At 44.8% G+C, this 69,054-nt stretch overlaps 5 protein-coding genes across 21 annotated transcripts in view; 2 read left to right on the top strand and 3 right to left on the bottom strand.

The window, feature by feature from the left end:
* The window catches only part of LOC111143706 (oviductal glycoprotein 1), a 12,271-nt gene extending 7,283 nt beyond the window's left edge, over positions 1-4,988 (bottom strand). The window contains 6 exon segments of the mRNA XM_022497529.1: positions 1,712-1,836; positions 2,337-2,502; positions 2,724-2,780; positions 3,714-3,918; positions 4,332-4,361; positions 4,964-4,988. Of these exon segments, the coding sequence (XP_022353237.1) occupies positions 1,712-1,836; positions 2,337-2,502; positions 2,724-2,780; positions 3,714-3,918; positions 4,332-4,361; positions 4,964-4,988 (608 nt within the window).
* A 4,878-nt stretch (positions 4,989-9,866) lies between these two features.
* On the bottom strand, positions 9,867-18,169 carry LOC111143707 (WD repeat domain 77). 3 transcript variants are annotated; one of them, XM_022497531.1, is made up of 10 exons: positions 17,995-18,169; positions 17,557-17,742; positions 16,394-16,535; positions 16,053-16,102; positions 13,672-13,742; positions 13,485-13,539; positions 12,935-13,006; positions 12,272-12,380; positions 11,669-11,737; positions 9,867-11,000 (listed from the first exon to the last, which is right to left on the bottom strand). In XM_022497531.1, exons 1-10 carry the CDS (start codon positions 18,107-18,109, stop codon positions 10,847-10,849), a joined length of 1,023 nt encoding a protein of 340 aa, XP_022353239.1. In that variant the 5' UTR covers positions 18,110-18,169; the 3' UTR covers positions 9,867-10,846. The 3 variants fall into 3 exon arrangements, with proteins under 3 accessions (XP_022353239.1, XP_022353238.1, XP_022353241.1); XM_022497530.1 differs by having other exon boundaries at positions 9,867-11,006; positions 17,995-18,167; XM_022497533.1 differs by lacking the exons at positions 16,053-16,102; positions 16,394-16,535 and having other exon boundaries at positions 9,867-11,006.
* Positions 18,170-18,372: 203 nt separating this feature from the next.
* On the top strand, positions 18,373-32,693 carry LOC111143342 (ATP synthase, H+ transporting, mitochondrial Fo complex subunit B1). The gene is made up of 7 exons (XM_022497020.1): positions 18,373-18,511; positions 18,790-18,826; positions 22,957-23,102; positions 25,237-25,400; positions 25,798-25,923; positions 31,145-31,324; positions 32,369-32,693. Exons 1-7 carry the CDS (start codon positions 18,472-18,474, stop codon positions 32,444-32,446), a joined length of 771 nt encoding a protein of 256 aa, XP_022352728.1. The 5' UTR covers positions 18,373-18,471; the 3' UTR covers positions 32,447-32,693.
* A 325-nt stretch (positions 32,694-33,018) lies between these two features.
* On the top strand, positions 33,019-51,369 carry LOC111143406 (chromosome unknown C1orf162 homolog). 9 transcript variants are annotated; one of them, XM_022497115.1, is made up of 10 exons: positions 33,019-33,049; positions 34,879-35,004; positions 38,196-38,416; positions 39,059-39,210; positions 48,388-48,463; positions 49,467-49,533; positions 49,684-49,764; positions 50,008-50,102; positions 50,377-50,444; positions 50,847-51,122. In XM_022497115.1, the coding sequence occupies exons 4-10, from the start codon at positions 39,169-39,171 to the stop codon at positions 51,006-51,008; spliced, it is 591 nt and encodes a 196-aa protein (XP_022352823.1). In that variant the 5' UTR covers positions 33,019-33,049; positions 34,879-35,004; positions 38,196-38,416; positions 39,059-39,168; the 3' UTR covers positions 51,009-51,122. The 9 variants fall into 9 exon arrangements, with proteins under 9 accessions (XP_022352823.1, XP_022352828.1, XP_022352822.1 ...); XM_022497120.1 differs by lacking the exons at positions 33,019-33,049; positions 49,684-49,764 and having other exon boundaries at positions 33,459-35,004; positions 50,847-50,951; positions 51,060-51,369; XM_022497114.1 differs by lacking the exon at positions 33,019-33,049 and having other exon boundaries at positions 33,467-35,004.
* Positions 51,370-55,932: 4,563 nt separating this feature from the next.
* The window catches only part of LOC111143489 (adenosine A3 receptor), a 15,932-nt gene continuing 2,810 nt past the window's right edge, over positions 55,933-69,054 (bottom strand). Inside the window, exons 2-7 of one of the 7 annotated variants that reach the window (XM_022497278.1) lie at positions 62,293-62,402; positions 60,419-60,766; positions 58,848-58,914; positions 58,225-58,325; positions 57,674-57,735; positions 56,174-56,244 (exon numbers count right to left, since the gene is read on the bottom strand). In XM_022497278.1, the coding sequence (XP_022352986.1) occupies positions 56,233-56,244; positions 57,674-57,735; positions 58,225-58,325; positions 58,848-58,914; positions 60,419-60,766; positions 62,293-62,402 (700 nt within the window). In that variant the 3' untranslated portion in view covers positions 56,174-56,232. Of the gene's footprint in view, positions 56,245-57,673; positions 57,736-58,224; positions 58,326-58,847; positions 58,915-60,418; positions 60,767-62,292; positions 62,403-67,588 lie in introns of those variants that run through there. The other 6 variants (XM_022497279.1, XM_022497282.1, XM_022497281.1 and 3 more) reach the window with 6 other exon arrangements.

Here is a 69,054-nt window from a genome sequence, read left to right on the forward strand (position 1 = left end):
GGAGGCCGAAAGGAGGAGATAAGCAGATTGGGCTAACGAGATTTTCAAGTCAGATCAACCATGGGACTAGCCAGCTAACTAGCTGTGCCCTGGCCACCCAAGCTGCCCTCCCATCTCAGCCCAGGCTGCCCGCCCGTCTGTGTCTTCTACTTGAGATGAGCCGCCGCAGCAAACTGCTGATCAGGGACAGCCATGCCTCAGAACTTGGGCCATCCTGAGAGCTTCCAGGGAAGTAGGCAGGAGTCGGACATGAAAACACATTTGTGGGGCGCCTGGGTGGCTCAGTTGGTTAAGCATCTGCTTTCAGTTCAGGTCATGATCCCACGGTCCTGGGATCGAGTCCTGTGTCGGGCTCCCCACTCGGGAGGGAGACTGTTTCCACTCCCTCTGCCCCTCCTCCCATGCTCACGCTCACACTCGCTCACTCTCTCAAATAAATAAATAAAATCTTTTTAAAAATTTTCAGAAGGAAACACACTCGTGCCTGACGCAAGTACTAACAGGTTGCGTAAATATCATGAGGAAGGCAGTACTGCCCACAGCAGCTAAAGAGCATCTGTCCTTCCACCATTCGAGGCGCCAGGGAAACCATGTCTTCCAGAACACTTTCAGAATGAACAAGCGTCAGTAAGCACTTACCAGGTCACAGGCGTAAAGGTGTACAAGGATTCCGTCATTTAATTTTAACCTGGTCAATGGCCTCAGTGTCACAGTGGTCTCCATTTTAGAGCTGAAGATGGTGAGACTCTGCCAGGCTCACTAACTTGCCTGCGGTCACCCAGCTGCCTGAGGGTCAGACTCCCTCAATCCTGTCTGCTATCCACACCAATGCTGACAAACTCTATGCCCCACGGGGTCTCTCTCCCTGGCCCCCACACTGAAACCCGGCTTTCTGGTGTCATCACACACAACACCCCATCCTCTCTTTCCTTCTGCACCGGCCTCAGCTCCTCCTCTGTAAAAATTCCATTCTTGAGGTTTGAGAAATTAGCCCAGAGTTGGCATGTCCAGAAAGAGTGAGTTCTGAGTGCTGCCTGGTGGCTCATGGGTTAAGTGACTGCCTTCGGCTTGGGTCAGGATCCCAGGGTCCAGGGATTAAGCCCAGGGTCAGGCTCCCTGCTCAGCGGGGAGTTTGCTTCTCCCTCTGCCTGCAGCTCCCCCTGCCGCTCTCTAGCTCTCCCGACAAATAAGTAAAATCTTTTAAAAAGAAAAAAAAAAAAAAAAGTTATGAGCTATTCTTTTCTCTGCTTTGTAACTTGCACAAAGACGGGTACTAGGAAAGCTGAGCCTGGCTGGGCTTTCCTATTTTTGTATTTGTGGCGGTGGGTGATTTTTCATTTGCCTCTGATGCCAGCCATGGGCGGCAGAGCGTATGTCTACAGCTGTCCCCTGGGACGGCAGAGGCCGGGCCCATGGGATGCTTGCCTGTGAGACCCAGCAAAAGGCTTTGCGGAACCCACTACCCAAGAGGACGTGATGGTTGGGACTGATTCTACACTCCATCTCTGATCTCCTAAAGAAAGCCCGGGCTATGTGGAGCTGAGCTAACCTTTGTCCCCACCCGTGTCCCTCAGCTGGATGCCCCCCCACCACCACCACCAGCTCTTGTGCATGGAGAACTCAGGGGAAGTGCGGGGGCGGTGCATTGGTTGTGAGCGTGAGCTGCCTCCTTGCCTCCCACGTCCTGCCCCGCCAGGCAGCACGCACTCACCCTCCTAGAGGGCGCACGTCATAAGCCGTCCGGATGATCTGTGGGTCCCCAGAGACGGCGGCAGAGAGCAGCAGCCTGGGACGCGCCGTGAGCATCGCCTCCTGCCGGAAGGCAAACAGGAGCTCCTACCAAGAAAGACGCGGACGCAGCGTCCGCACCGTCAGGAAAAGAAAGTATCAGCCAGGAAAACTATTTACAGAGCCCTTCGAGCCAGGCTCTGAGGACACAGAGGGGAGCCAGACACGGGCCCTTCCCCTAGGCTCGCGAGAGAGGTGGCCTCGAGCCACCATGATAACTGACTTAATAGAGGGAGGGGTAGAGGCGTGGCCGGCAGGGTCGGGAGCACAGGCTGCAGACTGTCTGCCTGAGGGAGACCCGGCAGCTGCCGAAAGGAGGCGTCACTTGGGCTGGCCTGCTGCAATAGGACCTGATTGTGACCAAGAGCAAGAGCCACAAGACTCCTGCTCTTTCGCCTGACACTTATAAGATGATGGTAGTAAAAGAACGTTCTACCACCATTCTCCTGCCCCTGCCCCTGGCCTTGTGCTCCTCCTGCGCCATGAGCCCAGATATGATAAAAATCGAATCATTGCTGGATCCTGGAGCCCGCCGGACTTGGCCTTACTTCAAGTAAGAGGAGGAAAGTCCACCGGTCACTCTTGGGGCTGCCTCTCAGTCCAGGGTACAAGAAGAAGAGGTCCAGACCGTCAAACTTATGTCTCCTCAGGAGGGATATAACCGAACCAATAAACCTTCCCCGGTTGGATAATGTGGACAGCATAGTGGTGAACCTGCAGGAGACCCGGGGTGAGGCGGGGAAGGAGGGCTTTCTGCAGAACCGCAACCTCTACAAAGCCCTTTGGTTCTTGCCCGGCAGAGGGCACACAGCTATGGCTGGAGGAAAGGAAGGCGGGTCCATCCTTCTTAGAAGCCCCTCCCAGCACGGGGCGGGGCGGGGCTAAATACCCGCGATGGAGGAATTCAAACAGTAGGGAGGGGGCTGCAGTCTCACCTGGTAGTGCCGAAATTCCACCCACCAATGGACAGCAGTGTTCTCAGCTCCGCGTTCCTGTGATGGGGGATAAATGGAGGTAACCTGGGGCCCCACTCCAGTGGGTCCCTGGGGAACAGTGCAAAGTAGAGGGGGAGGGTGGAGAAGTGAAAGAGGAAGGGAGGTGGAGGGAGGGAGAGGAGAGCAGAGCAAAGCACAGGGAAGAAAAGGAAGGAAAAGAGGGGAGAACAATCAAACCATGGGTCATCACAACCCAGGTTCCCCCCAGGCTTGTCCAAAGTCCACAAAACTCCCCCTCATCCCCATGATGTTCCCACATAAAGAAGAAGAAAGAAGTAGTCTGAAATGGTTTTTTTTTTTTTTCACTGTTTTCTTAGGCGACAAGTATTTATTGAGCAATTACTATGCGCGGTTGATGGCTTTAGGTGCTTGACTGAGATACAACAGAGAGTGAGACAGACAAGCTCCCTGCTCTCAGGGAGCCTGTGATCAAGTGACAAGGATTTTTACCTTGGCCATCTATAATCATTCACACAGAGACAGACCTCCCCTTGGACAGGGAGAGAACCCAGGAGTTGTGGGGAGGAATAGTTAAGCAAGCACTTAATGAGCACCAGCTGTGTCCAAGGCACTCCCCCAGCCACTGGTATACAAACATATTGGAGACCCTGCTCCTTGCCTTGGGGGGGTGGGACTTATTGGCTGGGGGGTGCAGGTGACAAATGGTAATAAAGACCCTAGCATTTGTGATGGGCAGGCTCTCCTTGAAGCACTCGAACAGCATGAGTACATGAACTCCACCCCACTGGCTTGAAGGGTGAGTTGGGAGTTACCAGGCAGAGGCAACAAAGGCCTCACAAGGGCAAGGAGGAAAGAATGAGCTTGGGTGTTATTCAACAGGGAGTTCTCAGGCGGGGATGCTCCCAAGGCCCACTTGAGAGGAGGCTAGGACCTCCTGAAAAAATGATCCCCACATGCCAATGAACACACCTCTGCTTGAGTTTGTTGAACTCTGCATACGTAGTTTTCTCATCCTGGGGATCCTTAGCAACAATCTGATTGTTGTTCATTGAGGCAAAGGCAAATATCAGGTGGGTGCAGAGAAAGGGGTCCAGGTCCTGGGGCAAGACGGAGGCAGGGCTGGCGCGACCCTGTGCCCAGCTGGTGAAATAACACACCAGTTTGTAGGCAGCGCCTGGCAAGGGAGGACATGTGTTAGCTGGCAGAGACCAAGGGAGGGTATGGAGCTTGGCTTCCGCTGACCGCTGTGACCACAGCCTGGGAGGCCTGGCCACCAGAATACCCCGACCCCCATGCAAACACAGCCCAAAGCAACCCTGAGGTCTGCCCCCCCCCCACCCCTACTGCTGAGGCCCCAGGGGGAAAAGAGTGCTTTATGCAGTCCTGATCAGAATGGATCCTCGAGTCTGGATCCTGGCACACAGAGCGACACAAATGGCTGGGACTAAAAATCCTCCACTGAACTGCAGCATATCAATGATCTGGGACACAGGAACTGGGACAGGGAGGGCTGCAAGGGACACTCCACACAGAGAACTTAGCCAGAGAAGCTCCCCAGCTCTGGAGAGGAGGACGCAATGTCCTTACCATCGTGCTGTTTCAGCACAAGAACCAGGCCTGCAGGAAACAAAGGATGGAATCACACTCAAATTCCCATGCTCTCCCCGAGTGACATGCCCCAGCCCCACTCCGGTCCTCCAGGGCACCCACGAACTGGGGCCCATAGCCAGACACTGACACACACATGGAGACATGCTGTGTTCACTGGCTTCCTCTTCTCTAAGTTGAGCCACTGTTGCCAGATCTATCAAAGCTCCTATTCACCCCAATAAACACCACATCGATTCACACATGCTGATTAGCATGGGGACAACGATGACTTAGAAGTCCCAGCAAAAGCTCTAGGCCAGTGATTCTCCCCCTGGCTGTAAGTATAAAACGTAGTAATGTTCTGGCTCCTCCCCTAGAGATTCTGATATCACTGGTCCAACGTAGAACGGGGCGTAAAGATAATTAATGGGTAGCTGGATTGGAGAACCACTGCTCAGCTCACTCCTGCCTGGGCTCTTCCAGCCCTTCGCTGTTTCCCATCCCACCTCCATCTAATCCAGCCCCAAGCCCCTGGCTGCTTCTCGGGCACTCGAGAGGTGACAAACGTAGGAAGCCTGGTATCTCCTGGACTGAGTAATATTGTGGGGGCTGGGACCTGCCACACTCACCAATCCACAGCAACAGTCTGCCCATCTCAGAGGTCTGAGAGCTGTGAGCTTAGGGCTCGAGCCCCTTTATAGGAGCTCTGGGACAGTGCTGGCATAGCCCAGCTACACACACACACAAAGCCAGGGGCAGTGATTAATGGGCTGCTGCCCGAGTCACAGTGACCCCAGCACCTCCCATCCTCCCTCTCCAGTCGAGCTGTAGCTCTCAGAGCTTGCAAAGTGATAGCTCGGTCTGACACTGGCATGCAGTGGGTGTCTGCCAAGGGCCATGGCGAGTTCAGGGCAGTGCTCAGCCCTGTTCCTGGGATTTGTCCCCCAGGGATTGAGTATGAGGAGGAGTAAACACTGTATGGAGGCAGTGTTATCAGGTTATTGGTTAGGGTAGCAATGTAATGCAAAGTTGAAAAGTCCCAGCTTTGGACCTAGGCAGGCCAAGGTTTGAATCTCAGTGTCATCAGTTAGAAGTTTTATAATCGTGGGTGTTATTTCGATCTTTGGGCTTCAGCTTCCACACTTGCAAGATGGAAGTAATAGCCCATACTCACCTCATAAGGTTTTATAGGAATTAAAAAGATAATGTATGAAAAACTGTTAGCTCAGGACTTTGCATGTAATAAGGGCTCAGTGAATGGTTGCTGTCACTAAGGATGCTGAAAGAGTTGTGCCCACCCCCCCCACAGAGTGAGGTTCTCAACTCACATGCTGACACCCGCCAGGCAGGTGACACAAATGGGTGAAGTGGACACAATATAATAGCCCTCTCCACTTTATTAGAACAACAAGAGTTCAAGCCCAATGATACACACGAAATAACATGAAACCCCTTGGTCAGGAGACAACAGAGATTGGTATCAACAGGGACAGCACTCCCAAGTAGCCACTAATGGAGGCCATGTCGTGAAATAGATCCCATGTTGGAAGATCCCTCAATTTCTTTCCTCCTTCCTTCCGTTGTCAGAGAGAGAGAGTGAGTGAGAGAGCGAGCGCACAAGCAGGGGGAATGGCAGGCAGAGGGAGAAGGAGGCTCCCTGCTGACTGAGGAGCCCAATGTGGTAATTGATCCCAGGACTCTGGGATCATGACCTGAGCCCAAGGCAGACGTTTTACTGAGTTACCCAGGCATCCCAACCTCTCAATTCCTTAAGAAAAGACAAAAATCTGAATCTTTGTGTGAGTGAACAATGTTTGATCCAGTATACAAGCCAGTACTGAGAACTTAAGGAACATAAGGAATATAATTCTGGATACCTGAGGATCAATGTTTAAAAATACAACAACAATATGAGAGATAAACAATATAGATCTGTAGCCAGATGCTTTTATGATATATCAGTCTTCTCTTCCTGCTACAGAGGATCTCAGATCATGAGTAGGTCCCATATGTCAGGGTCTGAAGCTCAATCGTGGAGGACCAGATTGGATACCCATCTTCTCAGAAACCGATAGTTCACCTGGTTCACATGTCACTGAGGTACTAACTAGATGTCAATATAATAAATGACACAGGGGCCTGCTTCCCTTCCTCTCTCTGCCTGCCTCTCTACTTGTAATCTCTGTCAAAGAAATAAATAAAATCTTTTTTAAAAATGACACAGGGAAACACAAGTACTAGTCGTTGAATTTGAATCCCATCCAGTATGAAGAAATCAGAATCTTAAATCTTGAATCGGAAGATTGCTTGGATATCATGGAACAAAAACCTTAAATGGTATAGAATGTTTAGGCAAAGGGTATTTCCGTAAAACTCCAGGCAAGCCTGATGGAATAACCCACCATAAAGAGACTGTGTCTCCATTTGTTGATCCATTCTTGCCTTCCTTTAAATATTCAGCAAATATTCATTGAACATGAGCCAGGCCCTGCTAGGCACTTTGGGTATAATGGTGAGCCTGACACCGTTTCTGCTCTCACGGAGCTTCTAGTCTAGTGAACAGACTGATCACACCCCCAAAAGCTAGTGTTAGGTCTCCCTCTTAAAGAATTGTTTGCCTCTCCCATCTCTCTTGGATAGGGGCAATGGGGAAAACATGAGTTTTGTTGCTAAACACACTTGAGATCCAGTTCTTACCCTGCACCGCACTGGGGCCACTTGCATGCTAATGCCACACTCCATTCCTTGGACTGAGAGTGACCTGAATCAGGAGATAATTAAGCTTCCTGAGAGCAACACTGAATCAGGCCAGGCAACAACTTGAACCACTGGTTACATTACCACTGGTGTGGTTTCTAACACTGATGACCATGTTCTTCCTTCCCAATTCCTAGCCTGAGTCACCTAATTCTTGTTAAGAGGTCTGTGTATTCATTTCTCTCTGTAAACTATAGACACTACAGTTGTTCCCCAGGCCTGGATGCTGACTCAGTCTTGCCAGGCACCTGGGGCCCTTGCTGGTTATCTTTCAAGAGCCCCCCTTGAAGTGAATGCCTGCCTCTCTCTACTTCTAAGCCTCCCCTCAGGCCCCTTCTGTCCCCCAGATTCCATATCATTTAGATTTCCCACTAGATTTGTGCCCTTCCATCTTGACTCCTGCCAGAAGCACTAGTTCTGAAAGCTGTCTCCTGGACGGAGCTAAATTTGCCTGCCAGTCTGGGTCATCTTCATCTGTACTTGGGTCAGTCCTCCGGGATCCTGTTCTGCTGCAGTGGGTAAGGCTGGATCTCAGACCTAACCATCCCATGCCTTATGACGACTGAGGATGAAAAGAACACTGCAGTGAAACAATGGACACCCAGGAGTGACCTCTGCTTCATTCAGCGATGACATGCCAAGGATGGCAACCGTAACTCCATGTGTATAGCAGATGATGAATAGTAAATACTGAATGAGGGCTATGTTCAAAGTCACTGCACCATGTCACTCTGTCTGTTCTCAAAAAATACCACCATTGTTATATATTTTACACACCCACCCGGATACTTGAAAATACTCCTCCCTAGTGCTTAGCCTGTTCTCATGAGGGAGAAGACATTTACTGTCTTCTAGTTGGCTTATGGAAAAAACACCTATAGCAGTGCATCGCCTCCTGTATTTTACAACACTCAACTAGATGAAAGCAAGATCGTGGAGCCAAAACACCTTGCTTTTAACAGAGCATTTGGCCAAATCTTTTGTGATACTCATGTGGATAAACTGGACAAGCATGACTTGAATAAAATCAGTTGGTTGAATCTAAGGGCCCAAAGAGTGTTGACTAGATTGGTGCAAACTTGAAAGATCTTTACCATTTTACATCTTTAAAATGAATGGTACAGGGTTGCCTGGCTGGCTCAGTTGGTAGAGTATGCAACTCTTGACCTCAGGGTTGTGAATCTGAGCACCACGTGTGGTAGGTCTACTTAAAAAAAAAAAAAAAAAAAAAAAAAAAAAAAAGTGAGCTAGAGCAGTGTTTTCCAATATGTGATATGAGATTTTTGGTTCTGTGTAGGGATTTTTAACATATTAACGCATATTAAAAAGTATGTATTTTCCCCACATCCCTGATTTCATAGACGCTGTTTAAAAACTGAGGCAATTCAGAGTATTTTAACAAATTAATAACGATAGTACTATTGGGATGATTTTGCTGCTCTAATGTGATGGAGAATCAGCAAGTAATGTTCATATGGCTATTAAAGAACTGGCCTCCTGCTGTCCTGTGGAGCAGGAGACACCGTGGGAATCAGAGCAGTGTCTGGTGCCACCTGAAAGCACACTGAGCTTCCCTCAGCATTTGGCTCCGGGTGCCACCCAAAAGGTGAGCCTGTAACTGCAGTGACTGCAGGTCAGCAGTGGACAACAGTGGGTCAGGATGATGGGTTTCAGAATAAGAACAATGAAGATGGGGAAATGGATTGACTCCAGCATTAGACCTCTGAACCAGTGAAATTAAATGCAATATAAATGCCTGTAGGTTTAAGTCAAGTAAAATGAGCCCATTCCCAACCGTCACCGGTCGAGTCCATGCTCACACTACTGAAACTCTCCCCTTGTCCAGGACTTACTGAACCACATGGGCTATCGCATTTCTCATTGGGGAGTCACTTTCTATTTTAAACCACCTTTTTTGCTCACTGTAACACAGATGTTCAACCCAAACTGGGACAGTCATTCCTACCTGGGCTGGTGATTTTGATCAGATTTGCAAATGTCTTGGTGGCAATCATTAATAGATGTGATTACTCTCATCCACACACACATGAATCCAAACCAACCTTCTTTTACAGTAAGGTAATGTGGTTTTTCAAACTAGGGTTTCCTTCTTTGCTGTCATTTTAACCACCTTGAAACAGACATTTCCTTGGGTTCTCATCTCCACTGCTTTCCTTTCCACCATTCCTGAGTTCAGGAGGAAAAGGACTAGGCAAATTTAGTCCCTACCACCTCACCCCTCCTTTCTCTAAGCCATCACAACTTTTTGTGAAGTTTATCTCTGGGAAGAAGATAAGTGTTTCCACACACCCACCCACCCTATTACCTTCCAAGTTATGGTCAGGAGCAGTGAAGGCTTTCTTCCCATCTTACCCCAAACCCAGTAATCACATGACTACAAATTCCAGTATTTTTACTTAGGGTTATCGTGATGACAGACCTCACATTTGGCAAGGGTGAAGCATGGAAGTTTTACTTACAAATATTTTGTCCATATTCCCCTTCAAACTGGCCCAGTTTCAGGTGATTTTAGCTGAGCTAAACTCGCAAAGCACCAAAGCACATAATGGATTGTTATTTAGTTTCATAATCAGTAATTGGCCATGATTTCTGGCAGTTAACTAGTCCACCAACCCAAGCAACCCAATATTTAAGTCTCAAGTAGCTACTCTAAGGGGCTAGGGAAGGGCACACACAAATACTGGGCTCTGACGGATACCCGGATGACTCCCACAAGTGAGGTATGTCTAACTACACATAATACACGCTTCAAAAGATAAGCCAACAAAGCCTCAGCTTTTTATTTCACCAACTAGTATTTCTGATTCTCTGATGCTATACTTTAAAATCTTCAGAGTCCCTAGAAACAGCATTCAGACTTCCTATATCCAGAGAAAAGGGTCTAGAAGCCAGGAGAGGTCAGGCCCCAAGCTGTTTTCCAGTGAGAAACATGGTAGACCTTTCTCTGCACAAGTCTATGTCAGTTTTTAACTTAACTGAAATGCCTTTATGCTCTCCACCATTCCCCAACCTTTTTCCACGGGATCTATGACAGGAAAACACTCATCTTTCACATGTATAATTCCACGGGATGGAGGGTGGTGGGGGGGCAGGAACGTTATACAGGCACCAGCTGAAATTTTATTCAGCCAGAAAATGGACTTTTGACTCAGTTGAATGGCAAAGAGATGTGCAAAACCACAATAAATGTCCTGGCTTTTCCTTGAGGTGAGCTGGATGGGATTTTTGTGAAAGGAAGCACTGCCGTTAAGAAAGGCAGATTAAGTTCTATAAAAAATAAAGTTGCTCCTATCTCCATGAGTAGTATATAAGCTGCTTCCAAGAATCCAGGGATGCTCACATCCCACACCACATCCAGTCATGGTCAATTCTTCATGCACGCTACATAGGAAGCATAAAACCCTTTTGTGAACTTTTTTTTTTGGTGGGGGGAGGGCTTGGGAAAGATGTTAAGATGGGTTTTTTTTTTAATTCCCTCCCACCACCAAAAACTATGTATCTACACACACACTCAGACACACATACATATCTAATTTTAAGAAAGTTTTTCTTCCCTCTGACTACAAGATCCCAGCATCCAGCTTCCCTCAGGGTGAGAGACAAAGCTTATTAATTGCCTAGATCTGCTATACCAACATACTGTATAAGGCTCCTGTGTGGTATCACAGACAGAAAGGGCAGGGGCAGATGGAGTGGATACTCAGGGGGGATTTGCTTTTTGTCTTAAATCCACTCTACTCGGCAACACTCTTAGGTCCAAGGGCTGGGAGAGGCTCTGTAGGCAGGATGTGGTGGAGGACCTGATGGTCCCAGCCCACTGTGGTAAGGAGGGAGTGATTGAGCGGGGACCAAGTAGCATCTCTCACAAAGTCTCTGTGCGCTCGGCTTCTAAACCTAGAAGAGAAAAAAGGAAAGTTTGAGCATGATGAGAGACAAGAGGAAAAAGCAGACTTGGAGAAGAGAGAATCCAACACAACCAGAGCACCTTTCTGGATGTGTGACACAAACTTCACCATATGTGCGGCCTTGTCACCACGAAAGCAATGTAGTTATCCACAGAGAACTTCATCAATCATTCAATGTGGTGCCCTCATTCCATAAAGAAATGGTGGCTAAAGCAAGGGGAGAAATACGGGCCAGGATCAGAGAGCAAATCATGGCTCTCTTGGTGAGAAGGAAGTATTTATTCCGGTACTGGGTTTGCTGCCTTTTACCCCACAGCACATCACATACCACGTATGTGTTCTTTATGTGAAAAGGGTAGTCCCTTTCTGCACCTGATCTTAGCCAAAAGGCCGAGAAGCGATGAGTAGTCCCTTTCTGGAGATGGCCAGATCACCAGACTTGGAAATCCCACCTACCACCACACCCCTCCTTACCAGGGACAGAGCTGGCTGTGAGTCAGCCCCAGGAACAGGGAGACAGTCAGTGTCCCCCCACTCCCACCACCCGGTCCCCTTGAGTGAGACCGTGCACTTTGATGAAGACAGAAAGGACCCAGCCACCCACAGCCCTTCTCCCCGATTCCTGACCACAGGATCCCACTTCACACTTACACCTCAGAAAGGCCTGAGTCCAGCACGGCGAGTGAGCAGTCTTCACTGACAGAGGCCAGGAAGGGGGTGCTAGGAGAGCAAGGGGAGGGTTATGACTGGTAAAGCCAGGGTCCCAAGATGAATCCTGCCTGGTCTAGCCCCCACCTCCCACCCAAAAGTGACCTGGAGGAGGTGGTCCGATCCCCACCCTGGGTTAAGGTCTGGCTACCACTCGAGTCCACGTTACAAGTTCCAGGGAAAGAGGAGGGAAATGGAATAAGCCAGGGTGGATAATCATCCTGGCGGCCAACTACCCCATCTGGTCCTCCCTGCAGCTTTAGCAAGAACCCAGAAACTTTCCCAACCACACAGTCTGAGAAGCACACACTATTAATCATTCTGGGTGTTGAGCAGGAAGAGGATCTTATTTTAGCCCTGTGCAGGCAGAAACCAAACTACCCAAAAAAGGACTATGGTCTTCAGAGATCATCAGCTTCTGAAACCTCAGCCAGAGCACCATCTGCTTTAAGGAATGACCTAATCAGCTGATGCTCTGCAAACATAAGCATGACCCAGCACTGTCCCATTCATACCCATCAGGCCTCTGGAGACAAAGGACAGTACCTGTGTGGGGAGAATACCAGCCCAGTGACACACTGGGAGTGCACAGCTGAGCTGAGGGCACACCTTGCACTCTTGGAGTCCACAAGGGAGACGGTCCCACTCTCATCACCTAGAAAAAAGAGGAAGCCCATCACAGTGGATAAGAACATGGGCCCTGGAGTCAGCCAGACCTGGATCTGAATGCTAGCTCCTCAACCTTACACGAGCTAACCACTCTGAGCATCAGTTTCTTCTTTTGTCACATAGGGTAATTAGTCACTGGTGATTGTGAAAATTAATGAACAAGGTAGTTATCATTTTAACCACTAACTATGTCATCACATGTACAGCCTGGCAGCTATGAGAGCATGGGAGTTATTCCTACTCTCCAACAGAATGCCCTATTTGGCAATCCACTTGTTTTGTGGTCCACTGACTTCTGGCCATGCCCAGAATACAGGAGCTGGAGGACACAATCAGGAATCAAATCTAAAAAGTCATCATGTTTTCCCAAGCCAAACTAAACCCACTCTTGGATCATCCCACCCTTCCCACTGGTATAATTCACATAATGCCCAAGCACGTTGCTGAGACCGAGCAGCTAGAGCCTCATGCATTACGGGGTCAGCGTGCTCTCATCCTCCCCCTTCCCAGAGTCAAATGCTATGGGACAGGCTGCCTTACCAAAGACAAAGACTTCACTCTGCTGAGGATGCCAAGCCAGGGAGGTAGGAAGGTAGCCAGAGGCAGTACAGCCTGCAATGAGAGAAGAGGGATCTGAAACGAGACTCAGAGCCCAGCTCTGTGAAGGAGCTTCTCCTACAAAGTCACTCCAAATCCCAGAAACACCTTTATTCACCTTCCCAAACCCTGCTAAGGCAGTTGTGTCCCTGCCCTTGACCCTCACACCCTCATTTATCCTTTGGACCCCTGCCCCTTCTGGGCACGAGTCACACGCAGGTTTCAGGCATAAAGCATGATGGCAACAATTCTGGCCCCTTTATCCACCCATCCCAGAAACGTAAAGTCAATCATTCACCCACAAACCAACCCTTCCTCTTGGTACCCACTGCACAAAATGCAATCAACAGAGCCTCAGTGGGGAAAGAAGTGATTATGTCCTGTATGTCACACTGACTGAGCATCTGGTGACTTTGCCTCTGTCTCTGGCCAAGGAAGCCTCTTCCAGGTGGGTTCCTAGGACCACCCTCCCACCGCTGGCTCTCAGACTCACCCATCTGTGATGCTGGCTTAGGACAGCGGGTATCCCAGAGTAAAATTCTGTTGTCCTAGAAGGAAGAACAGAAAAAGAGCTTCATAACCCAAAAAGCAGCTGCTGGCCAAGTCTCCACACTAGACTTGTGGCCAGAGGGTTCAAGTGTGGTCAGGAAGTAGGGAGGGAAGGAAAGGCTGTATCTCACCTCACTGCATGAAAGGAACGTGGAATCCTTGTGCGGGGAGGCCGCGATACAGGTGACCTGCCCGGAGTGAGCTGTGAAGGAGAGAGGAAGGGAGGTATGACAGAGCAGAAGCTGGAGGCATTACTACCGCACAGCCCAGATACTACCCAGGGAGGTGTGAGAAAAGGGCCTTATCGCATGATGCAATTTAAACAAATTTTTGTGAGAGATTCTGGATTAGACAAAACCTAGAAGAAGATGTTGATGGAGTTCTAAAAACCTACAAAGGCTTGGGGAAGAAGATGAATTAGTAAAGAAAAGGAAAGAAAAATTAGGGGCTAAGCAAGAAGAGTGAAGGAATTTACATGCCAGAATAGCAATTCTAATACAATAGTAACCACACACCTCCAGATAACCCACAGACACTTTCGGAGAACATTTGCTGAAATTGACTGAGAAGCTGCCAGGGTCTGCCAGTGCCCCTTCCTGCCTCCACTTTCACATCCCCCTTCTCCCAGCTGTGTAGAAGGGACGCACACCTCTCACCCACCCCACATCGCGCCCTGGTACAATGCCCAGGTGTCAAAAACCTAAGGTATTAAACCAAAGAGGCTTTTCCCTAAGAGCCAAAGAGCAAAAAAAGAGCATCCGGGTAAAATTCAGTGCAGGGGCTGGCCTTGCTTCATCCTACCACAAACGCTAGAGTGATTCTGGGACTTATCTCTGTTTCTGTCTAACAATGAGAATTTTGAAAACCATGGCAGATGGTTGTCATAAGGACACATCTGACAGGCTGAACTGAACTTCAAAATGAAGTGAGACTTTTTCTAATAGAAAGTTAGGTCTAACTCGGCCCGCTGGCCCAACAATGCAGGCAATGCAGGTTGGCTTTTAGCCAGTTAGGTTACTTGCCAGACATTCTGCAGAGATTGAAGGGGCTTAATCTGCTAATCCAGGGCACAATAATGATATGGCCAGAAAGTACCTCCCTTGCAACTATTTAAACTTAAATTAGATGCCAATTAAAAAATAGGGGAGAGGGTAGTGTTTTGAAAATTTTTCAGGAGGCCTACATGGTAAAAAAAACTTTGAAAATCACTGGTATTTGTTATTACAGGCTGTGGAAACCACATACTATTTAGCCAGACTGCCTGAGATAGTCTGAATATGGCTCTGCCCGACAGGAGATGTAATCAAACCACCTCTCACAGTTCTTTCCTAGCCCTAGCATCCATGGAAAGCCACACAATGAAAAGGAATTGATTGCTCACTTGAAAGCAAAGCTCAGAGATAAGCACCATGGTGGGGGGAATGCAAAAGATAGAATAAGTGGTTCCTCTGCCCTCAAGGGATCTGCACTTCAGTGGGGGGAAGAAGACAGAACTACAAAGAATTAATGAAAAAAGATGAATGGAGGAAGTGCTAAAAGAGTTAGGGCAGAGCAGGAAAAAATCCCTCATAGGCCTAAGAAACAAAAGGCAGGTGTATTAGATGCTAGGTTGGCAATTTAACATTGTTTGACCATTTACAAGTCTCGGACCCTGAAGGAGTTTGTAATTTTTGCCTTGGCACCTATGTGAACCATACACTTTGCGGTTAGAATTGGCAGGGAATGGCGCTTAAGCATTGAGGGAACCAGGTGTTCATCCAACATCTACATCTCTTGGCCACACACACATTAATGCTCCAGGTATTATCTTCATGAAGAATGGCTCCCCGAATAAAGTCAGCGGCTACCACTATTAATGAAATTGAGTAAAAGACAAAAAAAAGTAACATTAATAGAAAGTGATAGCTCTTGCCAGAAAAATAGAAATTTTATGGAGGTGAATATTCAAAAGTTCAAGATTCACAAGTCTCAGGGTTTATTCTTGGAGAATGTCAAGGACCTCCTGTGATCCGGTTCAATTAGAGCAGTATGTTTGAAGGGGGAGTGACAGAAGGCTTGAATGCCATGACAAGAAAATGGGATATTAACCCACAAGCCACATGAACCACAAAAGATGAGGGACTGCAGATGGAGAGAAGAGGTAAGTGCCACCATCTGTGTGAAGTAAAACCTGAAAGCAAAAGAGAGCATCAGAAATGGAAAGGGAAATCACTGACCAAGTGGAAAAAGACTCCAAAGAACTCGGGGACCCAATGATCATGAGGAAGCAGCAAGGGCAGAAAAGGACTGAGAGCTGGAGTCTCATGTGGCCAAGAAGATGGTGAAGCCATTACCAGAAATAGGGAAATTGAAAAGGCAACGGATAGATATTGGGGCCTGACTATAGTTTTGGAAGAAAACTATCAGGCAAAAGGGAAAGAACTGTTTTCCCTGATATCTAAAGTTCAAAGAGCCCAAGGGGAGAATAAAAACAAAACAGCTAAGGCCAGGACTAAAAAGAACGAGCACTTACCCCGGTATGAACTCAGTACCATCTGCTGGGCAAGGTCCCAAACCTTGATGCTAAGAAGCAAAAGGAAAGAGATTCTTAATTTTGACCTGGAGTATCTACATAAAAACACGTGTTCAAATAAGAACTTCCTTTAACTGACATGACCTATGTCATTGACTACTGGGCTTCTGCTAAGCCCTATTCACAATGGATTTTTGTATCTCTAGAAATGTTGTAGATATGTCATAATTAATAACCGTGTTCTTACAGCACACCCAAAACATTACTCAATGAGGCTAACAGGAGAGTAAAGACACCCAAAAGAGGTCTACGATGCAGAAGCAATGAGCACAAGCACCCACCAGAAGTCTTTGCTACCGCTGACAGCTTGTGTGCCAGAGCTCAGGACACTGACTGCAGACACAATGTCATCATGCTCATACTTGCAGAACTTGCTGACAATGAGTGTCTCGTTCTCATCCAGCTCCCACAATTCAACAGCACCTGTTGGGAGTGTGGAGAAGGTTGAGGAAAATGAGTGTGGGTTACACTAATACAGTAAGTCACTTCTAGGATTCAAGTGAGTCCACGGTCACTAAACTTAAAAAGTAACCTATTACTATAAAAGCAAAGTCCATTCTTACTAGAGGATTTAGCTTATTTCCAAGCCATCTGGCTTTACACTGGCATTACTGTTTTCTTAATAACAGTCCAGACAGTTAAGCAGGGAAAGCTTCTAGGAAGACAGGGAAAGATGGAATGGCTGGCAAAATCCATTATCTGGCTTCTTTGAGAAAACACTGGAAAATAAGTCCCAAGAGACAAGGATAAAGTCTCAACAATCTGTGTAGCATATGGTCTGGTGTGGTTAAATCTTTCCAATTGCTTGGACATTAGTATTTGTTGAACAATTTGAATAAATGCCCTGTATATGGTTTGAATTAGAAATTTTTTGAATAACTGAATGTCTTGCACAGTGACAGGTTAAGTACAGCGAACCCTCCAAAAGTTGTCTTAAGTAGGTAGTGCTCAAGCTCAACTGTCCGAGAGATTCAGCCTTTAACGTCCCACTTATCCTTCCATGCAATGCCTGCCGATATCCAAATACTGATTTTTTTTTAAAACTCCAAAGACTCCATTGCTGAACGTGACTTTCAGAACAAACAAAGCAGAACGAAGACATTTAAAAAGAAGAAAATGGGAGGAAATGGAAAGAGACAGCACAGACTGACCTAAGCATCATCTTTAAGATCAAGATCATCCTTGGTCTGGGTTGAGGGGGTGATACTGGGAAGGTTATAGGGAAGAAAAATGGTTCCAATTCACTTCCTAATTTTGTTAGAAATTCCCATGAGGCAATTTGGAATCTCGGAAACGTTATTTTGCCGCTATACAAGAGCTCTCCTTCGGGCCAACACCCTCAAGCTCCCCCAAGCACTGAGTATGGGAAATTAAAGATTGAACCCGGTTCGATCTGTACCCCATCGTCCATTCCACCTGTGGGGTTGTGGAGAAAGTGACTCACCTGAATCGGAAGCCACTAGGATACCTCTGTCCCCAACCCAAGTGAGGTCAGCCACTCCGGCCTCCGTCTGGACTCCAGCGGAGCAGAAGCCTTCGTTGGGGGCGGCACAAGGGTCCTTGAACAGCCAGAGGGAGCCAGCCCAGCAGCGGCCACTCAGGCTGGAGGCCCCGAGCAGGAGAGCCCCATCTAAAGGAAGTACAAGCTGTCAGCGCGGGAGGAGTGAAAGGGCTCGTCTCCATGGTGACCGCACAGACCAGCACGCGGGCCGAGTCTGGATCTGAGCTCAGGAACCCGGGGCAAGGGTGGGGACTGAATTAAGAGACGCGAGGCAGGGGTCGGGAAGGCATGCGGGGCGGGGGCGGGCTGGAAAGGCCAGTCCCGGGAAAGGGCAACCCGAGCCAGGGTGAGAGAGCCCCCAGGCCCAGGATCTCGGCTCACCGGACCGATACCGCGCAGCCTCCAACTGCCGTTCCATACAAGCGGGCGCATTAGGGGGAAGGTTCCACTCTCGGACCGCCGGGGGCACTAAGGGGGGCGGGGTTTCCTTCCGCATCTCCACGGCTCCAGCTCCAACCTAGACCCAAACTGGAAGCCCGCCCAAGATACGGCACCCACAGCCCCACGTGGTGCCCCTCTGGGCCTCCGCCCCTCTCCACAGGCTCCAGCCACTCTACATCTCGCGAGAATTGCTTCTACAGTTTCCATTCCGCGGTCGGCAGCGGCCCTCTGGCAAAAAGTTCTCCGCCTTCCGCGCGTCTTATCGCGAGAAAAACAATACGAGGCAAAGTCAGTGGACAGAGGGCACAATGTTCTCTTCTCGCGAGACTTGTGAGCGACCATCTTGCTCCCGCCCCTGACAGAGTGTCTTGTCCGGGTCACTGGGACGCAGAGCTTACTGTGCGAACTGTTTTGACCATGCTGTCCCGGGTGGTTTTTTCTGCGGCCGCTGCAGCGGGTGAGAAATCTAGACCTTGGTCGGGGCCATCAGAGTGACTGCAAAGGAGTGTGTCAGGGTGACTGGAGGAAGTGGGAGGAAAGGGGGTGTAGAAAGGCGCGGCAAGACTTGGGCCTGAGTGGGGAATTAATTACGCCGCTCGCAAGGGGCGCGCGTGGGGGTCTCGGGGTACTGGAGAGAGAGGTGCATGGCCTTAGTGGGCGAGCTTCGCGGGGACGAGGAAGGGACAGACCGGATTTCACCTTGACCTTGCTGACCTGCGTGTTGTTTATGTGCAGCCCCCTGTCTGAAGAACGCAGCCCTTCTCGGTCCAGGGTAAGTAAGAGGGGTGTAATACCCCCCTTCGTCCTTGTTTTATCACTTCATTTCACTTCTGTGTAACCCCGTCTTAGCTTTAGGCCCGAAATTACCCTTCTTTAGGTAATTTTGAAAGGCTTAAAGCTTCATTGAAACTGCCGGGAACGTTGTCTGGTCATCTTCTGGCAAAGACTAAGAGGGTATGTGATGTGTTCTAACTAAACTGGAAGCTGGTTTGGGTGTCTTCTAAGCCCCGCCCCTTTCCCTTGTGACCTTCGTCTGGACTTAGCTGCCAAGGCGGCGGAGCCGCGGGAATCGGAATTTCTAGATTGCATACCCAGAAGCAAGTTTTATTAAATAAAATATTGAAGCATGTTGTTTTTAGTCTCTCTCCCATATTCCGACTTTTACTGCCAGATCGTAAGAGTCAGAGAAATTCATTGATTCAGTCAATCTTGTCTTGCCACTTACATAACAAAAGATAGAAAAATGAGTAAGGCTAACTTGCGTTCCCTGGAGCTCAGTCTCCGAGAGGAGCAGCTATAGATAGTAGTGGTTTAGAGCAAAGACTGTAAAGCTAGAGTTACACCTGGTTCCTCCACGTACCAGCTGTTTCCTCCTCTGCAAAATGAAGATAATAAATAGTGCATTATGGTTAGGAGAACTAAGTGACTTAATTCCTGCAAAACTCTAAAAGCAGCACTGGATATATAGTATGTGCTCAGTGTTGACATCTGTTATTAATGTTTCATAAATCATGTTAGTTTTCTTTGGACTTTGTCTTTTTGCTTCCAGACTTAGACCTAAATCTTGACAAAATTTGACAACTATTTTTGCCTTGAAAAAAATGGCTTTTAATTCATTTGTAATTAATTTTTGTGTGTGCAGTAAAGTGAGACTACAGTCGCTTCCAACTTAGCAGAGAAAAAAGATTCCATACATACAGGTAAACAATTTTAATAGAAGTCATAAACAAAATAATTACATATATAAGATAAGAGGAACATACTCAATTTCTCTTGTTTCACATTCCATATCTAATACATCAGCAAGGCTCTTCCTCCAAATTATATATGGACTTGTAACCACTCTTCCACTACCAGTACTACTGAAGTATGAACCACTGTCAACTTTCTCCTGGTCTGTTTCAGCAGCCTCTTAACTAGTCTCCTAGCGTCTCTGTTCTTGTCCCATTATAGCCCATTTTCCTAGTAGCTGTAGGGATTACATGAGCTCCCAACACCAACAAAACCCTCCAGAGCTCCTTGTCTCACTGAAATAAAATCCAAAGTTAACATAACCCAGAAGGCCCAACATGAATTGATCTCCTCCTACCTCTTAATTTATCTCCTTATATTCTCTTTTTGGCTTCACTCTCTAGCCATGCGGGCTTCCTTGCTGTTGCTGTGAAAAGCTTATTGTTGCTCAGAATCTTTGTACTTGCTCTCCTCTTTTTCCCCCAGGTCATTGACTTAGATGTCATCAGACCTCACATCAAAAAAGACTTGTACCATTCATTGCTTCTTAGCGCCTACCTTACCCTATTTTTCTTCATAGACTTTCAGCTGCCTGAAGTTGTGTATAGACGTACACACTAACACTTTCCACTACCCCACTAGAATGTGAAGGCTGGGACTTGTCTGCTCGTTGCTATGCTCTCAGCACCTGCCATAAGGGTGAATGAATGTAAGACTGGGGAGACCTTTACTTAAAAGGATATGCTTGAGATGCTTTGAAGGCTGGTTGGGCTTAGCAGCCATTTAGTGAAAGTCATTTCAGGCAGAAGGAGCAGCATGAGGCATGTGTTTGGGTTTTTTTGTTTGTTTGTTCTTGAGAGCTCTATAAGTAGTTCCATATGGCTAGAGGATAAGAGAATGAAGAAAGAGGAGGATTTAGAATCTGACAGCTGTCATGTATACTATGTTAAGGAGTTTGTTTCCTGTAGGCAGGAGAGCCTGTTGAAGAGCTTTAAAGTCAACTTTGCATTTTAAAAACATTGGCACTAGTGTAGAGGGGCTAGGTTTAAAGGGGTATTTGTTGAGAAGTGGGAATACCAGGTTTTGGATTAAGTATTTAGGCAAGAGATGATCAGGGCTTGAACTACGACAGCCAGTTTGGGAGAGGATTTGAGTTGGCCTAAAGCAAGTTCTCTAGTTCTTTGATTTAAATCAGTGGTTCTTGGAGCACCTGGGTAGCTCAGTTGGTTGAGCATCCGGTTCTTGATCTCAGCTTCTGTCTCAACTCAGGGTCTTGAGTTCCAGCCCCACGTTGGGCTCCACATTGGGCATGGAACCTACTTAAAAATAAAAAAGGTGTGCCTGGGTGGTTCAGTGGGTTAAGTGTCTGCCTTTGTCTCTGGTCATGATCCTGGGGTCCTAGGATCCAGCCCTACATCAGGCTCCCTCCTCAGCAGGGAGCCTGCTCCTCCCTGTCCCTCTGCCTGCCACTCCCCCTGCTTGTGTTCTCTCTTTCTCTGTCAAATAAATTAAAATCTTTATAAAAATAATTGAGCATCTGCCTTTGGCTCAGGTCATGATCCTGGGGCACTGGGATTGAGCCCCACATTGGGCTCCCTGCTGGACAGGAGGCCTGCTTTTCCCTCTCCTGCTCCCCCATTTTGTGTTCCCTCTCTCCCTATCTCTCTGTCAAATAAATAAAAATCTTTAAAAAATGAAAAGAAAAAAAAATTGAATAAATAAATCAGTGGTTCTCATTCCAGAACAGTATTGCCCTCCAGGGGACATTTGGCAATGTCTGAAGACATTTTTGGTTGTCACCACTGGGTTGGGGGGGGGATGCTGACTGGCATTTAGTGGCATAAAGGCCATGGAGATACTGCTGATCACTACAGTGTACACAACAGCTTTCCATTATAACAAAAATTGTCTATAGTGATGAGGTTGAGAAACCCTGATTTAAATGAAAGAATCTTTTTTTTTTTTTTTTTAAGATTTTATTTATTTATTTGACAGACCAAGATCACAAGTAGGCAGAGAAGCAGGCAGAGAGAGAGGAGGAAGCAGGCTCCCAACTGAGCAGAGAGCCCGATGCGGGCCTCGATCCCAGGACCTTGAGATCATGACCTGAGCCGAAGGCAGAGGCTTCAACCCACTGAGCCACCCAGGCGCCCCTAAATGAAAGAATCTTGAGCATGATTCCTAAATTACAAAACTTGGTGGGCTAGCTAATATATTAGGAGGCAGAAATAATCTTCAGAAGCTAAAAGAATCAAACCAAAATGAATGAAGTGATATAAATTCTTAGACTTTGAAGGGATCGAGGTAGAGTGGGGATGTGTGGGACAAAAACATACTGAAAATTTGAAGGAGGCTGAGCTTGACAGCATATGTAAAAAAGACTAGAGGGTTTTATTTCATCAGAATTTTAATGAACTGTCACTGTGCTGTAACTACGAAAAATGCAGTCTTGGGCTATTGGACTATGCAAATAGTTTACAAATCCACAGTAATAGTACAATAATTCAAGCTCAGTAATTAGCAAGTTCTCAATACTTATTTGTAGAATGAATGAATTGGTGAAGCTGTAGTTAGAGTAATTATGTTCTGTATACCTTATTGTAGTGAACAAAACCAGACAGCTCCTTGTGGACAGTCAGGATTGTGAGAGAAACCCACATCACGGGCGTTGTGTATGTTACATAGAATAATAAAATTAGAACTAATGGATAGAGGTGTCAAGTATATACACAGCATCTCAGAACATAAGTAGAGCTACCCAACACTGGAAAGGCCTGTTTCACACTGGCTAGTTAGCACCCCATCACAGATTATACTCAAAAAGGTCGGAGTTCTGGCCATCAGGGTGCTCACAACACAGTGGATACATAATAGCTAATTGCTTACATAGAACTTTATTGTATGCTTAGCACCATTCGAAGCACTTTACCTAAAATCCTCCCAGCACCTATAAAATCATATTCTTTATTCCCATTTTACCTAGAGAAAGCTGCAATTACAGAAGCTTCATCTACTCGCTCAAGTGACTGGTGTAGGACTTGAACCCAGATAATCTGTCTGCAAAGTCTACATTCTTATATATTGTAATTCTAATAATAAACATATAAAGTGCTAGACAGATGACCTAGACCTGCAGAATAGCCTTTAATTTTATCTAATTGCTACCCGTAGGGTATTGCAGGCAACAAGGATCTTCCACACAGGGCAGCCAAGTCTTGCCCCTGTACCACCTCTTCCTGAGCATGGAGGAAAAGTTCGTTTAGGCCTGATTCCCGAAGAATTCTTTCAGTTCCTTTATCCCAAAACTGGCGTAACAGGTAAGCATTTGCCCCGTGTTTGATAGTACGTTTAGGTGGTATAGCTTATGTTTACGTAGGATTTTAGTGGTCTCTTACCTCTTCCACTTACACACAAAAATGAAGTCAGCAGTAAATTGTGGAAGTAATTCAGTGGAACAGTTGTGACTTGGTTGCCCTAACTTGTCTATGAAGTAAAGTGGTTGGGATCTTAACTTGATTTTATAACATTGTCTCCATTTGTTGGTACACACATCCACTGAATGCCTGCTCTGTGCCAGGTACTCTTCTGTGCATACAGTGGCGAGCTGTGGTGGCTGCCATCACAGAACACATGTTCTGTCATAGGATGGACAATAAAGAAATGAGTAACTGTATGATACATTGTCAGGTAGTGGAAAGAGCTATGGGTTAAAGCTAGGTAAGACAGTAGAGGTTATTATATTGTATATATAAGTAGAAAACAGAAATTGAACCATATTTATCAGTTTTTTGCCCTTTTTTTTTTTTAAGGCAGATGGTTTTGTGTTTTTTTTTTTAAGATTTTATTTATTTGACAGAGATCACAAGTAGGCAGAGAGGCAGGAAGAGAGAGAGGGAGAAGCAGGCTCCCCACCAAGGAGAGAGCCCTATGCGGGGCTCGATCCAGGACCCTGAGATCATGACCTGAGCCGGAGGCAGAGGCTTAACCCACTGAGCCACCCAGGCGCCCCAGTTTTTTTCCCTTTTAAGAAGGCATACACTATTCTGAAATCTTACATTTTTTATAATGCAATCTGCCTTCACTTACAGTATTTAATCCTCACAGCAGTCCTGTAAGAGATTTTTATTACCAAGAATAACTAGAAAATAAAGAATTTGCTGAGATTTAGCCTCTCTTTGGTGACTGGGTTGGACTTAAATCCAGGTTCTCCAATTTAGTATTCTTTTATGGCATCCATTGCCTTTCTTGCTCCAACTACTGCTATGACTAGGAAACACTGGAAACCAAGGTGGTTGTTGTCTGTTTTTTTTAACCCTCCAGGGAGTGGCCGAAAAGAACATTTCTGTAACTGAAATTGCAAGAAACATTAGGGTCCTCAGATCCCCAAAGAAGATAAAAAAAAAAAAAAAAAGTTACCTATGATAGGCTTTTTTTGCAAGTTCACAGTTAAAATTTTTAATTTATGTTCAAATTTTAAAGTTTATGTAATGGAGGCAAATTTAAAAAAGAGCTGTTGAAACTTTTTATGGAAAACTGGATAAAATACGTTTGAAACTGTTAATGCTTTTTATTCCTGTAATACATCGTAACATCCTTTGGTACTTGTGTTGCTCAGAAACACTGTACAATGCTGCCCTTTAGGGAACAGTTTTGTCTTTGCCAATATCTTCTGAGGCACAACATCATGGTGTCCTTTCAGAGCTCACAGCCTGGTTAAAGAAGATAGTTATATTTGAAGCATTATAATTAGGCATTGTAGGAATTGAGAATCCTGATATCGAATTCATCCTTTTACATATATACTACTTTCTGTTAGGGTTTTTTTGTTTGTTTTCTTGCTTGCTCATTTCCAGCGTCAGGTAGGCAGGAATGGATAAATTTTATCCTGACCAGTGTTCCCATTATAGTATATTTTGCTGCACAAATGACTTAATCTGTCATGCCAGGCACTCTGCATACCTTATTTCTCAGCTTCTTCCATCCTGTGAAGAAAGTACTATTCGCATTTTACAGATGAGGAAACTAAACCTCAGAGATACTTGCTTAGTTTCTTCTGTGTTGCAGAGCCAGATTTCCTGGAGTCCAGATCCTTGTTTTTTTTCCACCCTACCATGCTGCTCCTCAGTGCAGGGTTATTTATAAATCCAGCTACTCTGAATCATTACATAACACCTTCAACTAATCAAATGTAGGACTTTTTTTTTTTTTTTAAAGATTTTATTTATTTGACAGAGATCACAAGTAGGCAGAGAGAGAGAGGAAGGGAAACAGGCTCCCCGCTGAGCAGAGAACCCAATGTCGGGCTTGATCCCAGGACCCTGGGATCATGACCTGAGCCGAAGGCAGAGGCTTTAACCCACTGAGCCACTCAGGCACCCCAAAATGTAGAACTTTCTGTCTTTCCTTTCAGATATAGTATATCCATCATAAAATAACTTTTCCTTTTTTCAGGACCGTATGTGCTTGGAACTGGACTTATCCTGTATTTTCTGTCCAAAGAAATATATGTGATTACTGCAGAGACCTTCTCTGCCATATCAACAATAGGGTTGCTTATCTTTGTAGCTAAAAAATACGGTGCCTCTATTGGAGAATTTGCTGATAAACTCAATGAGGTAAGCACTGCAAACCTGATTTCTCATTTTAGATGGTATTAAAAGCATCAGTACCATCAAGTGATGTTTCTGATGTTAATGTTAGGGGACAAGCATATAGAAATGAATCTAATTGCAATGATTAAAATTATAGAGTGTTAATGTTGGTTACTAATTTGAGATTTTTTTAAATCTATAAAACTTTGTCCAGTTTTTCCATAGTTGTGTTCATTCAACAAGATATGGCATAGCTATTAGCAATTATTTTTTAAGGATTTGTGCATTTCTGCCTGTATGTGTATACGCTTCTTCATGAGTGTTTTCACAAATGAGGAATATAACTTTGAGAAAGCATAGAATGAAGCTGTTTTTATTGCCCTTAATGCTTTTGCTGATCTTTTTTGTAAAATAATTGCAGCAAAAAATTGCCCAACTAGAAGAGGCGAAACAGGCTTCCATCAAACAGATCCAGGATGCGATTGATATGGAGAAGTCACAGCAGGCATTGGTTGACAAGCGCCATTATCTTTTTGATGTCCAGAGGGTAGGTTTCAGAACCTTCTAAGGAAAATAAAGTTACTCATTTTTGTGCATTTAAGACAAAAATTAGAATTTTAAGAGGAATGGTTGAATATCTTGAGCATAGTTTATTTAGAAATGAGATTCAGGTGGGGCTTGGCAATTACAGCTATTTAGGTGTTTAATATCTACCAAGTAGATAAATAGTTACTCTAAAATTAGAATAAAAGCTATAAAAGAACATATTTTGGATCCACACAGAAGGAAAGTAGCCATTAAATTATAGCTGACTAAAAAATGATACTGTCTAGGGCCATAGGTGAAATACTCAGGTTTGCTTGCTATGAGGAAGTCTGAGACCTTACATTCCAGTTCACAAAGCAAATTCAGATAACTGTGAAGCTTTTTACCATGGTCAGGACATCATTAGATTCTAAAATACTTCATTTCTGAAAGATTTTTAGGAAAATGCTCAAGTATTTTTGTTTAACAATCACATTGTTATTTACTTTGAGCCCCTGCTTTATCCTGATATTTACAGTGAGATGCCCTTATATTGAAATTTTATGTTACAGAAGTGCATATGAAATGAAAAGTGAGATGCTACGGTAAAGTATCTGAAATAGTAAAGATCTAGGCCAGTATTTCTTAGTGTGGTCTTAGTATCACATGTATCAGTCCTCTTTGGTGCAGGTTTATGGACCCAGGCCAAGACTTGTGTGCTCAGAAACACTGTTAGAAGCTACCTAAGAATCGATATTTTTAAAACTGATCCCTAAAGATTCTTAAGCACATAAATGTTTGAAAACCTCAGGCACTTTAAAACCTCTCCATATATATTTAGGTTTCAACCAGAGAATGCTTCCTATCTCATACATGATATATACACACAAAATCTGACTTTTCAAGATGTATCTCTTTAATAAGAATCATATGGTAGTCTTTACCTTTTTACTTATTTATGAAATATTTAATGACTCAATTGAGCTTTTCCTGTATAGAGACTGTGGTCAGAGGCAGGTGTTTGGGAATAAAAGAAAAGTCTGTTTTCATGAAGTCTGCCTTCTAGCCAGGGGCTGAGAGGATAGAAAATAATTGAGCAGATAGGAATGTCAGTGATAATGAGTGCTGTGTAGAACAACAAACTAGGAAAGGAAAAGAGATTTTAGAAGAAGGGAGTTACTTTTAATGGGCAGTCTAGAAAGGCCACTAATTTGTTACTTGAACAGATTTCTGAAGAAGTATTGGTGGAAGCTCTGTGGACTGGTGGGGAAAAAGTATTGTAGCAGAGTGAGGAAAAATTGTAAGGGCCCTAAACCTGGAAATTTATTTGGTATAGTCAAGGAGTAGTAAGGAGACCAGTGTAGTTGAAGCAGAATGGGTGAGGAGGAGAAAGGAAATTAGAGAGTGGTCAGGGGCTAGATTGGGTCAAGTCTTACAGCCTTCTCTGTGGACTGTGATCTTCCCTCTGAGTAAAAAAGTCATTGAAGCTTTAAGCAGAGGAGTAACACGATCTCACTTGCCTTGATGCAAATAGCCTTTGGTCTTGTAGCATTGGCTTGAAATGCCTACAAGTTAGTGAAGTAGAGTTGTTAGGTGTAGACCATTGGATATAGGAGTTTGGAATTTATGAGAAGTCCAGAATTCCAGGCTGGAGATTTGGGAGTCATAAGCTGACAGGTTGTACTTAAAGTTATAAGACGTGGTGGGGAAGAACCAGTGAAAACAAGGACAGTTCCAGTGAGTAGTCATCCTAGTTATGGTCAGGAAATAGAGGGCTTACAAATTTGCCATGGATTTAGCAACATGGAAGTTCTTGATAACCTTGGTCAGGTCTGTTTCAGGAAGTAATGGGAGTTGGTTGAAGAAAACGTGGAAGGGAGGAAATTGGAGTCAGTATAGACAACTGTCAAAATTGTCAAGGAGTTTTACTGTAATGGTAGGAAAAGGAATTAGTTGCTAGGAGGGGAGGATATAGGAATCAAGAGCTTTTTTTTAAAGGATGGAAAGTATAGTTACATGTTAGTGTCTGATAAAAGGAGAGAAAAATTGATGCAGAAAAAAGGGAGGTTTGCTGCAGTAATGCCCTTCAGTAGGCCAGAGGGCTTGGAGTATAACGTGCAGGTGGCAGGGCTGGCATCGACAGCTCCGCCGCAGTTACAGAAGGAAGGCAAAGTACACAAGTATGGGTTCAGACTGGTTTACATGGTGTGAGAAGTTTGTAGAAGCTCTTTTACTGCTCCCTTTTTCTTGGTGAACTAGGATGAAGGTCATGTGCTGAGAGAGAAAGTAGTCGAGGAGATACCAGAGATGTAGGAGAAAAAAGACCAGGAGGATGAATGGACTAAAGAAATGTACTTAGAGGTATTAAGGGCCTCCTTGAGATTAAAACAGGCAAACCTGTAAAGATTCTCATTACAGACTGGAAGATAACAACATCCCTGTCACTGTTGTTAAATCGATATTTTCCTGGAGATAGTAGCTGGATTCAAGAGTATCGACATAATTATTAAAATAATAACCAAATTCAGTCAGGTGTCTAGGTACACCGTTAATATCTGATAAGCGAAATCTGTACCCTTCATATACAAATAGCAGTCAGTTAGGCAGTACACTGGAAGAAGATAAACTGTATAGGAAAAGATGCCTTGAGTAAACTTCAGTAGAAATGTGCACAGTTTTTCCTTCAAAAAACATAACAATGCTTGTGAGGTATAAAGGTCTAAGAGTCCTGTTCTTAGATTGGAAGGCTCAGTGTTATAAAGACATCAGTTCTCCCTACTTTAATCTTTACATTTAACGCATTTCTAGAAGGAAAATAACTAATGGCCTGGAGGGAGGGGATGTTGGGACTTGGACACATTGATTATTAGTTAAAAAAAGAAAGAAAGACTATCCAGGAATATTTTGAAAAAGAGAAGTAATAAACAGTCTTGCCAAATATGAAAATCCATTATAAAATTATAAGGAGTTGTAAATAGTGTGGTGCAGTGCATGAATGGAAAGTCAGTGTGGCACAGTAGAGGAGAAGATCTAGAGATCCATTTAAATGCTGAGAACGCTAACGCAGTGTAGATGTGGCAGTTCCGTTGTAGAGGGGAGAGAATTGGCACCTGTGTAGACACAGCTTTGGTTTCCTACCTTTCACTTTCTACTAAAATAAATTCCAAATGAATTAAAGATCTTTTTAAGAAATGAAGTCGTAAGGTAGAAAAAGAGAACACACACACAAAAAAAATACCTTTGGAGTTGACAAAGCCTTTCTAATAAAGATTAAAAAATCCACAAACTTAATGGTGACAGATGTTAACTAGGCTTACTGTGGTGGTCGTCTCACAGTGTATTTGAAATACTGAATCTATGTTAAACACCTGAAATTATACCTCAGTTTATAAAAACTTTAAATTACACCTCAATTTTTATGAAGTCCATGGATCAAGATGTGTGTGTACACACACACACACACACACACACACACACACACACACAACCAATAGAGTATTGCTGAGCCCTCAGAAGGAATGAAACCTTGCCATTTGCAACAATATGGATGGAGCTAGAGAGTATTATGCTAAGTTAAATAAATCAGAAAAAGAAAAATACCGTATGATTTCACTCATGGAATTTAAGAAACAAAACAAATGAGCATGGGGGGAAAAAAAAGAGGCAAACCAAGAAACAGATTCTTAACTATAGATAACAAACTAATGGTCACAGAGGGGTGGTGGGTGGGGGCTGGATGAAATGGTTGATGGGAATGAAGGAATGCACCTGCTACAATGAGCATTGGGTGTTGTATGGAAGTGTTGAATCACTGTATTCTATACTGAAACTAATATTACACTGTATGTTAAAAAACTGGAATTTAAATAAAACTTGGGAGAGAAAAAAAATAAAAATTTTAAAAACCCGGAAACTATAAGAGGAAAAGTTGTTAAATGGATCTCATGAAAGTTTTACATGTAAAAATAATCATACACTAAGTTAAACGACAAACTGGGAAGAATATGTTTTTTCCATCTGACACAAAAGGGTAGTTACCTTAGGAGAGACCAACATCCCAGTAGAAAACTAGGCATAGGGCACAGACCATTCATAAATAAATAAATGTAAGTGGTTTCTGAATATGTACATGTTCTTAGATAATGACATTAAAATTCCTGTTTTTTCCGCTTATGAGAATAGAGAGTAAAAGGTTTAATTATCATTGGTTAGGGTTTGAAGTAATAGGCATTTGTGTTACTGGTAGGAGAATGAAGTGTAGTTCAGCTTTGTGGAATGTGACAGTATTAATCATAGTTTAAGAGCATAGGCTTTATAGCCTGGCTCCTTGTATTCAGATTTTGGCTTCACAGTTTATTACCTCCGTGACTTTCGGTGAGTTCCTTAGCTTCTGCTTCAGTTTCTTTGCTGTAAAGTGGATATAATAATAGCAACTATCCAATAGTATGATTATAAGACTTAGCTGAATTGACACAGTTTTTAGAATATAGTAGGTACTATATTGAGTACTGTTATTATTACAGCAAGTATTTTTTTTGTTAACTTTGTTTTTTACTTATTTTAAAGATTTTATTTATTAGAGAAAGAAAGAGAGCAGGAGCGGGAGGGGAGAGGGAGAAGCAGACACCCCACTGAGCAGGGAGCCCAGCAGGGGGCTAGATCCCAGCATGACCTGTGCGGAAGGCAGACGCTTAACCAACTTAGCCATTCAGCCACTCCATTTACAGCAAGTATTTACACATAAGTGAAAAGACATACAGAACAGTTGCAGCATTATTTCTGGTAGAAAAAATTGGAAGCAGTGTAATGTATTAATAGAGTTTAGCTAAATGAACTCTGAATTATGGGACACCAGTGTAGTAGAATTCAGGGTAACTTAAAATTGTGGTGGGTCTAGATGTCACAATTAGTAAAAGTGATATGTGTGTGTGGGTATGTGTGCATGCCTGCCTATACCTGTATTTTGTTTACTGAATATTTTTGGGAGAGAATACAAGAAATACAGGAAGACGGTGGCCTGTGGGTGGATGAGAGGAAACTCACTGTATGTACTTCTAAGTATATTTTTGCCATATGCTATTAGAATTTATTTACCACATTCATCTCTTATCTGTTCATGTTAAATAAAATAATTCATCATAAAATACAAGAAAGTGGTGAGGTAATCTAATCACAGAATCCACAGAGTGGAAGTGATCCTTCAGTGATGCCAAGTATTTCATTGGTTCTGAATTTTGCTTCAGAATAACATTGCTATGGCACTGGAGCTTACTTACCGGGAGCGGCTGCACAGGGTATACAGGGAGGTGAAGAATCGCCTGGACTATCACATCTCTGTGCAGAACATGATGCGTCGAAAGGAACAAGAGCACATGATAAACTGGGTGGAGAAGCATGTGGTGCAGAGCATCTCTGCACAGCAGGTACGTGGCGTCCAGAAGCTTCTGGAGTTGTATTGGTTTCTCTTAATCGGCCCCTGCTGTTGCTCTCTTGGGATAGGAGTAGCTGTCAAGGAGTCTTTAGCCTAGAGATGCTGGGGTTGCCCTGGTTCATTGTGGGTAGTGGTAACGTGGAAGACACTGCACAGCTACATTGGTGGCTTTCCTCTTCCTCAGAGTGTGGTCTCCACAGGGTCTCTCACAGTCGGAGACAGTGGCAGATAATTGGGAACACTGATGGTGGCACACTTGTACTCGAGTTCCATCACGTGGGAAACGCTAACCAACATAGTTCATTTCTCTGTACAGCAGACTGGATAAAACTATTTCTGAGTCCCTTCCATTCCCTAATTCCACGATCTCTACTCTGTTTCCTCTTCCCAGCTGCTTACATTGTTGCTCTTGAACAGAAAAGAAATGTTTTTTTATTACTTGCCTTAATTTGTTTTCCTTTTTAAAGGTTATATTACTTTTTTTTATTAGGACTTGATTGCTTCTTTCCCAAATATATGGAATATATAGGCATTTCTGATCATTTTCTATATATCCATCAGGGACTAGAAGAACAGAGTCTACCAACATTTAGTGATTTTTTTTTTTTTTTTCAGTAAATTGTCTTACATAAAAATAACATAATTAAGAAATGGGGAAAACACTAAAGAAAAAAGATAAAATTTTTATTCTTAACATTTCTGTGTTATTGTTAGGTTGCTGTTTTTCATGCAGCTTTTAGCTATACAAGCTAACAAGTGGCACGTGGTTATAGGAGTGCCTGGCTTCAAATTCTACATAGATTTCACTCATAAAAACTGTGAGCTGGGAGATTTTAACTAATTCCCTGGATTTGCTTAGAATAAATTGCATCCCCCCCTTGATACGTAAAAAATTTGTAGTAGTCTGTCATGTCATCTTGAGAGTCTGTAGGAACCTCAAGATCTTGTAACAGGAACTGTCATTTAGAATTAGAATATTTATACGTACTTCTGTTATTTGGAGAGGTCTAACTAGAGTTCTCTTTCCTTATCATAGGAAAAGGAGACAATCGCCAAGTGCATTGCAGATCTAAAGCTGCTTGCAAAGAAGGCTCAAGCACAGCCAGTTCTGTAAATGCATCTATCCCAGTGGAGACAGCTAGAAGCAATTGACTGGAGAAACTAGTCCATGTGACAGAATCTTTCTGTATTGCTGTCTACTGAAGTTACACTTAACCTTCTCTAAAAATGAAAAGTTTGTTTCTATAGTGAGAGAATTAAAACAATCTGTTGGTGAACGAGATGTTTTTCATCCTTCCATGATCACTTTTGAATGAGCAGTTTGCTTTTAATAAAACTTGTTGGTGGCTAACGATTACCAAGCTATAGTTTAAATCTGTAATTAATTCTACCATCTTGCACTGTGTAAGTGATAGTTGAAACTAGGTTTTTCAGGTTGCATAATATTCTGAAATATTTTAACATCATATGGCTAAAAATTGAACGCATCGTTGAACTGATGTTTTATTTATTTATTTAATATTTTATTTATTTATTTGACAGCACAAGTAGGCAGAGAGGCAGGCAGAGAGAGGGGAGAGAAGAGAAAGCAGGCTCCCTGCTGAGAGAGAGCCCGATGTGGGGCTCGATCCCAGGACCCTGGGATCATGACCTGAGCTGAAGACAGAGGCTTTAACCCACTGAGCCACCCAGGCACCCCTGAACTGATGTTTTAGTGGTAAGCTATTTCTGGCTACTGACAAGTTACAGGAAATTTAAAGCTTTTTATTATTAAAATAACTAAAGGAAATGTGTATCAAATCACATTGGCTTTATTATTTTAGTATGTCTATAGAATATATTATGGACCCAATGTGTCATAAAATTAACCTAAAGAGTCCAGCAGATATGTCAAAAAATTCTGCCCTTCCATAGGCTTGTTTTGTTTTTGTTTTTTTTAATTTTTTAAAAAATATATTTATTTATTTATTTGACACAGAGAGATCACAAGGAGGCAGAGAGGCAGGCAAAGGGGGAGAGAGGAGGAAGCAGGCTCCTGCCGAGCAGAGAGCCGGATGCAGGATTCGATCCCAGGACCCTGAGATGATGACCTGAGCTGAAGGCAGAGGCTGAACCCACTGAGCCACCCACATGCCCCCATAGGCTTGTTTGCATTTAATTCTCCCATACTTATTTAGGGATGTACTTATAAACAAAGGGCAACTTACATAATAGGAAATATTTGAAAATGTGTACCATTTGAGTAACTGCTATTTTCTCTGACTTCTAGGATTTTAATTTATGTAACAGCCGATGTAGGGTCAGTATTTATTGGTAGCTAATGTATTCGTCTGCTACAGAAATCAGATTGACATCTTTATTGTTATTAAAGAGATTTTGCTACGGTTGGCAGAGGTGCTCCAAATTATTTGTTTAACAAAGGATTTATAAGTACCTAGTTTGTGCTAAGCACCATTCTTCACTGATCATACAGAGATAAAATTCCCTCTCAGAAAGTTAAAAATCTAGAAAAGGCAGTAAGAGTATGTGAACAATAGAGACTTTAGCACGGGTGCTTTGAGAATATAATGGCAAGTACCACTTCAGGTAGTTTCACTAGCCTCATTTTCCTTTTATAGAACTATCAGTCAGCGTTTAGTCGGAGAAGCAGAACTACTAGGATAGAGGTTTGTACGGAATTTGACTTGGCACTGTTGTGGGAGCTACTTAAGCATGGCTCTCTGAGCTGTTAACCTTTGTTTCTGATGTAGGAGCTCAAAGTCCAAGAGTAGGCAGGGAAGAGGGAAAGATGGCTGTAAAGTGGGAGACACAGGAACAGGTAGAAATCGCAACCACAGACCAAAACCCTTGTCATTTTTACTACCTCGGACTTTGATGGTATGACTTCCAGAAAAGCCTGGGTCCTTTTTCACACATACCGTGGCCAAAGGTTAGAAAAGCTAAAGAGTGCTCCAGGGAAAGGCTGGGAAGTTGTAGGCCAGTTAACACCTGGGAGCCACAGATCACCAACCACACATATGAGCTCCTAAATAGTTGCTGCTTCACATCTGCTCTATAAACTTGCTGAGGGATCGATTGCTCACTCTAACAGAAATATTCAGGGAAGAGAATTCTGGAAAGTAATTTCGTGTAACCCACTCGACACATTACAAACCACCACAATAACTAGCCTATTAATAAAAGTCAACCTGGATGAATAATACTGAAAGCAAAAATCTAATCCCAAGAAGTCAGTGAACATCCAGTGAAATGGAGAGAGCAGAAAGGTGACAGGTGAGAAAGGGAAGGCTGAGCTGGCGTTTGAAAGAGAAAGTTAGCCACAAGAGTCAGGGGTTGGGTCCAGAAAGAAGGAGTAGCATTCATGATTGTGGGGAAGCTAATGTAAGAGAGTAACATTTTTAAATCTTAAGTTACTCAAGTGAAATACAAATAGGAGTTATATTAGGGTCCTTAAATGTTCTGTTTAGCAGTTAGATTTTGTTCTGAGGACTGGGGAGCCAGTAAAAGGTTTTAAGCAAAGGAATGACAACTAGATTTTTGTTTCAGAAAAGGTACTGTCAACAGAAGAAGACAGTTTGGAGAGAGGCAAAGCTTGCTCAGCGGCAGGATCATTCTAGCCAAAAGACATTGAAGACCTCAACTGAAGGCCTCGTCAGTGTGGTTGGAAAGGAGGTAATTGAGAAACACTAAAGGCAACGTTAATGGGACTTGAGTGTGCAGATAATGGAAGAAAGGAACAATCAATGTGAGTTATAGCTTTCTTGAAGGAGAAGTTATAGCCTGAAAGAGAAGAGAATGGGAGGCACTGTTTTTCACCGTGACTCAGGAAAGAGTATAAGTAAGTATAGAGCCATGAAAGAATATCAGTGTTTTCGAAATGGAGAGGATTACGCAAAAGAAGGAATAGCCAGTTATTGGAGAAAAACCAGGAGAGAGCAGTGTCAAGAAATCAAGACTGTGGAGAGTTCTGTGTCAGAAGAGCCACTTTTTCAGGGAGATTAAGAGGACTCAAAGTGCACATTAGAGTTAATAGCAGAAAGTCTCTGGTGGCCCTTAGAGTAGTTTTGGTTGAATAGCAGCGCAAAAGATAGATACGGTTGTGGTAAAGGATTGAGAAGCAGTGAGGAAATAGACCTACATAGTATAATTTCCAGAACATTACTCACCCTCACTTGTATTGTCTACACACCTGTTGGATTCCTTAAAGACATCTCAAATGTAAGTTAAAAATAGATCTCTTAGTGTCCACCCCTACCCTGCTCTTCCTAAGTCTTCTCCATCCCATAATGGCACTACCTTTCACCCAAGTTGGCCAGCCCAAAAAACTAGGAGTCTACCTTAGCCCTTTTCACTGTTCGTTTTTTTTTTTTTTTTTTTTAGAAAGAGAGAGAGAGAGAGAGAGAGGGGTAGGTCACAGTAGGCAGAGAGGCAGGCAGAGAGAGAGGGGGAAGCAGGCTCCCCGCCGAGCGGAGAGCCCAATGCGGGGCTCGATCCCAGGACCTTGAGACCATGACCTGAGCTGAAGGCAGAGGCTTAAACCACTGAGCCACCCAGGTGCCCCCCACTGTTCGTTTTTTTTAAAGATTTTACTTATGACAGAGAGCAGTCGCAAGCAGAGGACAGGGGGGAGGTGGAGGAAAGCAGACGAAGCCAACTCCCTATTGAGCAGGGAGCCTGACAGTGACGATGTGGGGCTCGATTCCAGGATCCTGGGATCATGACCTGAGCCAAAGGCAGATGCTTAGTCAATTGAGTCACCCAGGAGCCCCACGCTTTCACTTTTCTACCCAGTCCATCAGCAGGTCTTGTTTACTTCTACTCAAAAATTATCACAAATATGTCCACTCCTACCACTGCCTAATCCAAGCTGCCATGTTTCACTTGGACTACTACAATTCTCTGTCGTACACTTGCATCCTTTTAACAATTCTCTGCAGCCAAAGTGAGCTTTATAAAATGTAAGTTGAATCCTATCACTCCCCTGCCTAAAACTTTGTAATGCTCCATCACATTTAGAATAGAATCTGATCCTTATCTTATTTACAAGGTACTATATGATCTGGTCCCTAGCAATCTCTCTGACCTCATGACCACCACTCTCCCTGTTGATTCCGCTTTGGCCACCCTTTCTTTGCTGTTTTTCACACGTCTGAACTGTTCCAGTGTGCACGCTTTGCACAAACTCCGAGCTTCCCAGACAGGTTGCCACAGATGGCTAATATGCCAGGAGATACTACTTAATATGTGGGGCAGGGGTGCTGACCCTCAGGCCAACGATTTCAGGCTGAGAACAGCTTCATCTGGGGCTCCTCATTAGGCCACTTGGTCTGAGCAGAGTCTAAGAACAGGCTCCACAGTCCCCAGAACCAGAGAACCGGATGACTGACGTCCTGCATTCAGCAACACTGACACATTGCCAAGAGAGGGTTTTGCCACCTGGACATAAGCAATGGTGCCCAGTTGTAGAGCACGTGCTGCTTCTGTTGGGCCAGGGGCCATGGATGTGCTGGAGGAATTTGTTTACCCATGCCCAAGCAGTATGGTGTCAACTCAAAGAGGAGGTGATAAGGCAAGCAGGGGTCCTAGAGGCAAAACTCCAGACCCTGGCTCCAAATCTCTACCTCCAAATTATCAGAAATGTATTTCTATGCAGTAGATGTGGTTGGGGACCTACCAATGGGCTGCATGGTGATTGGCTGGCTGGGCAATCTGCAGATGAGAGTATCATGATTATTTCTTAAGTACGTGATATGAAAAAGTCCAGTTGAATTTGAAGTATTTTTGTATTAGCAAAAGAAATCAATTACATTGTCAATGAAAAAAGGAAATGTTAGATTCTTTTGTTGTTTTATACTGAGCAAGAAAACAAATTATTATCAATGATAAATAATAATCTGAAGACCATTCCAGTCAAGTCAATCACCCTAATTCGGTGGTTATTCTTAACATCCCTCATGGTAAGATAACCCAGAAATGTTTCCTGATGTGATTAAATATAAAGTAGACAATGTCACCTACGATGTAATCTAGCCAAAAATAATGAACTTGAATCTGTCAAGGCTTAAGATGTAAATTCCAGTTTCCAGGAACTACAGGAGATAGAGGAACAAGATAAACGACACTAAAGGAAGTAATTAAATTAAGGGTTATGTTTCTCCATGTATTAGATCTTAAGTGTTTTCCATTAAAGTTTTTTGATGTTCTCTGTTAAGGTCTGGTACCTCTTTTATAACATTTATTCTAAAAACTCTCTATTCTTTATTAGTATTATAAAATGTACCTTGCTTATATTTTCTATTTGTTGTTGAAGAAATAAAATTAAGATGTGGATTCCTGGAACTTTGTTGGTTGAGGTTAAAATGCAATCAAAATGCAAAATCTTGTAACATTTGCTTCTGGTAATGGTAGATTAGGTAACTCAGACTGTCCAACTGAAGAAATTTTTTAACATCTGAGTGAGATATAAGACATATCTTAAGAATATTAAAGCACTGGGGCGCCTGGGTGGCTCAGTGGGTTAAAGCCTCTGCATTCGGCTCGGGTTGTGATCCCAGGATCCTGGGATCGAACCCCACATTGGGCTGTCTGCTCAGCAGGGAGCCTGCTTCCTCCTCTCTCTCTCTGCCTGCTTTTCTGCCTACTTGTAATCTCCATCTGTCAAATAAATAAATAAAATTTTTTTAAAAAGTTAAAAAAAAAAAAAAGAATATTAAAGCACCAAGAGTTAATGAGACATCATCAGGCCAAGGACTGAGAGACAGTGGAAATTCAGAGAGGTGAGTTTAGCACTCGGGCCCACTTAATGCCCTGGAAGCATTTGCCAATCTGAGAGAGATGGCCAAAAGACTAAACTATTCTTTCAGTGACTTCACAGAATAGTGGCTATTCCCAGAGAAATGAAGGATGGAGTCCAGGACCCACTGAGGAGGGAAGCCGAGTAAATATCACCACTTCCCACCACCAACACACACAGTCAGCTGTACTTGGAAATAAAGGTGAAGACCAAAAAACCAGCCCTTCCATGGCCAGTGCCCTGCTGTGAGTGGATGACTCCATGAACACTCAGCCCTGAACTTGGATTAAGGTGATCCCAGATTGCTGGTGGCCCCAGGTTCTTGGCAAAAGCAATACAAGAAACCTGGTTTAGAGGAATAAAACATGACCCTAGTCTTATATTTCTACAAATGATTTTTCAAACCCAGTTTTACAGTAAAAGATAATCAGATGATTAGAAGATAAGATACTGGAAGCAAAAACTAAATATTAAGCCATAAACTATGCTTACTGTATTAAAGCAGATAAAAGTCAAGTTTGAAAATGTTGACAGAGAACTGAGCATACATTTAAAGAAACAAAATTTGAAGAATATAAATTCTAGAACTGAAAAAAATATATAGAAAAATTAGCTCAGTTGGCTCTTGTCAATAGCAGATTAGACCATGGTGAAAGGAACAATTATGAACTGGAAATAACTTAGAATATCTAGAAGGAAGGAGAGAGAGACAAAAAAAAAATGAGAAATACCAAATGGAGAGTAGGAGAGAAGATACAACAAGGTCTAATACGTAGTTGGAATCCCCAAAGAAAATGAAGCAGAGGCAGTACTTAAAAGAGCTCACAGCCAGAAAATCATGACACGAAATGGTCGATATACGGGGAGGAAATAACCAACCAGGATTCTATGGCATTAAAATATCTTTTTTTTTTTTTTTTAATATCTTTTAAGAATGGAAGAGAAATAAAGATTTTGAAAGAACTAAATGAGTTAACAACCAGCAGCACTTCACTGAAAGACTAAAAGGTATCCTTAAGACAAGGAAAATGATCCCATAGAAAATGCCAGAAACGGGAAAAGGAAGAAAAACAGCTGTTAAATACGTGAGTAGACCTAAGATAAGTGTAAAGATAAGCTCTTGGGAGATTAAAATATTTTTTATGTAGAAGTAGACAAATACATAATCACATCCATGACTAAAAAATTAGTAAGCAGTTAGGATATAGAATTTGGACAGAACAACAAACTGTACTTAATAGAGACATATAGAATGCTACTGCCAATAACCACAGGCTACACAGTCTTCTCAAGTACATATGAAATAGCATTCAAAGGGCCCCTGGGTGGCTCAGAGTCACTGAAGCCTCTGACTCTTGGTTTCGGCTCAGGTCGTGATCTCAGGGTTGTGAGACCGAGCCCTGTGTAGGGCTCCACTGAGTGCAGAGTCTGCTTGAGATGATCTTTCCCTCTCCCTCTTTCCCTCCTTGTCAAGCTCTCTTTCTCACTCAAATAGATAAACAAATCTGGGGGAAAAAAAGATAGTATATAAAAATTGACCATGTAATATTGCATAATGCATGCTTCAACAGATTTTGAAGGATTGAAATCATGCATAATATTTTTTGTTGATCACAGAGCAGTTGTGCTTAAAAGTTAACCAAATGATAAGGAAATCAATGTGTATTTTGAAATTAGGAAATACATTTCTAAGCAATCCATGCATCAAAGAAGAAATTAGAAACTATTGTGAAATGAATGACAAAAAACGGAAGATACAGAGGCGCAAGGAGTACAAAATCTGGCCCCAAACTTCCTGAAGTCAGGTTTGTGGTTAGAGAATCCTCAAAAGTTGTTTTGTTTTTCTCTTTGTCCTCTGCCCAGAGCCAAGACTGGAATAAGCCAGTGTGACAGGCAGAGTTCTGCAGTGCCCCCCAGTGTCTGCCCTGGTGTCACCCCAGTAAAATCCCTTCCCCTGAGCAATGATGGACTCTGTGACTTGCATCTAATGATACAATATACCAAAGGAGATGTGTTGCCACTCCCTCCATTGGGTTATTTTATGTGGCACAGGTGATGAGAAGTCACTCCCACTGCTACATTACACTGTAGACCACCATCCTGGCAGCCTGGCGAGACTCTCCTGCTGGCCTCAAAGAAGCAGACTGGCATGTTGTGAACTACCTATGAATAGGACCACAGGTGGGGAACGGCAGGCAGCTTCTAGGACCCGAGGGTTGACCCCGGCACACTGGCAGTAAGAAGCTAGGGCCCTTCAGTCGTACAGCCACAAGGAGAAGAATTCATGCAAAAAATGGAGTTTGGAAGTAGATCTTTTCCTAGTCAAGCCTCTGATGAAACCAAGGCTCCAGCCAGTGCCCTCAGTGCACTCTGATAAGACCCTAAGCAGAGAACCCGGGTAAGCAGTACCAAAGCCTCTAACCCACAGACACTGAGAGATAATAAATGTGTACTCTTTTAGGTTTCAGAATGTGTGATCATTTGTTATGCTGCTGTTGAAAGCTAGTACAAGGATCCTTAACATGTCCATCTGTGGCTTTTTTCCTAATCCACCCACTGTGGTTCTCCTTTCAGAGGGTCTGATGCAATCCACCCCCCCCCCAATCCCGCCTTGGTGCAGGCTTTAGATTCGGTTTCCTGATCTCATGCACATGGCCTTTCGACCCTAGCTCTGAGTCAACAAAAATTAGCAGCTGTTCCCAGAGCAAACCCCAGCTCCAGCTCTCACTCAATATGCTTCCTTTGTACCTTTGAGGATTCCCAGCATCCCGTTCAGCCACGCATTTCTCAATTCTGGTGTTTAAAATGTTTCATCAGCATTGGTTGGTGTTCTTTGACAAGAGGATCTCTTTTAAAGATCCAGTCTGTTCTATGTCCTGGGATTCGTGTTCACCGTTCAACCCACTGAAGCCTTATTCTTTTGCCACTGCCACACCCTAAGCTGTGTTCAAAGAAAGGGGTCATGATCTCTTCATTTCCAGATCCAGTCCACTCCTTCCAGTCCTCATGTTACTGGGTCTCCCTCTTGGCAGTATCTGGTGCTACCGGCCACGCTTTCCTTCCTTCCTTTCCTTCCTGGCTTCTAATAGCTTGTGTTTGCTGTCACTGCTTCCTCTCAGTTTCCTTAGCTGACAACTGTCTGCCTCCCTCCTAAATATTGGTGTTTCTCAGGGTTCTGGCCTATGAATTTTTATTCCCACTCTACAGGCTACGTGGACAGTCTTAGCCATTCCCATGGCTTTTACTATCACTTGTATGCTGCTGACTTCCTTGCTTATAACTCAAATCGTTAGGCAGGATGGGTTAGGTTAAGGGAGATCAGAAACTATCCCCACATCTTTGTGTAATGTGGAAAAGCTTATTTCTTGCTCATAAAGAATCCACCATAGGTCCAGGTGACCCTCCGGAGAAACTATCCTCTATATGATGACACAGTGATCCAGCTTCAGGGCCTGCAACCTTACCTTCTCACCACAAATCTCCGTGACCACCCTGCAGAAGGGGTCAGAAGAGGTCTTACTTCAGTGATTAAATGCTTCAAATCGAAGGGAATACATCACTTTCATTCGTAGTCTTTTGGCCACAACAAGTAACATGCAACACCACCCCCCACCACAACCACAGGTGAGACTCTGGGCCAGAAGGAGAGGAGAATTGGTTGTGGGCAAGAACTAGGACTGTTTATCACACAAATCTAGATCTCTTTCATGAGCTCTAGATCTGTGTGTCCTGTTACCCTTGCCACATTTCTGCCTGAATGTTGCACAAACACCCTGAAGTCAATGTGTCAAAGAGTAAACACATTATTTGTCCAATTCTATATCACTTCTATATCGGCACTACTAGTCAGTGATAACGATGCAGAAATCTGGGAGCTACCCTGAGCTCCTCTCTCCCATACCCTCCTCTTACAAGTAGTAAATGACTAGATTCATCACCTCTCTTCCCCATCTCTTCTTCCTCATAGCCACTGCCTCTTGTCAGACCTCTGCAATGGTAAAGGATTTGCTACCCACTGCCTAGCCCCTCCCTTCTGTTGCCTAAACCCAATGTGACCATGTCAGTCTTCAGCCATTTCTCCATTCCCCCTAAGGTAAGGTTTGTTTAGAGTCCTCCATTACCTGGTCTTTTCCTTCCTCCAGCCTTTTCTCTTCCATTTCCCATCCCCACCTGACCTTCATTCCCCGCTGCACCAGCCATGGCAAAATACTTACATTTCTTGGACTGTAACTAACATGACAAAGCATGTTTTACTCACGCAATCCCTCTGCCTGGAATATGCTTCCTTCCTCTGCCTGTCTAGAAAATGTGATTCATCTTTCAAGACACAACTCATACAACATCTCCTCTATGGTGCTTCTCAGGACACTCAGTCTCCCTCCTTATTGTGTAAGCTTAGCCCTTTCTCCATTGGGTCCCACTCTTCTGGTGCAGATATCAGCATTTCATCTACAGTATTTCATTATGCTGCTTTCTCCAGAACTTGGCAATGCATGTGGGTCATAGAAGGTGCTCAGTAAATGTTGAATTAATTAATTAATTTTCACTCTAAGTCTTGAGCTACTACTGTTTCCCTCCCTGGCTCTTCTTCATCCTTCAGCTCTTTGGTAACATCTTCGATCTTTTGCCCTTCCTTGTTTTTGCTTCCACTCCTAGATATCTCTCAAATTCACTTACATCTCGGCACAAAAATAGGCACATAGATCAATGGAGAATAGAGAACCCAAAAATGGACCCTCAGCTCTAAGGTCTACTAATCTTCGACAAAGCAGGAAAGAACGTCCAATGGAAAAAAGACAATGTCTTCGGTAAATGGTGGGAAAATTGGACAGCCACATGCAGAAGAAAGAAACTGGACCACTTTCTTATACCATACACAAAAATAGACTCAAAAAGGATTGTGAGACAGGAATCCATCAAAATCCTAGAAAAGAGCACAGGCAGCAACCACTGTGACCTCAGCTGCAGCAACTTCTTGCTAGACACATTTCCAAAGCAAGGGAAACCAAGGCAAGAAATGAACCACTGGGACTTCAAGATAAGAAGGTTCTTCACAGCAAAGGAAACAGTCAACAAAACCAAAAGACATAGCGAAATAAGTCAATTGGAGAAGGACAACTATCATATGATCTCCCTGATATGAGGAAGTGGAGATGCAACATGGGGGGTTAAGGGAGTAGGAGAAGAATAAATGAAACAAGATGGGATTGGGAGGGAGACAAACCATAAGTCACTCTTAATCTCACAAAACAAACTGAGGGTTGCTGGGGGGAGGAGGGTTGGGAGAGGGGGATGGGGTTATGGACATTGGGGAGGGTATGTGCTATGGTGAGTGCTGTGAAGTGTGTAAACCTGGCAGTACACAGACCTGTACCCCTGGGGATAAAAATACATTATATGTTTATAAAAAATTTAAAAAAAAAGACAACGGACAGAATGGGAGAAGATAATTGCAAATGACATATCAGATAAAGGGCTAGTACCCAAAATCTATAAAGAACTTATCAAACTCAACACCCAAAGAACAAATAATCCAATCAAGAGATGGGCGGAAGACATGAACAGACATCCAAATGGCTAACAGACACATGAAAAAGTGCTCAACATCACTTGGTAGCCGGGAAATACAAATCAAAACCACATTGAGATACCACCTCACACCAGTCAGAATGGCTAAAATTAACAAGTCAGGAAATGACAGGTGTTGTTGGAGATACGGAGAATGTAAACCCTCTTACGCTTTTGGTAGGAATTCAATCTGGCACAGCCACTCTGGAAAATAGTATGGAGATTTCTCAAAAAGTTGAAAGTAGAGCTACCCTATGACCCAGAAGTTGCACTGCTAGTGATTTACCCCAAAGATACAAATCTAGTGATCTGAAGGGGCACCTGCATGCCAGTGTTTATAGCAGCAATGTCCACAATAGCCAAACTATGGGAAGAGCCCAGATGTCCATTGCCAGATGAAGAGATAAAGAAGATGTGGTATATATACACAATAGGCTACTACTCAGCCTTCACAAAAATGAAGTCTTGCCATTTGCAATGATGTAGATGGAAATACAGGGTTTTATGCTAAGCAAAGTAAGTCAATCAGAGCAAGAAAATTATACAGTCTCACTGATATGTGGAATTTAAGAAACAAAACAGGATCAGAGGGGAAGGGAGGGAAAAATAAGACAAAATTAGGGGGACAAGCCATAAGAGACTCTTAATCATACAAAAAAACTGAGGGTTGCTGGAGGGGAGGAGGATGGGGGATGGGGTGACTGGGTGATGGACAGTAAGGAGGACACATGATATAATGAGCACTGAGTTATTATGTAAGACTGATGAATCACTGAACTCTACCTCTGAAACTAATAATACACTATATGTTAAACAATTGAATTTAATACATTTAAAAAATGCTCCACTCTTGAACCATGCTGATCTCTGGGTAAACATCTCCTGAGTCCCAGCAACCAGTCCCAGGCCTGGGGTGCCCTATGTGGTTCCTTTCTGCTCCCTCTGTCCAAAACCCATCCATGGTCCAGAACCCCAGCTCTGGGTCCACCAGCATGCAGCCTTGCCTGATTTCACCAGCTCTACAAGCTCTGCCAGCTCTTCCTTTTCCCTTGCCTGTTGAGTTGCTCTGCCCTCTGCCTGAAACTGTCTTTCTGGGGCTCTCTGCCTGCCTAGCTTTTCCCCATCCTCTGGTTCTCAGTGTCTGCTCCTTGGACAGACCATCCCTGCTCATCCATCTCATCTAACGACCTCCCACCATTTAATCTGCTTCTGTCCCTCATGGCCTTTAACACAATCTGTAATGTCTGTTGTTTTCTTGTTTTTTATTTCTCTTCTCAATTAGACAATAGGCCCCATGAGAAAATTTTCTGCTTTGTTCTCTGAAATATCCATAGCACCTAATTCACACAGTTTATTTAGCAAGTGTATTAATATTTTAAATCCTTTTTTCAAATTTTAGAATGTTTCTTGTTTTCAAATACCACATAAAAAAATAACATGCCTTTCTTAAGAGATCCAGAGAGAGTAATTCCAAGTTAAAGGTGTTTTTTCTCTATTTCAATAGTTTCTTTTAGTTGCTGAGAGAATAATCTGATGAGGATTATCCAATCTGTTCCTCTGATAACTTTGGCCTCATAAGAATTCTTGCTTTATTTTCCATTAACTCCATAAATTACAAATTCTTTTGTAAAAAGAATAATAATTTCAGGGATTATTTTCTTTTGTCACACTTCTTGAATCCTTAAATATCAGATTTCACTCTCAAGGTTTTCTTACAGAGCCAAACACAAAACACAGTGGAGTGACCAGAACTTCTATGGTGTTCTTAGAAATTACTGTGCTCCAAATTTCTTAAATATCTGTGAATATGTAATAGTGAATCTTTCATAAATTCTCTTTTGGATAATATTTCTAAATCCATATGTTTATTTTTCTAAATTCTAAATTCATCCTCCCTTTACTTTTTACTACTTCTTTTAAGATGCAGAGTACTTTATTAATATTATTTTATGGATAAATATTTACAAAGAAATGACTCACCTTCACTCTAAAGGGATTGCCCATAACTCTTTTTTTTTTAAGATTTTATTTATTTATCTTGAGAGAGAGAGAGAGAGCCAGAGCATGAGCTGGGAGGAGGGTCAGAGGGAGAGGGAGAGAGAATATCCTCCTTGCTGAGCACAGAGCCCCACACGGGCTCAATCTCATGACCCTGAGAACATGACCTGAGTCGAAACCAAGAGTCAGATGCTTAACTGACTGAGCCACTCGAGCGCCCTCAGTGATCTCCATAACTCCTAGCACACTTCATGTCTGCCCAGCTAGTACCTTACACTTGACTCTGCTTGACCCTGCTCTTTGTCCCTCCTTATCAAACTCATCTCTCTGGTTAGAACAAGTGATATTTGAAGGTGCTTGATGACAATGATAATGCCATATTGCTGGGAACTCCACCTTATCTCGCATGGTAGTTAAGTGCTTAATTAGAAATACACTTGTCTTAACCCCCATGTTCTAGTGTTCATGTGTCAAAAGATATAAGAGAAGCTGTTCATGGGATTAAAAAATATATGGTGTTATAAAAATAATTAAAACATATATATATAAAATGGGCTCAAAGGGGAAGTCTGACCTCAAGTTTAGACTAGATCTTTGCAACACACAGCTTGATGGGGTAGTAGCAGTAAATCATGATTTCGTCATCTCTGAAAAGTAGGAGTAGTCACGGAAGCAAGTGAAAAGTTCAGTCTTAGACAACGGGCATCTTATGACCGGACTTTTTCTTAGAAGGTAAATGCATTTACCCCATGCTTTTAATCTAGATGAAATAACTATTCATGCAAGGGAAATGTCATCTAATTTCTAGTGGTTTCTATCTCTTTTTTTTCTCTTTAACTTTATTTGGTGGGGAAAGGGTTGTATTTGAGTGGCTGCACGTAGTTAGTGGATTTTGTGGCAATTGCTAAGAGTCTCCCAGTACTGGACAAAATGTGCAAAAGTATATATAGTGCTGTTTCTATTTTAATTTATGCTCTGTCAAATGTTTGGGGCATTGTTTTCAAATGGAAATGTGTTTCCTGCATTTCTTGGCCTGGATCTGTAAGTATTTATTTTCCTGCTGCTCTGTGTGATGGTTTTGTCTTTCAATATGGGGTGACCCCCAAAATTTTAAAGGTGGCTGTGGTGGCATTTCTTTGGGATGGTTGTAAACTCAGAGCCACTTATTTGAAGGTTAAGACTTTACAGAAACTTACAATCCTCTTATCTCCTATGTCCCCAGTGGTGAAGTTTAATATAAATTCATAGCAAATTCATAATAAATTCATAAATTTTAGGGCAAACACATATTTCAATATTTAAAAAAATAGTCTCTATTTTATGGTGCTCTACAAAGAGCACTGTTGACTTTTAAATTAGAAAAGGAGCAAAAATGCTAGAAAAATTGTTACCACTGATGATTCTGCTGTAGATGATGGGCTTCCTAGTCTTGTGTCTCAGAATTCTCACCAGATTTCCCTGTCGGCACTTTACCTTACATTATGTTATTTGGTCGAGTCTAATGCACTTATTATTATTGCTGTTGTAAGTGGTACATGGCAATTAGTTATCCTTCTCCCGACCCTCCCCATGTCCAAGGACTTGGAAATTGATTCGCTTTTGAAAGCTGAGTAAATAAACACAAATAATAGATGACATTTATTATCTAAATAAATTACCTTAAAATACAGCAGGTATAGACAGAGCCAAAAATTCTTATCATGGGTGTGCCTAAATATGAAGTCAAACTGTGGTTTCCTAAAATGTCTTTGTTTTTTTATTTAAATAAAAGTGGAGACCATTTTTATCAGCAAAGAAACTGGTTAAGTGAGCTATAGTACGTAGCTATAACTGAAACACTTATGGTCACTAAAAATGCTTATAGAAAGTTTTGAATGGCATGGGAGGGATGTTTATGATAAAGAAAAAACTTAAAAACAACAACAGAAAAGGAGATATGAAGTCTCAACTAGCTTTTAGGAAATGCATGGAAGATTAAAAAGGAATACTCCAAAATTATTAATATAATAATTGATAGTAGGATTTCAGGTGATTCTACTCTGCTGCTCTTAGGTACTTTACACTTTTTAATACAAATAAATAAAAGGGAAAATACAGAAAACTTAACGTAAAAAGTAGAACCGTAGCCTAGATAAGGACACTGACACTCTTGGAAAGTTAATACTTGAACAGAATAAAAATTCTGAAACAGCCTAGAGGAAGGGCCTTCACGAGAAAGTGGGTCAAAGTTTACCCAGCTGCCAGGGAGGAGTGAAGCAAATACATTAGACCTCTATGACATTCAGTATTAAAATCATCCACTCATCTTCTCCCATACTCAGTTCAATTCAATGTTTGCCAAGCAAAACTGTGGTTTTAAATGGTTCTCCCATGTGTTCTGATAGAATGCGCTGGTGACACCAACATGTTCCTTAGGTCATTTCAGTTTATACATCAGTCTCCTGTGAGTTAGTTGGTATGAGTCAGTTCTGGGCCAATCAGTCAATTCTGATTGAATTTTAGCCCTGCTAAAATCAGATTTCTAGACCTACAAAGCTGAGAACTGTTTGCTGAGGTATAATAACCACACCATGTAAAGTCCATGACCACTGTCCTCACTAGAACACCCACCATGATTAGCCTCTCTCTCATGGATACTGCTCTGGTATTAAAATCACAGCCTCAGAGTTCACCCCTCTGCTACCTTTCCTTTCTAGCTTTCAAAGAGGAACATTTTTTATTCTCAGGAAGACAGCATGGGAGGATGGAGTTCCAAACCTGAACCCAAAAATGGTAAGTCCAGGGCAGAAACCATTACCTGCCTCACTACTGAGTCAACATGGACTGGATTAACCAGTAACTATACTGAAGAGCTGAATGGGACAACATTTCTGAGGTTGGAAGAATCAAATTTTACCCAATGCCAAGAAGAGTGTCAAGGGGAACCAGGGAGAACAGTCTATCCTCCCAAGTTGAGTAAAGGGTGTCTGTGTGCTCAGTACAAGACCAGCTGGGTAGCTTAGGGCAACGCAGTTCACTTCCCTTACTGGCCCCCTATTTATGGCACTGGCCTTGGGAGAACTCACTGTGGCTGCCTTTGACTAGTCACTGTTAAAAACCACCCTGCAAACAAAGGAACCACTAAAAAAAGGCAGCAGTTTCCAAGCTCAAGTTCCCCAAAACTTTGGGAAATGCTAGTTTTGGGTTTTGCTTTTGGTTCTCTACTCCCTGGCCTTGACATTGTCTGCTTATGTCTGAGGAAGCACATTTCCCTGGGGTCCATTAAATCTTGGAGGGAGGGACAGGAGATGTGTTTATTTGTCAAAGGGGCACACGGGGCTGCAGAAAAATGAGGCTCCTCTTTCATGGGTGTAGCTGTTTGTTTTTTAAGTTTTTAAGTGAAAGCTCTACTTTTTATTTTTTAAAGATTTTATTTATTTATTTATTTGACAGAGAGAGATCACAAGTAGGCAGAGAGAGAGAGAGAGAGAGAGGGAAGCAGGCTCCCTGCTGAGCAGAGAGCCCGATGCAGGACTCAACCCCAGGACCCTGAGATCATTGACCTGAGCCGAAGGCAGCGGCTTAACCCACTGAGCCACCCAGGCTCCCGAAAGCTCTACTTTTGTTAAAGGATCCAGGACATGAAACACCGTTCTCTCCTTTTACAGAGTGGGACTCTCTATTGTGTATGTCCCCTGGTGACTTGGATAGGGTGGGGCACCTGGAGACTTAATTTAAGCTGGAAAGATTCATGAGATGTGGCAGATGCACTAAGCCCCTTCTCATTCTCTCACAGACAAACCAAGTTTCAGCACAACAGCTCCGACAATTGCCTCCAGACCCTGCTCCCAGGAGCCCACCAAGTAAGCGAGCCATTCTCCCACCCATTTCATCTTGCACTACATGGCATTGGATTTTGTGCTGACAGCCCTGCCTGATGGGACTTAGGAGGGAGGGCTGGGGAAAAGGGACCAGAAACAGTTGAAAAAAATGAATCGGTTTTTTATATTTAGAGTGTGGTTCTTAACCCGGAGTGCCCCAGGGAGGGAGATCCCTCAGGAGATCCATGAATCCCCTCAGCTCATCAACAAACGGTGTGTACTGGTGGGCTTGTGAAGATTTTTGAGGGGGACAAGAGCTCACAATTTGCACTGAGGTTTCAGAGAGTTCTGGAACCCCAAAGCAGAAAGTTGAAAAGCAGTGGGTAAAAGTCACCTAGCCAGCGTGAAAGCTATTTTAGGGATCGACCCGCAGGCAGGAATGGTGACCCTCTGGCCTTTAGCAGAGGCCTTCAGAAGGCCCAGTGGGTCATCTGCTCCCTTTCTTTGCCAAAACAGCATACAGCATTTGGTCTTGGCCTTTTTTGTGGGGGTCCTGCTAACGCTGCTGCTGCTGGTCCTTGTCTTCCTCATCGTGAAGACCTACAGAAAATGTAAGTGGTCTCCGAGAGATGGGACAGCTCTTCTGGCTCTGACATTGAGAATTAAGTCTTGGTGTTAGCTCTGAGGGGGAGTAAAACCTTGGTAGCTCACCCTCTCCACAGACTGGGGAACTGATACCCTTGGCTTCTGTCTCTGCCCTCCCTACCCCTCCACTTTTGCCACCTCCAACACCCACCTCGCCCCCCAGCCTGCAGAGAGAGGCTTCCCATTCCTCCACGCCCCACTGGTGAGACTTGTTCCTCTTTTTCCTGGCCCCTGTGGCAGGCCACTCCAGTCCCTGGGCCCGGGATCCTCCCTTGGATAGTCACTCCAGCCGTGATCCTCCGGCCAAGGTAAGAGGATCACACTCTTTTGGGGACCCTGGGCATGTGCATCTTCTGATCTCTTTGATCCTCTATGACCACATCCTCCAAGGGGCTTCTACAGAGACCATGGCTTTTATTTTTTTATTTTTTTTTTTTTTAAATGTTTCTTTTTTTTTTTTTTTTTAAAGATTTTATTTATTTATTTGACAGACAGAGATCACAAGTAGGCAGAGAGGGGTGGGGGAAGCAAGCTCCCCACAGAGCAGAGAGCCCATGTGGGGCTCGATCCCAGGACCCTGGGATCATGAACTGAGCTGAAGGCAGAGGCTTTAACCCACTGAGCCACCCAGGCCCCTGAGACCCTGGCTTTTAAAGACACCCCGCCCTCCAAACTGAACTCAGTCGTTCCTCCTCCTTCTTCCTCTGCAGCTTTCATCTCCGGAGGAAGCACTTACCTATGCTAGCGTAGCTTTCAAAACCTTGGAAGAAAAGAGTGAACACCTGACTGAGAAACGTTCTGCACCCTTGGACACGGTTGTCTATGCTCCAGTCAAAGGGACAGACTCCCCCTACCTTTCCAGTGAGGCTTGATGCCGGTCCCTCTTACTCTCGGCTCTATCTTTATTCATCACTTTCCCTTAGGACAAATTCTGGACCACAGCATGGTCTGGTTGGAGCTGTTTGGGTGGGATCTGGAAATGTTAGCCGGCGGTTTTGAAGACCGAGGGGGAGTGCTTCTCTTGGCCTGAGAAGACACTGCCAGCCCTCCTGCTTGGACGGACAGCCTCTTAGCCCTTTGAGGGCTGAGACGGCCTCCCTGGTCCTCTTCCAGAGTGTGTGGTACAGAGCTCAGCGCACAAAGGGTGCTCACTTGGTGCCACTGACCAGCTTGGGAGAAGCCAGCCTAATGGGCAAGTGAGCAGGAGTTCCAAATAAAACCAACCAGTCTGCAGTGCTGGCTCCTCACGTATCATTTATTTGTCTGGTCCTGTCACATCCAGAGATCCAGAACTCCTCCATAGCCAGAAGCCAAACAGAGGGGACGGTACCCCAGAACAAGCTCAGAACTGATTGGGGCTCGGGTCTCAACCTCAGCCCCAACTAGCTGCATTCTTTTGGTAAGCGTAGCTCCTTCCTCGTGAAAACAGTACTAATAACGTTTACCTCTTAGTTCGAGAATAAGGAAGATGTCATCTTCTATGGTACTTTGTACATCCCAAGAGTTTTACACAAATAGAAGTTCTCCTTGTACAAAGCGCTGTTCACATGTGGATGTCCACTTCTTTGCTATACCATAAAAGATATGCAAAGTGATATTATATGGGAACCAAAAATTTAAATGTGAACCCCCCCAAATCCTAATGGATGATTCCACAGACAGTCCTAGTAAAAACACCAATAGGATTTTCTTTCTTTCTTTCTTTCTTTCTTTCTTTCTTTCTTTCTTTCTTTCTTTCTTTCTTTTAAGATTTTATTTATTTGAGAGAGAGAGAGAGAAAGCACGAGCAGGGGGGAGGGACACTGGCAGAAGCAGCCTACCCCACTGAGCAGAGAGCCCGATGTGGGGCTTGGTCCCAAGACCCCAAGATCATGACCTGAGCCGATGGCAAGACTTAACCCACTGAGCCACCCAGGCGCCCCCACCACCCCCAATAAGATTATTCTTCATTCAGTAAGGTTACTCTAAAGACCCTGTGTAGACAATAAACCAGAAAGCAAATCCAGGAAATTTTATCAAAAGAAGCAAATAAAAGAATATAGGAAGGCTACCCCTAACCACTAACTAAAAGTATTTTTTTTAAATCAAGCATGACTCATTAAAATGTGTTCATGGTTTGCAAATAAACAAATGGGATAGAGTAAGAAGACTAGAAATAGATATGCATGAAGAAATTGAGAGTAAGATGGCATATCCGATCATTTGGGGGAAATTGGTTTATATGTAAAAGGTGTTTCAACAGGTAGACAGCCATGTGGATGAAAATAAGATCAGATCCACATCTCCCTCCTTAAATCAAAATAAATTCTAGATCCATCAAAAATTTAACTGTAAAAAAAAAAGTGTAAAAGTACTAGGAGAGTATATGGGAGAGCTTTAAGAATCGAGTGGTCCCTGCCTCGAATGTTTGACCCCAAGCCAATAAACCAGAAAAAGTTGATTAACTGGACTTACAAAATACTGTTCAAAATGCCAAGCCTGGAAAATATTTGCAAAGCATCTCATAGCCACAGGGCTGATTTTCTTAATATACTCAGAGCTTCTGTAAGTCAGTCAGAAAAAAAAAAATCAGCAACTCAGTAGGAAAATCAAAATGAAACAAAAAAGCACAAAGGATGAGTCTGGGTTAGTCAGAAAGGGAAATGTAAGTAGATTTTCAATAGATGAAGAGATATTCAAGTTTACTCATAATAAAAGAAATAGTAATTAAAACTACAGTTAGGTGTTTTCCATCCATGAGATGAGCAACATTCACAAAGTCTGCTAACAAACCACTCGGGCAGGACTGTGGGGAACAAAGACACACATTCAAATGATATGGTTGGCAATTTGGCAAAAGCTAACCAAGTTTTAAATCCTATAGCTGCAAATACATCCTGTGGAAAGTTTAAATTGTGCATAGTTTAAATTGTAGTGTTCACCAAACTGCCTAAAACTTGGTGAGGCTCCTCATACTCTAAGTATACGCCTAGTGCCCAACATGTGTTCATGGAAGCCTCACAAAAACACTAGGAGGCTACAATGGTCATTATTCGCATTTTAGAAGAGAAAGGGAGACCCAGAGGGGCCGAGTAATGTGCTGAGTTCTCACTGCTAGCGAGCAGTGGCTCTGGGGCTCACACCCAGGTGGGCTGGCTCCAGAGTGTGCCCGTTTTCCCACTATGCGCAACTCTGCAACAGTGGAAGATCAAGGAAACCCCCAGTGTCTGTTGAGAGGGGACTAGCCAATGGAGTACAATGTAGCCATTCAAAAGAGGGAAGACGCTCTATGTTCTAGGACAAAAAAGATCTCCGAGTTATATCAAACATAAGCTGTTAAACAGAATTCTGCCTGCTCTGTTCGTGTCCAGGAGAGAATGTGTGTGAGTGTGTGTGTGTGTGCGTGTGTGCGCGCGCGCGTGCGTGTGCACCTGTATTTGTCCGTATCTAGTCTCTGAAAGAAAACACCGTTAACTGGTCTCCATTGACTGCCCCTGTCCAAGGGAGCTTGGTAACAGAGGTACTGAGGGGCAGGGAGGGGAAGGAGGTATTGTCCCTTAAAAGCCCTTTCGTAACTTTTGAAGTTCTCCACTTCCCTTGTTGAGGATCTTCAGGGGACCTGGTACCTGGTGCTCCCATCCCCACCTGGATTCTGAACCAACTGAGAAGTACTGTCTTCATCACACATTTGGCACTAGAGAACATGGCATGTACGTGGCTGCAGAGAAGGGGACAATCCCCTCCCCTCCCCTCCCCACCTCTGAACCAGTGGCTCAGCTGTGCCCGGGAGTCACAGAAGAGGTCATGTATACTTTGAAAGCTGCACGCAGAAGGTTAAAAAAGGAAGAGGAAGGGCAGAGCAGGTTCACCCAGATTCTGACCCATGGACTCCCATCAGACGGGTCACTCCTCCGATGGGACATCCTTGAGGAGTGTTACCTTACTGGGGCTTAGTCTATAGCCAAGGAAGCGGCAGTGGGAGAAAAGCAGCCTCCCCAAATCTCTCTGAGATAGCACATCAGGCAGTATGTTTAAAGACTGAGATTGGGAAATTCAAGTTCAAAGAGATCAAATAATGTAGCCAGTCTCTCCCATTGAAGAGGTGGCAGAGCCACACTTGTATCCAGTCCTCTGACTTGCAGTCCCCTGCGTCTTGCCTCCAGGCCATGCTGCTCCACCCAGAGCAGGCAGAGTGGCAGAGAAACTAGCAAGGGCAAGTCCGGTGACCCGATCCAGAAAAGCTCCTGACAGCTGGTTTTTGAGAAGATGGCGGAAGGGTGGGTCCAGTGTGGGAGTGAATGGACAAAGGAGAAAGACAGTTGGGGATGTGGTCTTGTGAAGAGGCCACAGCACAGCAGAGTGGCCACCCCAGGAGGGCACCAGAGGCTCTTCTGTCGGTGGTTGGGGAAGTGCCTCTCTAGCTTTCACCTGACAGCAAACAACACTACCGACCTTGAAGCTAGAAGTCCGGTCAGCTTTCCAGTTGAGAGCCAGAGCTTGCCCCACAGTTCTCAGAGAAGGACGCATTATCCTAGGACCATCTACTTGGACATGAAGAATCATGTTAATTACCCTCCCTCTCTTTTCTTGAAGCTTCCTATTTTTAACAGCAGAACCCTACTCTTACAAAGTTTTAGGTTTTGTCTGCCTCCCATGAAAACTGGTGTGCCCCTAGTCCTGCTGGAGGGTGAAATGAGTAGTTAAATAATTGACCATAGATATAAAAGGTCTTTGCCAGGGAAGGGAAGAAGAAAAGTCTCTGGAACCCTCATTCGTGGAATTAGAACAAACCTGTAGGATTGTGAGGGGGAACTGGTTCTCTAGGTACAGGAATATAAATCCTGCATTACAACCGTGGATGACTTCATGTGTCGTGGAAGATTGATGCCTGCTCTCTTGCCTTGGGCAGGAGCATGGCCTCACGGAGCCGAGACCGGATCACTGTTTGTAGAACCGGTGGACTTGTGCTTTAGTACGTGGCCACAGAGAGGGACTGGAGTTGTTCTGTGGCTGAGGGAAAAGGTAGCACTTTTGATGTTCTTGAATCGGAGACTCTGGGAGGTAGGGGGACTAGCCACAGGAGATAGGGAGATGGCAGGAATGGTATGGTCTCCTCGCCCCTGCCCCTTCCCATCAAGCTATTGAGTAGCTCTGAGTTCCCTACCAATGGAGGGGTTAGAGTAGAAGCTGAAGGGACCGTGTTCATGAAAGACACTGTGAGAGCTTAGACCTAAACGTTGTAGAACAGGCGTGGAATTGGATCAAGAGCCAATCTCTCTGCCCCCTGCCCCTCCCCCCCCCCGCAATGACCCCCGGGCTGCCTAGTATCCTGAGTGCTGAGACTGGATGGCACCCTCGCTACAAGACACCAGAAGAGCAGGGATTTTACGAGGGCAGCAGAGGCAGTGATGGGGAGCTCCTGGAACTCTCTGAAATAGCAGGGAAGACTTCACATGGGGACAGAAGGCGCAGACATGCAGGTGGCTCTGGCATTTCGGACAGTACAGCCTCCCTTGTACCCACAGCTCCCAATGCCTCCCTCGGTCTTGATTTGTGCTTCCTGATGTGACTGAATATTTCACTCACCACACCTTGGTTTCCCACTGATCCATTCAGTCCACAGACAATGTCCCAGAGAGGACAATCTTTCCCCCAAGAAAACCTGACACCTGCTGGTTTGGCCGATACCCCTTCTTCTGATAGCAGGTAATACCAATGCAGAAATAAATATCGCAATATTGTACTTGAAACTTTTCTGGAAACACACTTCCAGGGATATCCCAGGAGAAGTTAGTCATACCTAAGAGTCCATTCAACACCAGTCAGGAGTTTATTGGCGAACCAAGAAAACACAGGTGATCTCCTGGCCCCCTGAGCCAGGTTTTGCCCCTTTTCTTCACCTGCGACTGCTGTTCTCAGCTAGCAGCAAGCAATCACTGGCAAGTCAGAGGGTCCTGCAGTACACCTGAGAGATCACAATCGGTCCCCACAAGGTGGGGGTCGGTTGTCATGACAACTCTATTGTAGCATCACTTAATTCATAAACTAAATAAATCTTCAGTCACATCTGTTCAGCATGAGCCATTTTCTATGGAGTCAGGACACAGGAGGAGGGCTTCAGTGACTTGTCTATTTTGTGGGGAAGAGAAAAAGGAAATCGAGTTGAGATCTGTTGCCTTCCTCTGCTGCGTGTTTCTGCCATAGAAGTTGCAAACTCTCTCGTGGTGGCTTTGTGGGGACTAAACACCGTAGTTTGTTCTCAGGGCAGAAATCAGCTGTCATTACTTGAAAGCCCTTCGGTCAGTCAATAGGGAAGCTTGGCACATGGGGCTTCCATTCACCTCTCACCAAGCTTTGGTGATTTAATGCCATTGGACCCCTGCAGAGCCCAGGAACATCAAAGCCAGACGGGTCTTTGATTCCAGCTGCCATGTTCCAATTGCCTGAGTGTGAGGAAGCAGGCCACGGCTAACACAGGTCACACAACTCCTTGCTCAAATGGAGTAGGGTTGGATTCCCTTGCCTCAATTTCCACCACTCTGTGTGCCTTTCCTGTCGAGTATCTATGCTGACAATTTTCATATGTGAAAAAGTGATGGTTCGTCTCCTTCCCACTCTGCATTATAAGTTCTATGAAGCCAGATGCCATTTCTTTTTCTTGCCTTTGTATCCCCAACACCTAGCATGGTCCCCGTGCATTGAAAGAAGAGTGAATGTATGACTAAAAACTCCTGGGGAATATGAGAATGGGGTCCTCAATCTATAGCAGAAAACAGGCCCAGAGAAGTGAAAAGTTACCCAAGATCATGCCTTGAAGAAGTGACACTGGGTTTTTGCAAAAACCTACAGTATAATTGTGTCCTGAAGGGAGGGGTCTTGGGCACAACTACCTTCCCCATCTCCACCAGTTCCCAAAGCTCTTAGAGGATAAAAGGGAGCCAGGCCTTTGATTTCTTAGGGCTCCTGCTCTGCCATGGGGCCAAATTATCACAGGGAGAGTATGAGACCTCTCGGTCTTAGCTTTGAATTCCAGATTCCTCCAGTTCTACCCCGTGTTTCAGTAGCAGGTGCTTCCAGGTGTGTGTGTGTGTGTGTGTGTATGTGTGTGTGTGTGTGTGTGTATGCACATGTCTACTCTCATTCTCTGAAGCATTGTTTCCTGCACTTCCAGACCCAGAGGAGGGGGGAGCCTGCTCGTAACTATGTATACAGTCCCTCTGTGGCCCACCATACTTCTGTGACTTCTGAGCATAAAAAAAGGGAAAAAAAGCCCTACTAGCCAAACAGTGACACTTGTATGTGGTGTTCTTCCTATCCTGTGTCTCCTTGAGAGGTTAGAAGAAGCACCACATGGTGGTCTTGAGGATTTTGGTTTCTCTGATGCTGCTCCAAAGGAAAGGTGAACAAAAATAAAGAGAGAGAGAGAGAAAGGGAAGGTGGGCAGATCCACATAGTCCCTGCTGAACAAAATTCCTATCCTCTGGTTAGGAAAGGGGATCCCTAAAGATCAGGTAACTGTGGGGCCCAGGGCGCAGGATGAGCCATGGAGGGAACTTACCAGAGGTGTGGGGATCACAAAAGAAGCTTGACTGGTTTTCTGGCTTCTAGCGAGGATTTTACCTGTAATACCCAAGGGCAGAAGGAGGCACAAAGCTTAAGGGCCCTTCCTCCGGTGACCGAAGACCAGAGCTGAGGCCCGTGGGCCTGTCGTCTCCACTTCTGGACTTTCTCAAGGAGACTTTTCTATGTCTACTTACCCACGGGCCCCAGAGGTCCTTTGACAGTCACCCCAGGTAAACAAAAGTTTCAAGCAAAGAGTAAGTCTACCTCCCAAAGGTTGTATGCTGGGGAGGCAGGTGACCTTCCACACACTGGGACCTATGGTGTGGTCGTCTCAAGGTCTCCCTCCTCCTTAGTCTAAGTGGTCCCACTTACCACGGCCACCATACCCTCTCTGTCGCCTTGAAGCAGAATCTCCCCCAGCCCATGGCTGGCTGCATTGACTTCCATGTGTCCAGGCAACAAGAAGAGGGTCACACTCACTCATTTGAAGGCTACTCCTTGGCCCCTTTCATTTTGCTTAATCCCCACCCCCCAGTGACTACTTACCCCTTCTACTCCTTTGGCTTCTCCTTCTTTTGGACAAATGACTGATTATAAAGATGGCCCCCAAGCCTGTGATCAGTATGCAGATGATGAGAATGGACATCCTGGAAGGAGTCACAGATCGACAGAATTCATGTCGCTCAAATTCGGTTCTCTGCCCAGGATCCCCTTTCCTGGGATCTGCTCCATCCTCCGCCCCCACCCAGTTCCAGGAGCTCTGCCACCGTGTCCCTTCAGAGTGCTCCTGTCCCCCAGCCCAAGACTGATTGGACCTGGGCTAGTGGGCAGACAAAGCGGGTCTGAGCCCCTTCCTCAGAGACTAACAGACTTGGAACAGGCAGAGCCAAGACTGGCTGGTCTCTTGAGCAGGGGAGACATAAGCTCAGGAGCTAGAAATGGCCAAAATGAAACAGAAAAGAGCAGTGCAGAGAGAGAGGTGGCAAGCACACATGAGAGCAGCAGATCAGAGACTGAGAAAAAGTCCCAAAGATGCTCTGGACCATTTCTGAGGGCGCCATGTCCCGCCTTTCACATGTGAGACACTGCTCTCTCCTTAGGACAGATTTTCTCCATGCTGTGTCACCCTTGCCTGCCTCCCGCCACCCCCATAGCCCGTTTGTCTTCACCTGGAGCGATCAGTCTTGCGGACCACTCTGGATGCCTTGCAGCTTCTGGTCTTGTTGCCTGACAGGCCTGCATCAGAAAGAATGTGCTGAGGGTCTAGTGAGCCAGTCCCCAGACCTGCCCTTGCCTTCTGCATCTCTGCGTCTCTGGCTGTCATTCCCTCAACCCTCAGAGACTGAGTGTTCCGAACAGATGCTGGCCCAAGCTGAGGCACCCTAAGTGTGCCCTGCATGAGGCAGAGAGTGGAGGGAACAAGTAGGGGCTGACATCCAGCTCACACTCTGCTCGCCAAGCCATATACCACCGGTCACTGGGTTCCTTGCACCTGGAGATGGGACCCTCTTTCCAGATTTGCACAAAAGCCCTGTGTGGACTGGAAGTGGCCCATGGTTAGAGAGTCCCAGGCTGAAGCCTATGGGAGGGGACACCAGAGGCACAAGAGGGCCAGTCCAATCCTTAAGGAAGGAGCCAATAGGTGACATCATTGCCACACTGTGCTCCTGACAGCCACCAAAACCCAACGGGAAAAGCTCTGCCATGGCCACCCACATTGCCTTCTCTGGCAAATCTAGCTGGGGAGGTTGTGGGGGCTTAAACTAAGGAGACATTTAGGTGAGACCTCTTTCATCCCGAGCCTAACTATACAGTAGAAACACACTAGGTGTGAGGATGTCACCCATTGAATAAGATACTTGTTAGACAAAGGAGTAGTTGCTCACGTGTGAGCAAGACCCTCTCTCCAGCACCAGAAGGCTTCCTACAGCTTTCCTTAAATTCTTGGTTTGTTTTCCTACTGGCATTGTGCTCTGGGCTATGATAGAAAGACCTCCCTCCTAGAAACGGAAAGAACTGAGAAGACACAGAGGGAAAAAAGAGAAAGGCTGGTGCTTTCCTTAAGCTCTTTGCCGAGACAGAGGCTTTCTCATGTAGAAAAGAGACTTTGAACAACTGACAGAAGAATTTTGGTGAGCATCTGGAGAACTCAGCCCTGGCCCAAAAGACTGGTTGACTGGCTTGGACAGACCTTCCCCTACATGCTCCAGTCCAACCTGCACCCACCCAGCAGCCTCCATGTAAACTGTACTCCTGACCCGTTTGGCCGTGATCTTCATCACCATTTCTGAGGGGGCTCATCCGGGTACCTGGGTCATTTTTCATAGCCTCACTTGCCTCTCAAGAAATGGAGCTTCAAGATTCTAGACCTACAAGGCTGGCCATGGAGCACAGATGTGTAATATCAACCTTTGAGCTTTTCCTGGCCAGCAGCACAAAGCCCTTCCACTTGTTAGCTGCCATGAGCCTCTCCCAAATCCCATGAGCCAGATCGCTGTGAGGGAAGGGAGCTTCCAAGAGGACCCCAGAGCCCACACACCCTCCTCTTCCCTGAATTCCAAGCTAATCCCCAACAATCAGCAACCACCCAACTTCGGAAGGAAGGAGAGACCAGGTTACCCCCAAAGAACCTAGGGGGAGCCTGACTTGGTTCTCCCCGGCCTCAACGAGTAGTTACCACATATAACACACACGCATGACTGTGGGTTATCCCTGACTGGACTCCTGACAGGCTCCTTACCTTTCCCAGACCAGAGATCACTGGCCAGGCCTCCTGAGCTATCAGTCACCACCAGCTCGGTAGAATCCATGTCGTCCCTGGCAAAGGCCCTCTGGATGCCGCACCAGTACCAGCCCGCGTCCTCCTTGGTCAGGCAGGACACAGTGATGATGAGCTGGCTTCCTGTGTCCCTCAGGGCCACACGGTCCGTACTGTTGGGCGTGAAGGCGATGATGGTGCAGTAGTCCCGGAAGTAGCCTCGGCACCAAAATTTGGGGTGGTCCTTATAGTGGGCATTGTAGCTGCAGGTGGCAGAAGTTGTGTCCAGCACAAAGCTCTCCTTGACCTTTTCATCCATGACCATAGCATCTGTGAAAACACACACGGGCAAGCGTGCACCCATGCGTGCACACGACACACATGCATCATTGTTCCTTTAAACATGTTGCAGCCCCTGCCATCCATCCCCCAGAAAACTCAGTTAAAGCACAGGAAGCTGATTTTTTTTTCTGCCTGTCTTGGGTTAGTGACTATTAGGGGCCAAATAGGGTCCCCCTAAAATTCGTATGTTGAGGTGTTAGCCTCCTGCACCTCAGAATATGACTCTATTTGGGGATTGAGACTTTTAAGAGGTAATTGAGTTACAGTGGGGTCATTAGAAAGGGCCTAAGGCCACCTGCCTGGTGTCCTTATGAGAAAGGAGCTTAGGATACACACAACAGGCCGAGGGACAGTCATGTGCGACACAACAAGAAGGCCAAGGAGAGTGGCCTCAGAAGAAACCAGACCTGCCTTCACCTTGATCTCGGACTTCCAGCCTCCGGAAATGGAAGAAATAAATCTCTGTCATTCAAGCCAGCCAGTCTGTGGTGCTGGCTCTGGCAGGCCTGACAGCTACTACCACAACCCTAGGCAAGTCTTGTGGCCTGGCCCGAGGGGTCCCCATCTGCACGGATATAGGCAGCCTCTCACCACTGCCTGGCAGGGGGCTTGAAGAACCCGAGGCTCACTGTGAGCACATCCTGTGCCCCTAGCCCCCTACTTAACTGAGGCCCCCTCAAAACCTGAGAAGGTTCAGAGGCTTCTGCCGGCCGCACAGTGCTGAGAGCAGAGGGAGTCAGGTTCTGTTCTTAGGAGCTCAGAACTTTCCATTTCCTCTGTGCAAGGCCTACAGGGGCAGCACCGTCATGTCAGGATGTTGTGTAGTGAGGAAGTCATGCACACCACATCCCCCTTGACCATGGCTGGGTAAGTATCTGAACAAGGAGCAGAGATGGGCAGCAGGGCCCCCCTGTCTCTCAGCCTTCCAGAGGTGGGCTAGGTCCCCACAAGCGCTGCCTGGGACCTGCCTGCATGGCAGGTTCACGCCCCCCATATGAATTGATATGATATTTTATTCTCCTATCCACCCCACAAAGTAGATGGGGTGATGCTCACTCTACAGGCCTGGGTGGGGACCCAAGGAGAGGCACAGCAGCCGTCACGGTCACCAGGTCAGTCCCCAGGGTCTCACCTCTGGGCTCGGGCACAGGCAGACAGCAGAAAGTCCCGGCCTTATCCATCTGCACACTCTTTGGCGAAGGGGAAGGGACAGGGAAGGGGAACTTAACACTGAGAGAATACAGAGCCCACATTTTAGCTGAGGTCTTCAAATTTCTTGCAACCCTCCTTTTAAAAAATTTTTTTCCCTCCCCTCACTACCCTCCTATCAGAGGTAAGAACAAGGATGAATTTGAACAGGATCTCTTTTCTCCTCCTTTCATTTTCCTATCCCATTCCTGCCGGGGTTCGAGCTCTTGAGCCGGCACTCCAAGTAGGAGAGGAGAAGGAAAGGCAAGGAAATGCAAGGTGTTTGGGAAGTTTGGAGGCTAGAGATGTTCCTTCCCCTGTCTTACCTGAAAAGACAGTCAAGAAGAGCAGAATGAAGAACCCCATGACTGGAAGGAAGTGAACAGCCTTCAACTGGAATGACAAACCATGCCCAGGAGTCTCAGGAATCCTGGATCTGATTAAGGGAAATTGAGATCTTTGAGCTTCAAGTGGGTTTATCCTGTTTGAAGAGACTAGGCCAAAGGAAACAACCAGTCAATCCAAGCAGTGCTGCAATGTATAGCTATCCAAGTTGTGCACTGCACAAGCATACCTTATCAGAGAGAAGCCATTTGTGGAAATAAACTTATTTATATAATAATATAGGCAATGGAAAAAATTGTGAGCTTCCTGGCACTCCCAAAATAGCAGTGGAGATTCCCCTTCTGGATAAATGCACCCTGGTGCAACAAAGCCTTGTACCCACTTGGAAGAGCACAAGCACACTCATCAGTGTTTACACACATCCAGGTGTGCAACTGTGCCTGTCCTGTCAATGGACCAGGTGATAATGCTAACTTCCCCGACTCCCAGGTGAACACTGAAGCCTCCCTCGTGGAATGTGGTTGGGGGTGAAGTGTGAAGCTGTTAGGAACAGATGCATCTGGCATCTGGAGCATGGAGCCATGTACACGTGGGTGTTTGGGTGTCGGCAGCCACAGCTGCTGCGTCCAGACCTCTTGAGAGCTTCCCGGGGCAGAGCTGGGACAAATCAAGGAGATCTGTCTCTGCAGCAAGAGAAGCTTCTCTTGGTTCCTGCTGGGGCTCAAGGGCTGACCACTGATTGTGAAAGTCTGAATTACAGAACCACCCCTCCAGTGAATTTAGGCTGAACACTACTTATCACCCCCCACCCCAGATACAGCCCTCCCCGTCAAAGGCCGGGCATGGATGTGTGTCCAGGTTGTTCAGTAACACATGTGGTCCAGCGGCAGGCCTGTTTCCCATGCCTGTTTCACCTGTGCCTCATTGACTCCTCTCAAACCTCTGTGAGTTCAACAAATAAACTGCAAGGTGGGGAAAAGGGGCGGGCGGAGGAGAAGGGAGGAAGGAGGAATCTGCCGATTACAAGGGGTTTAGGAAAAGAACGACAAATTGCAGTATATGGAACATATTTGAATCCTCACCAAAGGTCTAGACAGTGGCTAGTTGATGATATTAAGAGATCGTTAAGTTCTTTTCAGATGTGATAATGACATTATCAAGAGCCAGTTTCTGAGGGGCGCCTGGGTAGCTCAGTCAGCTGAGTGTCCGACTCTTGGTTCCAGCTCAGGTCGTGATCTCAGAGTTTTGAGGTTGAGCCCTGCATTGGGCTCCACACTCAGTGCGGAGTCTGCTTGAGATTCTTTCCCCCTCCCTCTCCCCACCCCCTACTCGCTCTTTCTCAAACAAATAAACAAATAAAATCTTTTTTAGAAGGCTAGTGGAACTATGAGTTCCTTTAAAAAATAAATAAATAAATAAAATAAATAAAAAATAACCAACCTCGAAGATGGCTCCTGGCACTCATGCTATTATTCAGTCCCCTCCTTAACTGAATCAGGGCTGGCCTGTGTGATCAAGAAAATCAATAAAAACTGGGGTGTCTGGGTGGCTCAGTCAGTCGGGCACCTGGTTCTTAATTTTGGCTTGGATCATGGTCTCAGGGTGCTGGGATTGAGCCCTGTGTCGGGCTCCATGTTCCGTGCAAAGTCCACATGTTCCTCTCCCTCCCCTCTCTTGCTTTCTTTCTCTCAAATAAATAAGTAAACAGATAAAACCTTTAAAAAAAAAAATCAGGGGTGCCTGAGTGGCTCAGTGGGTTAAGCCTCTGCCTTTGGCTCAGATCATGGTCTCAGGGTCCTGGGATCGAGCCCTGCATTGGGCTCCCTGCTCAGCGGGGAGCCTGCTTCCTCCTTTCCCTCTGCCTGCCTCTCTGCCTACTTGTGAGCTCTCTGTCAAATAAATAAATAAAATCTTTTTAAAAAATTTTTTAAAAATCAATAAAAAACATAGCAACTGATCATTCATACAGACACTGTGGTTGTATTTTTAAAAATCACTTATCTCTAATTCAAGCAGAGAAAGTCAATTATCATATGGTTTCACTTATTTGTGGAGCATAACAAATAGCATGGAGGACAAGGGGAGTTAGAGAGGAGAAGGGAGTTGAGGGAAATTGGAAGGGGAGGTGAACCATGAGAGACTATGGACTCTGAAAAACAATCTGAGGGTTTTGAAGGGGCGGGGGTGGGAGGTTGGGGGAACTAGGTGGTGGGTATTGGGGAAGGCACGGATTGCATGCAGCACTGGGTGTGGTGCAAAAACAATGAATACTGTTACGCTGAAAATAAATTTAAAAAATTAAAAAAAAAATCACTTATCTCTGAGAAAGCCACATCCAAATGGACGCTGGGAAAGGCTTGGAGATAGCACCAAGAAACCGAAGAAAGTAGCAACCCAAGGAGAAATGGATTGGGCACCGATATCAGTAAAGTGCCCAACTCATGAAAAGGTAACATTGTCAAGTAAAAGAGAGGCCCAGAGTTACGGAGAAGGAGTCATGTGCCTGCTAGCATTCTGAGTATTCCTTGGTGCTCTTTGTTCTATTGCTGCTTCATCAGGGTAGAATTAAGTTTCACTCCTTAGATGTATAACTTAAGATGATGAGTGGATAATAAGAATAAGCCAAGTGATGGGGCACCTGGGTGGTTCAGTGGGTTAAAGCCTCTGCCTTCGGCTCCGGTCATGATCCCAGGGTCCTGGGATGGAGCCCCACATCGGGCTCTCTGCTCCGCAGGGAGCCTGCTTCCCCCTCTCTCTCTGCCTGCCTCTCTGCCTACTTGTGATCTCTGTCTGTCAAGTAAATAAATAAAATCTTTAAAAAAAAAAAAAAGAATAAGCCAAGTGATCATTTAAAAAATACCTTTCATAAATAAAAGCTGAAATGTTTGCAGATGAAATAATTTGATGTCCAAAATGTCAAGATAATCAGGGTGCGGCAGGTGGGGAGGGACACAAATGGAACAACGTGGGCTGTAAGTTGATCGCTACTGAAGCAGGATAATAGATATCCGAGGGGTCATTATTCTGGCCTCTTCACTTTTGTGTGCCTGAACTTTTCCATCATAAATAGGAAAAAAAACAAACCAAACAACACTCGGGTATGACAAGGTTCAGTCCTAGGATCTTGCCTGGGTTCATACAGCTAGTACAACAGGCTGACCTGATGCTAAGTCTTCCACAATAGTAACGACCTGGCAAAAGTACAGAGACGTCAGACTTCACGAGGGGACGGGGCATACACCGTGTCATCTGAGCAGTCAGGGCAATGCGCAGCTGTCTTCCCATTCGCACAATACCCAGCGTGGCCTCTAAGCGCAGAGTGTCTCTAGAAAATGTACATCTGGTTGTAAAAAACTAAATGTACCCATGGACAATGGCCAGACCATCTATAAAAATAGAGCTCTGCACAGAATTTCTGGCCCAGGAAACCAGCATCTTATCTACAGTAACTGGCCGGGGCAGCCAGCCTGCCAGAAGTCAGATTTGTAGGAAATCAGACCATAATCTCCAGCAAAAGTCCAGAACACCAAACGGTAATCCCTGTGACAATCAACCCCAAGTAGCTAGTAATAATGGACAGCTTGCCAAATTTTTGTCCTGCTTCCACCTTGGGACCAACCAGAGAAAGCCGGATATGCTCTCCTAACCCATCCCACAGGCTGACCCCCTTCCACGAGCCCTCCCGAAGCTTCCCCAGCCACCAGCCTCCAGCCAGAGCCCAGCGGAGCCTCCCTGTGACCCCCAGAAAGCTGCCCCAATCCGCTAGGAGTCCCTGCCAAAATGCGAGTGGCCGTCACCCGCTCTCTTTCCATCGCAAGCTTGGCAGTAGCCTTCGCTCTTTCTCACTTGGTCTTCATTTACCCACAGTAGACTTGATTAAAAAAAAAATTAACTCTATAAACTCAACATCTGCTTTTGTTCCAGTGAATTCATACAGAGGAAGAGGAAGCAAACTTCAGTTTTGTCTGGGTATAATCTTCTCCCCTTCTTCCTGGAGCACAAAAATCCTGCAGCCACCCTCAGCTGCTCTGCGGAAGGGAGCTAGCCAGGAAATGGGCTCCAGGAGGCTGCAGGGATGCTAATCTCTGAGCCTGAAACTCTGGAGTGGAGCTCGGCCACTTCTACCAGAGCTCCTCATGGGGAGTCTTGGTTCATCTTTCCTGAGTCCACTCCAAAAGGCTTTCTCGCGTTAAGGCTTTCTTCTGGGCTGGTGGAACCTCTTAGCTCAGGATGTTCTCATTTGACCAAAACAAAATTAAAAAAAAAAAAAAAAATACAACTCCCTGCAAACCCCCAGTGGGTTTGCTAAGCAGTGGCCTTGCTAAGCAGTGGCCTTCAGAAAGAAAGAGAGAGAGAAGGGGGAGGATGAGGACAAAAGGAGAAGAGAGGGTAAAACAGGTTTTTTTCTGAGACTCAGAGACTACGGCTCATCTTATGACACCGAATGACACAGGACAGACCGCTGTTTCGTTTTGAGGGAAGTGGTCCCTTTAATGGCGGTTTCCTTAAAGAGCAGGTGCTAAGTGTTGCTATAGCAACCAGCAGAGATTGCTTGTAAACTATGAAGTGCTTCTGTTTGGGACGAAAAAACGAAACAACACTTCCCTCAAGGATCCAACTGGGCAAAGATGCCTTCTGGGCTGAAGCACACACCAGGGTCACCAGAAGCCTCACAGTAAACCTAGGGCATCATCCAAAAGGGGAATTTTAACTAAGCACAAAAATGAATTCGGGGTTTGTGGGGGGAGCCTTAAATCAAACAACAAGATGCCATTAAGGAAAAGAAATTGTGGTTTGGGGTCCACGCTTGGATTTTTAGAGAGCAAAGATCCCCAAATGTTGAAGGGGAGACTGACGAGATGAAAGTGGCCTCCCACACTTCCAGGGACAGTGGAGACCAGTCCTGGTCGTTCACCTTTAAGATACGATTGTGAGCAGTGCAGGGAAGTGGGCAGGTCAGCAAGCAACTCAGCTTGGCATTAGTAGGAAAGTAGATTTAAGTCTTCAAACTTCCCAGATAGTGTTCATTCTTCCTGGGGTGACGGGGCGGGAGGCGGGGTAGAAGTGAGGAACTTCACTGAAATGAAATGTAATGTTAACTAGATAAATATGATTATCGGACTCTGGCCTAAGATTGCCGTCAGGATAAACTTTCAGAAGTGGCTAAGAATTACTTAAAAAAAAAAAAAATCTGAAGTACATTTCTCTTTGAAGTGGTTTAATTGAAATCCCCATCTTGTTGCTCTCATTAGGCTCAAACATTCATTGTTTGGGGAGAGTCCGAAGTTACAAATTTGGATGTAAATTATGTAAACTATGAAGTGCTTCTGATGTCCCCTTGAATCTTCGGAGCCACATTCAGTGCTGAAGGTGTGTGACTGAGACTCTGTCCCTGCCTGGTGTCTGGATTAATGAGACATCCGTGACAGTACCTAGGGCAACCTTCCCCCCAAGATCCAGGAGTCTTTGAGCACACAAATCATTGTTGGATCCATGCATCTGGTAATTGTCCATTAGGTGAACTCGAGAGTTTGGCCTTTGGACAAGTGACAAGTCCTTCTTCGTGCCTGAGAATAGGTGGTGAGGAGTTTGGGTTCTCCCGAAAGGTAGGGCTGAGTTTAAATCTCGGCTTTACACTTTACTTGTTAACTGTGTGACTATAGACAAGTTACTTAACCTCTCTGTGCCTCCATTTTCCTTCTGCAAAATGGACAGGACAATAATCGTGGCACCGACCTCAGAGATGGTCAGGATCAGAAGAGCTCATGTCTGGAAAGTGCTTAACACATGGACAGCACTCCACAAATAGTAGCTATCCCGTGTCTCTTTTCTGCCTCTTTTGATCCTTCTCTTAACAATAGACAAACAACTCATGAAGTTGGCAAATGCTCCTATCAGCCCAGGAAGAAGGAGCAGGATGTTCTAGGGCAAGGGGTGAGAGGCCCAGAGTTCAAACAGGTGAACATGGCGTGGTTCCCAGTGGCAAGCAGCTTGAGTGGCAAGAGCAGCCAGCTGGGTCTGTGAACCCCAAATGACCTTGACCTTCAGCAAAGAGTTACACGACAGTTAGCGGTCATCTTTTATTCACTCAAACACAATTGCAGGTGAACTCAGCTGTTTCAGTGCCCCTTTGTGACACTCTGTCCCGCCATCTCCCCGGCCTCTGCTGTGTGGTTTCTCTGCCTGGTGACACAAAGAGTGGAACTGAGTCACCACCACACCCATGTCCAGTGGGACCAGGAACTTTCATCACTAAGTCAACAAGGCATCCTTCGGATTCCATGACTTCTCCTGTTTGGGGAGGAGGAACCACAAGTAGTAGTGACCATAGAACATTCTCCTCAAGTCAGGCTTCGAGAACATTGAATTAGAGAAGAAAGACAGGAAAACAATTGGATTACAGGAAGGGATGTTAGGGGAGGTACAGTTGGAGGCAGTCAGTCAAATGCTTCCCAGCTCAGTAGAAGGAATTAAGGACATGAAAGGCCGTGGCTCAGGTGGATAGGTCCTCAAGTATTTACTGACACTGAATCCGAAGGTCAATGGAGAGAAGAGTCATCTTTCCCGGATAACTACTCAGAAGTCTGATCAGTGCTTGGGTCCAAGGCTGAGGACTGGCAGATCACACAGGTTTTGAGGATCAAAAGATAGGTCTCCTTGAACTTCTTTATTTTATAAGCATAGACAATAGGGTTCATCATGGAGTTAGCATGGGAGAGCAGAATGCCCAAGTACAGAAAGAT

The sequence above is a fragment of the Enhydra lutris genome, unplaced genomic scaffold (assembly GCF_002288905.1).
Source record: "Enhydra lutris kenyoni isolate GAN:26980312 unplaced genomic scaffold, ASM228890v2 scaffoldscaffold9, whole genome shotgun sequence".
Lineage (NCBI taxonomy): Eukaryota > Metazoa > Chordata > Mammalia > Carnivora > Mustelidae > Enhydra > Enhydra lutris.

Bases quoted from the DNA above. Each gene is read 5' to 3' on its own strand.
- LOC111143707 (XM_022497530.1), bottom strand. From the start codon at position 18,109: ATGCGGAAGGAAACCCCGCCCCCCTTAGTGCCCCCGGCGGTCCGAGAG. The intron at 11,738-12,271 runs GTACTGTCCTTT...TTGCTCTCCTAG, and splicing joins CTGGTATTCTCCCCACACAG to CACCCCCTTCCTGGCCTCTG. The intron at 11,007-11,668 runs GTAAGTGTGAAG...TTTCTCTTCTAG, and splicing joins GACTCAGGCCTTTCTGAGGT to GTTTAGAAGCCGAGCGCACA.
- LOC111143342 (XM_022497020.1), top strand. From the start codon at position 18,472: ATGCTGTCCCGGGTGGTTTTTTCTGCGGCCGCTGCAGCGG. The intron at 18,512-18,789 runs GTGAGAAATCTA...GTTTATGTGCAG, and splicing joins TTCTGCGGCCGCTGCAGCGG to CCCCCTGTCTGAAGAACGCA. The intron at 18,827-22,956 runs GTAAGTAAGAGG...TGCTACCCGTAG, and splicing joins GCAGCCCTTCTCGGTCCAGG to GGTATTGCAGGCAACAAGGA.
- LOC111143406 (XM_022497115.1), top strand. From the start codon at position 39,169: ATGCCAGAAACGGGAAAAGGAAGAAAAACAGCTGTTAAATAC. The intron at 48,464-49,466 runs GTAAGTCCAGGG...ATTCTCTCACAG, and splicing joins CAAACCTGAACCCAAAAATG to ACAAACCAAGTTTCAGCACA. The intron at 49,765-50,007 runs GTGTGTACTGGT...TTGCCAAAACAG, and splicing joins CCTCAGCTCATCAACAAACG to CATACAGCATTTGGTCTTGG.